Source organism: Capsicum annuum, chromosome 11 (assembly GCF_002878395.1).
Source record: "Capsicum annuum cultivar UCD-10X-F1 chromosome 11, UCD10Xv1.1, whole genome shotgun sequence".
NCBI classification, from domain to species: domain Eukaryota; kingdom Viridiplantae; phylum Streptophyta; class Magnoliopsida; order Solanales; family Solanaceae; genus Capsicum; species Capsicum annuum.
The window spans coordinates 29,408,678-29,480,766 of NC_061121.1; the positions used below are offsets into that span (position 1 = coordinate 29,408,678).

Sequence of the window (72,089 nt, forward strand, 5' to 3'; positions counted from 1 at the left end):
CTATTGGGCCTAATTGACAAATCGTTAAGGTTTTATTGTGATACATATCAATGAAAAAAGTGTAAATAACATATATCGTTACCTTATTAGAAGTATTTACACTCTCTCCCACTTCCTTAATCTCTCTCCCATTTCCTTAATTACTTTACTTTCTCTCCCGATTCATATACATAATGTGACCCACATATACATTACTTACTTTGTATATGAGAATCTTCAAACAGCTTTTAAAAAGAAAATTAACGGCTTCCCCATCTATTAAGTTTGCAATTAACGCAAAAACATTAAAAAGTGGATTGTTGAATCCCTTAAACTATGTAACAATTATTGTAATTCAAATTTTGAAAATAACAAATACATAAAAATCAAATCAACCGAAAAAACATAAATCAAAAACTTTCTGATCACTGATTTTTATTTTATTTGAAAAAAATTATATTATTTTAAATCAAGAAGATGAATATTGTAATTCTATTGAGGCACTCTGGTGAATGAAGAACGAAAACAGAAGTACAAAAGTGAATGAATTGTTATCGCAGAATCGCTAATTTTTTTGAGGTTGATTTCATCAATTTTTTCAGACAAAAAAAGGTATTGTTTTTAACAAAAATATTTTTTTTAGGAAAAAAGAGGTATTTTTTTAGTTCTGTTACGAAATTTATTTACTTAAATTTGCGTGAATATTAGTATCATGTTAAATTTTATTTTGTGGAGATTATTTTCATGTTGAGCACATGAAATTTTTTTTTTTTTTGAATTGGATTAATTGATGTCCTAAATTTGTAAATTACAGGGAAACAAGTTTATGTTATATACATAGAAATATCGTCTATTATTCACATATATATTTACTGTGTTGTATATGTGTAGAACAACATTTTGATATTTTGTTGTTTGTATTTACAAATTGACTAACAAGCAGAAACATATATACTTTATTGAGTTGTAGTGTATATTTTATATCTTATGTTGTATATGAATTTTTTTTCTCTGTATAATTGATTTGTAACATCCAAAATTAAAAAAAATATAAATTGTTATTACTACTAATCATATTATGGTTGTCTATTTCAGCTATGTCCTCCGATATTACAATGAGGATTGTAAATAGACGTTGGAAGCATCTAGTTTCAAAAAAACTGAATCTTTTTGTATTCAGGTCAAGGCTTCCTCAACCTATATCTACTCAGTTTATGATTCTGGAAGAAGATATATCGTCAACCCCGAAAGTGGATCGTTCAACTATGGGAGGTTCCAAATAGATGAGATTCCTTGTCCTCACACTATTGCCGTCTTGATGACAAAGCATGTGAAAGAATTTAGGACATACTACTACGTTAATAAGTGTATTCAATGTATAACCAAAGTATAGTATCGTCTACATAATTTGCTATTGAAACTGGTATTTATATACATATTTGTTATGCATTTGTCCAACTACGAAATTTTGTTATGAAAATACATGTTCATTACCGAAAGTTCACATACAATTGAACTCACAAAATAATTGCTTGTAAAACTTATGTATATTATAATATTTAGTTATGTATATATGATTTGTGATTAAATTTATGATTTCTAATGTGTATTCTATATGAATTTGTCATTCATTCACGTATGTTACCATGTATTCATTAGCATACATTAATTCTGACAAAAATTAGTAGTTAACCTTCCTTATAATATATAATATATATGTATATTTATTCATAAATTTTATATATATGTAGATATATACATATGTTCAGTTTGTATTGTTGCTAATTAACGATGAAAGTAATTTTTATGTATATGTAAATTTATACACGCATACAAAATTATAAGCAGTGTATCCGAAGGTAAAAATATTACATATTATTAAGAACAAAAAAGTTAGTCTAATTAACCATCTCCAAGTGAATAAACGTGTTCATTATTTTATGTATCTGAATATATATACATCCTATAAAACACTAATATGTATGTATTATCTTCAAAATAAATTTATATACTAACTGTTATGCATTTGTCCAATTTAAAAAATTTGTTATGAACATACTTATTGTTAGACTACATCAGCTTGTAATACTTATGTATATTGTACTAGTAGCTTATTAATATAAGATTTGTGGTTGAATTTGTGGTCGTTGATGTGTATTCTATATGAATTTGTTATTCATTAACGTATGTACTTATGTGTTGATAAGCATACATTAATTACGGTAAACAAGAAATAGTTAACGTTCCTTAAAAAAATCTATGTATATGTAATCGTCTATTTTATGTATATATAAACATGTACGATAATACAAATGTGCACAATACACAATATAATGCAGAAAACAGATTAAACTATAATAAAAAAATATATGTCTAATGTGTTTCATAACAAACAACTAATATTAGTTTCAAATTTTAGGAAAAAATTCATTGAAATATAAAGTCTTCATCATAATGATCATAAATACTACTCAATGCTAACTATTTCAATTTCATCGGGTAGGGAGATATTGTTTTGTTCTTAGTCTTGGAGGGTCATCATTGTCACTGACATAACCTTTCTTCGCTTTCTAAAGACCGTAATTCCGAAGGAGTGTTGCGTAGCGCATACAATGATACTCTGCTTCAAAATCCACTGAAGATACATCCATTCCTTCACTTAGGTATTTTGCATACCCAACAACAAACACTCCACAGTCCCTGACATGCATACAAAGAACAACGTTAATTAATATAACACATCGTTAGTAATACTTGATAAAAAAATTAAAAGATTACTTACAAACTGTTACATTCTTATTGCGTAATGTTTTGTATATTATTAACACATACACAATAATATGATGTATATTAAATCGGGTATTTCATTACAAATCAAATAACATATCGAAACTTATGTATACATCTAACATATACATATGGAATTTACATTGCCTCAAATACACATAACAATACATAATCCAAACCCATTCATGTATATGTTCAATAACATATAAACAGTAATCTATGTTCATAACAACATAGAACAAAACTGGGCATTTCATTGCACATCAAATAACATATCAAAACTTATGTATATGTCTAACATATACATATGTAATGTGCATTGCCTCAAACACGCATAAAAAAAAACATAATCCAAAATCCATTTATGTATATGCTCAACAACATATAATCAGTAATGTATATTGTTAACACATACATAGATACTAATATATAAACATATAGGCATCACATATGTATATGAGCTATAGATATAACTATATTTCAAATTAAAAAAATAGCATGTATGTATATGCCTATCATATACAAATAAGTGTTATGTATATACAAAGAAATCTTCTAAAAGATAGATCAAATTGAAGAAAAATCTCAAAATCTACAGCAGAACTAACAACTAACTCCAAGTAATTAAAAGTTTGAAAACCTCACATTATCGAAAATAACATAAATACCTAGTACAAATTAACAATGAAATTCAAAATCGAAAAAACAAAAAAATCTTTGGTAGACATGACCGTGTAGTATCATCTTTTTTTGCTTTTCTTTACAATTATCCAATTTGTTTTTTCGACCTTCCATCAGCAACTTTCTTGAGGTTTTTCATCTTAATGGGGTCGTTACGATGTTTTGATCTGTATTCACTAAAATTAGGTTTCTCGTAATCAAATTCACCGGGAACGAACCCAACAACCCGATTTGTTGGTTCATTAGGCTCTAACTGAGTTAGTCCTAAACTAAAAGAAGGAGAATCATCCATTTACTAACTAATATATAGTTAATTTATAACATGGAAATAGTCAAATTTGAAAACCAAATTTGAAAATAAAAAAGTATAATCTAGAAATCGATTATATAATTTGTGAAAGTAGAAAACCAAAAACTTGCTCCATTACTATGAAAAAATCATACATACAACAACTTGTTCATTCGGAATCTTCAATTTTCGATTAAAACAAAAAAAATTCTTTTTACTAACCTCAGATCTTAAAATTTCAGAATGTTAAAAGGAGTTTTAGTTAAAATTGAATGCCAGAGAGTAGCAGAATTGGAGTCAAATTTAAAAATGGTAACCGCCCCTTAATTGTAGGCTTCTTCCAAGAAGAAAAAATATGAGTCAATTTTGGTAAAGCTAGGTATATATCTTTTTAGAGAGAGAATAAGAAAAAGTGAATTTTTTGTAATATGTTTTGAGAGTTAAGATTTTATGTAATAAATTATACTTAAATTGTGCTTATGTGGAATTTTTAGATGAAAAAATGGATGTTTGGCACGCCTTGTCATTTGGATTTTTGCCAGTTCATTGACAAAAATAACCATATTACAGTTATTTGCACGATTTAGCCTATTTGACAGGTTGAGTTAAAAAGAGTTACCAGGGCCATGCATGTTCATGGTTCAGTTTGAATTGATTTTTGACTAAAATCAAAACCAAACCATTTTAATTGGTTTTTAAATTTTTCAGTTTGATTTGATTTTTAACTAGCTGATAAATTGATAGTGGTAAAATTACGATAACATGAGATAATTATTTCAAATGAACATTCATAATCAACGATTTTCTTTACTATCTTAAGATGAATATATAAAATTCTTCTAGTATTTTTCAATACTATTCCGATGTTTTAACATGTATAAGTTGCATAGCTATATAGAGGTTACTCCACATCACATGTCTAACATCCACAAAATCAGGGGTAGACCTACACATCATTTTTGGATGCTCCGACACCCACTAAACTCGATACGGAATAGGTATAATTACAATAAAAATATACGAAAATAAGTATAAATTATATAAAAGCACCCACTAAACAAGAAGTTGATTAGGTGCACTGGCATGTTGAGGTAATTTTTTATTTTTTTCTGTAGTACACACCCACACTCCTTAAATCCCAGGTCCGTCACTGCACAAAACTAAGATACAACTTTAAATAGAATGGTTAACTCTACAAAAATCAAATGGGCAAGGCATTGAAGAGCAGATGGATGTCTCGGCAAAGAAAATTAAAAAGCGACAATATAGCACACCCCATTAGATAAAAGAATGTTGGATTTCGGAATATTTTTAAAAATGGAACTATAACAGTGTTGTAATACATGTGAAAGTAGAGTAAGATCAAATTAATGATCAAAAGACATAAAATATTCGTAGTTATTTATGAAAAGCTAATATCATATATTCAAATAATTATAAAACTTATGTAAGTGTATAATTTATCGATTCAGTTTGATTACTTATTCAATTATTTTTTAATAAAATTAACACCGAACCAAATATCATCCGCTTTTAAAATTTAAAATCAAACCAAACCAAACCAAACCAAACCAAATGTTGGTTTGTTTAATCGGTTTGGTTGCCTTTTTAGTCAAACCATGAACACAAGTACAAGGGTAACCAAGCACATTAGCACAGCTCTCCTCCGTTTCAGATCCTAAACCTTTTTTCTTTGGATTCAAATGGTGGTGGTGAGTAAAATAACTTCTTGAAGTGTGTATGGGTGCTATAAATTGCCGTGGGATGATGGAACTATGGTGGTGTTTGAATGGAGGATGACGGTTTACTGAGTTGAGAATGCCAGGAGGTGTCTATCTATGTACATAAACTGCGGTGGTGTTTGAGGAGGATGAGTGTAGTAGGTTGAGAATGGTGATAACGGTAGGAGGCGTATATCCATGAATACACAAATATCTGCGTACATGTGTGCATACCATATACTTAAGACGTTTCATCTTTCCCAAATTTTGTTTACATGCGCATCCAGGTATGACTCTGGAAAAGAGAAAATGGTGGCGCAGTGTCGAACAAAGAATTGAGCACATTCATAGCTGTTACTATGGGTCCTGCAACACAAGGAGATTTTACTCTAAAAAATCTTTGTGAAGCTACATGAAACCGGCCAAAATATTTGTACCCTATCAAAGTAAGAAACCATGGCATATATGTTTTAAATAGATGTCATTATTTCATCAGTATGCTGTGATGTAAAATTTTATGATCTGGATAATCCTCAAAACAAACTCTATGCTTGTTCAATAATTTTGCAATCCCACATAATGCATACTTATAAATTTTGTCTCTCTTGGAAGGCGGAAGATCTTCTAAAATGATCCAACTAAACCATACCAGTGGCAAGGAAAACCAATGAAGTACCAGTTGGTTACATAGTTTTAGAATTTTGTTGATCCGAAGTACTCCATCACTATCATTGCATATAAGAATACAGAAAGTAAAGGCGAAAAGGCATAACTAGAAGAATTGTGCGAGACAAGTGAATTCACCTGGTTGATGCATTCTAGATTGAAGAGACGATGTGATGGATCCCAATACAAATAATAGCAATACGCGAAGAAAAAATTGTAATACTGATGAATTTGAGAAAGAAAAAGGACTTCTCTTTCTATTCTCCGTTTCTGTATTATCCATAATGCGTTAATACTGATCACCTCAAAACTTCTACAGGATTTGATATCAGCTTGATGAGCTCAGAGAACTTTTAAGACTTCGAAGGATACTCCACATGAATGTTGAAATAACAAAAAGTATTATGCCGGTTATAATGGCATATTTCAGTCCAAGATTCACCAGCAAGTTCACTAGTAGGCCAGCAAAGACAACGCCAACAAAGTTTGCTGAAACAGCAGACCAGAAAGGCATATCTAGCACAGAAGCTATGATAGCACCTGTCCAAGCTCCGGTTCCGGGGAATGGAACTGCCACGAAGAGCATTAAACCAAGCCATTGAAATTCTTTCACTGGACCTGCCTTGTCTTTGGCCCTCTCGAACAACATATCCAAAAGCTTTGATGCTGACTTGTTCGTTCCAGCAAGGAAGATTGCTAATTTCTTTAAGTAGAGCACAATGAAGGGGACAGGAACCATGTTCCTGCAGATGAAGCACCGGTTCTTGATTGTTAGCAAACAGAAAATGAGCCGCAATCCAAAAGCTACCTTTTCAACTCATGTAAAATTAACATGGTCACTATAGCTTCCAAAGTCTAATTAACCTAAATAAATCGCTATTGAGATTGTTTGATAGTTACTTATACTTTGTTAGATATGCATTGCATGTTGTATTGCACGCATTAGTTCTAGGCATAGGTCAAGTAAAAGATTTGAACTGTATCTCACAATATAAATAGATTCGTGTTGTATTTATTAAGTCATTAGTGATCTTTTATTTTCATAATTCTCAGACATCACTTTCAAAAATTATGCTCCCACAAATGCAGCATCAGCTTGATTATCAACTGAAAATAGTCAAAATCGGTTTCAATTGTCAACTGCCCCAATCGAAAACAGTTGACTAACAATTCTGAAAGATCCGGAAGTTACATCCTTTTTCATGAATTAGCTACTTGTCGAAACACTACCATTCACTCGCAAATAAGAAGTAACACAGACCCTATAGCTTCTGCAGTCTAAAATACTGAAAAACGATCATATATAGACATCATTTTCACAGTAATTGATACTCCAACTACCAGTATTAACAACTGGATGCTTGTTTACCAGTAGCTAACATTCAAGTTGCAGCACAATTGCAAGCAACATTAGTAAAACTGCAGTACAGAGAGCAAAATTACTTTTAAGGATGACATTCAATTCAACAAGAACAAAAAATACCTAGTGTAGTCCCAGGAAGTGGGATCTAGGGAGGATAGAGTAGAGTGTACACATACCTTAACTCTACCTCAGAAGTAGAGACGTCGTTTCCAATGGACCCTCCGCTCGAAACAGACATTCAATTCAACAACTACTATGTACCAAGTGTACACTCTCACAAAGTGGGGCCTGGGAAGGATAGAGCGTACGCAGACCTTACGTCTATCTCAAAACTAACGAAATATTTCCGATAGACCCTTAACTCGAAACAGACATTCAATTCTACAACAACAACACTCCCAGTGTACTCCCTTCAAAGTGGTGTTTGTGGAAGGTATAGTCCACGCTCCTTACCTCTACCTCAAAGGTAGAGAGACTATTTCAAATAGAACCTTGGCTCAAAACAAACATTCAATTCAACAACAACAACATACCAATGTACTTCCATAAAGATCCGGATCTGGGAAGAGCAGGTTATAACCTTATCTCTACCACCAAGGTAGAGAGGCTATTTCAAATAGAACCTCGGCTCAAAACAAACATTCAATTCAACAACATACCCAATGTACTTCCATAAAGTAGGGTAGATTATAACCGTATCACTACCTCGAGAGCTGGCGACCGAAATATGCCGCCACTTTAAAAGAACGACACAACAATACCATGAATATAAAAAGTGACCAAAATAAGCTTAGTGCACTACATCCATTTTTTGTAATGACACAACGCTAACGACTTTAAAGTTGTAGAAAAGTGGATAAGTGCACTATCCATTTCTTTCCATATGGTGAACTATCAAAATTTTTTTCATATAGTGCACTGTATGAAAAAATCTACCTCTTTAGAGGTAGTGGCATGGACTGAGTACACCCTACCCTCCCCAGACCCCACTTTGTGGGAATATGCTAGGTTTGTTGTTGTTGCACTATATGAAAAAATATATATAGTGTACAAAATAAATGTACTATATAAAGTGCACTATACCCTTTGAACCTAACCTCAAATCTGCAGATCTTCATCTTCTCCTCCTCCCCCCCCCCCCCCCACCCCCCCCCCCCCCCCCCCCCCAAAAAAAAAAAAAAAGTCTCTCTAAAAATTCCAAATCCAATGGTCTCCCCTACCCCTCCCCAAATAATCACATGTTTTTCAAGGAAAAAAACATGTTGGAGGTGCATTCAACGCGCAGGTGACAATTGTATTGTTCAATTTCGCTCTGAAAAACGTCAATTTAAGTATCTTTTAGTACATTTTGATAATCTCCTCTTTCAATGTAGCATGTCCATTTGAAATTAATTCAACATAATCCTAGTTGTGTCCCCTACGAAGATTTATTTTGTTGGTGTCATGATAAGAACTAGACATATTTGTTGAAAAAAATATTTTGCCAAGAATATTGTGCTAAAAGAAACATGGTTCCCAAACAAGCTCCTCTATTCATCTTCCAAAGAGGGATATGACCAGGAAACTCGATGGTGTATGCTCCCATGGACCTACAAAAACAAGGATTTATTCGAGAAGCGCGCCTTAAGATCTAATTGACACAACAAATTACTTTACAGTATACTAAGTTGTGAAATAAGTGGAGAATGTAACTCTTAAGTTTGACTAGAAGGCCAATATTTGCTCCATTTTGTATTTGAAGACAATTCAGCCAAGCAGAATTAGAGGAAGATGACAAGCACGACCTATTTTCCAATAGTAATTTGCTTTAACCCAAAGTCAAAAGACAACTTATCTAACAACATACCTAGTGTAGTCCCACACAGTGGAGCCTGACATTACCATTTATATATAAATTTTCCACCTATCAAACCATTTAATATGCAATATATGATACAAAAAATCTTTTCCTATGACATTACATTTGAATATTATTTAGTGTGCAACTAAAATGTTTTGCTTTACAAGGCTTGTGTGTTCTGAATTTGCTATTTTATAAGGCTTCTGGTTGATCAATCCTTTGAAGGATGTTAGAAGGTCAAGGCAGACTTCTACTTGTTTTCCTTGCAAAGTGTTCTTAACTACCTTAGTTAAAGTAAAAAGAAGAAAATGCAGCATGTTTTAGCTGTCATTCGTACAGAGTGAATAAACGTCGTTAGGCTTAATAAATTCGCACCACCAGTTTGATTTTCGTATGTGCAGCTTTTGCCTTTTGTTTCTATTGACTGCTAAAGCAAGCATACATGACCGATGCTACTTCATGACTTCCGTAACGATGATAGGATCAAAGTTTCTTGAAAGAGGTAACCTTTCCTTGGAAGGTGTTAGTAATTAACCACAAAAGCATGGTGTGTTCACTTCCTACGCACTTCTTGATCTTATCTCCTCCTACTTTTTTTTTCTCCTTTGTGGAAGAGGATATAAAGTTTTCCCTATCTAGTCTAGAGTTCCCAATATCGGTGATTAAGAACACACTTTAAAGAAAAATGACACAACAATATTCACATATTGCATTTTATAAGCAAAGATTTTCTTGTATGGAACTGACAGGTGTTTCCAATTCAGTGTCAAATGACAGTTCAAATATGAAAAATTTTAGCTGTTCTTTTATGGAACTGATAGGCAATTAATTAATTGGCTCATTGCTTTCCTATATGCATTTGAACAAATTCCCTACCAATATTTTGATGTTTTGTTAAAATTAGTTTTTTTAAATATGGAAGACCTATAACTTATTAGTCATTGTGGCAGAGGTGTATCGGGCCATTGGTTAAATATACTATTTGTGACTTGATTTCTTGCAGAGATAAATAAGAAAAGAACACCGGATATATCTTGTTTTCAACAGCTAACATAACACAATTGTCTTTTTATATGATGAAGGCCGGAAAATATATATCCGTATAGATTGTTGGTTGATATAATACTACAATAGTACATTTTAGAGTATTGACTTTTGCTGTAACCAAATTCAGGAAAATGTTTAGCCATCAGTTCATACTAAGAAAATGTAAAAACATGAAATATGCATTGATGGTATAATTAGGATATTTGATCATGGATGTTTAGGGAGTTTCTCCTGAAAAGTTTTGATCAACTAAAAAATGAAAGATTGACGTTTAGTCTCTAAAATGTACTGTAAGTTATTAGATGAATAACATTACTTAAGTGATCAAGACAAAATGGTCATTTTGATTTTGTAAGGACATATTTGTAATTCAACTTTCAACTATGGAACTTCCCACTTTTAGTATAATATGATATCACGTTGGATAGATTTTTGGGATTTCTGAAGCTTATTGTTAACTAATAATAAAATAAGTTAACTTATACAAAAATCTTAATGAAACCTTCTAAACAGAAAAGATATTTATTTTGGAATGAAATAATTTCAAGTGAGCAAAATAGAAATATTTAAGATTCTCATTGTCAACCATCTAGTTTGGATTAGATCTTAGTAGCATATTTTCTTGTCTATCCATATGCACCTAAAAAATATGAATCAAACATTGAGAAACAACCAGTGGTAATGAAATAATTATATAGTATAATGACATGTTTTACGACCTTTATCCTAATGAAATTTGGTGTATAGTTCTATATTATGCAACATACCTTGCATCCTGGGCCCTTTAATAAGTCATTACTTACATTACAGGCGACTCACAAGTCGCAACGTTTGTGGACTGGGGATCTTGATAGTAATGACATTGTGTTTCAGAAAATAGTCGATGCAGCATGGACGATTCTTGATAAACCCCCCTCCCCATGAGCGCATCATAGAGTATGTATCTAGTGAGGGGTTATGGGACGTTGTCAGGGTGGGTAGGATACAATGTGACCATAAGCTCGTCACGACCATGATCGAGAGGTGGAGGCCAGAGCCGCACACTTTCCACCTACCCTTGGAAAATGTCACTTTGACCCTGCAAGATATCCAAATTTTGTTTGGACTACGTGTTAAGGGCCATGCCGTGGTATATCGAGATCTACCGCACCGTAATTTGGATTGGACTAGGTTGCTAGAAGATCACACTAGCTTTACTCCAGCACCGAGGAATTTTTTGGATACTAGCCGTCTTAAGATAGGTGTATTAGTCGAGTATATTCAGCAACAACTAGATCAACATCCCATTACAGATGATAGGGTTTGGAGGATCGCTCGACTGTACATGTTGTTGATTTTAGGAGCGATCTTATTTTCGAACACATTTGGGCATCTCTTGAGTCTGTAGTTCTTGTACTTTCTTATTGATCTCGACCAGGAAGGGACCTACAGATGGGGTAACGCTATTCTAGCCTATCTTTATTGGTCTTAAATACCCGACAAAAAGACCAATAAAGATAGGTGGAAAGTGTGAAGTGGTGGAAATTTCATTAGGACGAAGGTCGTAAAACATGTCTTTATACTATATAATTATTTCATTACCACAACTAGGTATGAAGTGGTGGCCTTTACTATCTCTTGGTTGGGTATCTAAGACCAGTAAAGATTGGTTAGAATAGTGCTGCCCCAGCTGTAGGTCCATGTCTGATTGAGATCAATAAGAAAGTACAAGAACCACAGACTCAAGAGGTGCCCAACTATGTTAGGGAATAGGATTGCTCCTAGAATCAACATGTATAGTCGAGCGATCATCCGAACCATGTCATCAGGAGTGTCATCTATAATGGAATGTTAAATTTAGTTGTTGCTGAATATACTCGACTAATACACCTATGTTAAGATCGCTAGTACCCGAAAAATTTCCCGATACGATACTGGAGTGAAGTCAGTGTGATCTTCTAGTAACCTAGCTCAATCCGAATTACGATGCACTAAATATCAATATACCACAACATGTCACTCACCACGTAGTTCAAACAAATTCTGGATATCCTGCAGGGTCAAAATGACCTCTCCAAATGACCTCTCCAAAGGGTAGGTGGAAAGTGAAAGTCTCTGGCCTCCACCTCTCAATCAATGTTGTGATGAGCTTATGGTCAAGATGTATCCTACCCACCCTGACAACGTCCCATAACCCCGCACTAGATATATACTCATGATGAACTCATGGGGGAGGGGGGGGTCTACCAAAAATCGTCCATGCCACTTCGACTATTTTTGGAAACACCATGTCATTACTATCAAGATCCCCAGTCCACAAACGTTGCGACCTGTGTATCGCCTGTAATGTAAGTAATGACCCATTAAAGGGCCCAAGATGCAAGATCTGTTGTATAATATAGACCTATACACCAAAGTTCATTAGGACGAAGGTCGTAAAACATGTCTTTATACTGTACAATTATTTCATCACCACTGGTTGTTCCTCAATGTTTGATTCATACTTTTAAGATGCGTGTGGATAGAAAATAAATATGCTACTAAGACTTAACCCCAAACTAGATGGGTGACAATGAGAATATTAAATATCTCTATTTTGCTATTTGAAACTATTTCATTCCAAAATAAATATCTTTTCTATTTAGAAGGTTTCATTAAGATTTTTTATAAGACAAACAACTTCTATTATTCGTTAACAACAAGCTTCAGAAAACCCAAAAATTTATCCAACATGCAAAACAACATGATACCATATTATGCTAAAAGTGAAAAGTTCCATAGTTGAAAGTTGGATTACGAATGTCCCTACAAAATAAAAAATGACCATTTTGTCTTGATCACTTAATTTATGTTATTCGTCTAATAATTTACGTTACATTTTAGAGACTAAACGTCGGTCTTTCATTTTTCAGTTGATCAAGACTTTTCATCGCAAAGTCTCTAAACATCCATGATCAAATATCCTACTTAACCATCAGTTGGCACATTTCATGCCTTTACATTTCCTTAGCATGAAGTGGTGGCTAAACATTTTCCTGAATTTGGTTACTGCAAAAGTCATATGCTAAAGTGTACTATTGTAGTATTATATCAACTAACAATCAATACGGATATATATTTTCTAGCCTTCACCAGCTTCACCATATATAAAACCAAAAGACAATTGTTTTATGTTAGCAGTTGAAACTTGAAAATATTCTTTACCAAGATATATCTGATGTTTTTTCTCATTTATCTATATAAGTGAAATTGTTGGCATTCTCATTGAACAAATCAAGTTACATATAGTATATTAGTGATAATTTATGTTACCCAAATGGTCTATACACCTCTTCCACAGTGCCTAATAAGTTATAGGCATTCCATATTTAAAAAACTAATTTTAACAGACATCGAAATATTGGTAGGAAATTTTTTCAAAGTAAATCTCAGTAGGAGACACAACTAGGATTATGTTGAATTAATTTCAAATCGACATTATCAAAATGTAAAAAAAGATAAAAAATAACTAAATTGGCATTTTCTTTTGAGCGAAATTGAACAATACAATAGTCACCTACGCGTTGAATGCACCTCCAATACGTCTTTTTCTCGAAAAAAATGTGTGATTATTAGGGGTGGGGGACCATTGGATTTGAATTTTCTAGAGAGAAGGTGTGTGTGTGGGGGGGGGGGGGGGGCTGGGGGGGGGGGGGGGGGGGAAGGGGGGGGGGGGGGGGGGGGACTCGATGGTGGAGAGAAGATAAAGATCTGAGGATTCAGGTTCAGGTTAAAAGGATATAATGCACTATATGTACATTTTTATATCCATAGCATAGTTGTGTCATCTTTTTTAAAGACAACATATTTCGGTCGCCAGCTCCTACCCCGAAGGTAGAGAGACTATTTCTTATAGACCCGTCAAACAAACATTCAATTCAACAACAACACACACATGTACTCCCACAAGATGATCTGTGGAGGTTAGATTGTAAGCAGACCTTACCCCTACCTTTGGCTCAAAACAGACATTCAATTCAAGGACTTAAAACCAGGACAATGTAGCAAATGCACAATCTTTCATCCAAATTACTGAATTGTGAAACTGGAACTTACCCAAGAATAGAGAACACTGTCAATACAACAGGCTTAAGTTGCAACCAATAACCAACAGGAATAGCCCCACGAAGCTCAATAACAGGAAGTGTAGCCAAAGCAAACACAACAGCTTCATCAGGCCAACCCAAACCCCTCAAAGAATTAGCAACTTTCACACCAAAACCCGAAGCCCTAATAGAATCAGCAGCAGCAGCTGCTTTAGCATCACTAGAAAGTGCAAACAAACCAACAGATACAGAAGCCCATAATAACACCCAAAACAGGAATTTCAATGGCTTTTCCTCAGTAGTAATCAATAAAACCCCTTCTTCCTCTTCAGTTACTTCAAGAAAACTGTCAGAACACGATCTTGATACACTTTGAACACGACCCACATGGTTTAAAGGGCAGCCCGGTGCACCAAGACGCCCACTATATGCAGGGTATGGCGAAAAAGATTGAGTCTTTAAATTAATTTTTGTGTTTTGGTTCAACAAAGAGTGAATCCTGGGGAATGAGAAAGATGGGTGAGGCTGCTTTTTATAGGATGAAGTTAATAGCTGTGGAGAGTGGGATAAAGAAGTAGCCATTTTGGTGGTGGTGGGGTGGAAATGCAAGAGGTTCAGTTCAGTTCATTTTGCTGAGTTTATTATTAGAGCTTTATTTTCATGGTGAAGGATGAAGAGAAGGTAGGAGGATTGACGACATGTCAGTCGATAGGATTTTGGAGATTTTAGTGGGATGGCCGGATAAAGCATTGGAAACACCATTAGGGAGGACTAAACAAGGTTGTAAAGGTTTTTTTTTTTCCTTTTTGGTTAGTCATTAAATTATTCCAGTTATAATTTTAGAAATTACTATTTTTTGACTAATTTATCTATATCTATATATATTTATCTATCTATTTATATCTATACTATATTAAAAGTGTGAATGATCTTAGAAATATTGTTTGAAATTCTATTTTACACAAAATTATTTTTTTCACCATTTTTCTAATATTAAAGAGTTGAAAATTAATTAAATATTTATAGTAGAATATTTTTTTATTAAAAGTCATCAAAATTAATAACAACTAATAACTTTTTCATTTATTTAAGAAATTTAAATCAACTAAAATTGATTTTAAGAAGATTTAAAAAATCTAGAAATAAATATAAAAGCATTAGAATAAGAAAAATATAAGATGTACTAAATTTGTAAAGGTTTTAAGCAAGTAATCAAAGATTTTCTAAATATTTAACTTTAAAGTAAGAAAAAAAATTAATATAAAAATAATAATCTTACTACAATTATGGTTCAAATCGTTGTATCTCTCTTAGCCACTAGTAGCAAGGAAAGGAGGTACTGCATGATCAATGCAAAAGTAATGATCCATTAACCACTTGAAACTTTTGATGATAAAATATATATACTTATAATAAAATATATGTTATGTTTACATTATTATATTAAAGTGTGAAGGATCTTTGAGAAGTGATTTGAATTTTTTGCACTTTATTAAAAATCTTCGCAATAGACAAAATCATCTAATTTTAAATCAAAGATTGCAGGTGTTAGACACTTGCGGTTAAACTAGTACTATAGTAAAAGTGTGAAGTACCTTAAAAATATGATTTCAACTTTTTACCATTCATTAAAAGACTTCGCAATAGATAAAATTGTCTTTTTACTTATTTTTTTCAATTATTGATTAGTTATTAAAAGATTAAATAGTCCTAAAATATATGGCAAAAGTAAAATCTATGGTAAATTGGTGTTGGTAGGTTTTCTTTTTTTGTATTAGAAAATGAATTATTAAGAAGTCCTAAAATATATGGTAAGAAGGTAACATTATTTGAACTATACAAGAAATCATAATATTTAGTATTTAAAAATTTGAAGTTTTGTTTTTGGTAGGAAAAAATTGAAGTTGATAAAACTTGATATTCGAAAAACTTTATGTTCACGTTGGTTTGTGATTGATTGGTTTGGTGTTTTACTTTCGTAACTTTTGACAAAACATCTGTACAATTCTACATGTACTTCAACATAAATTTTGCACAAGTATTTTTAAGTGTGCTGTTAAAGAAAAAAGTGGAAGTGTGGAGGCGAACTCTTGAGTCTAAAGGGTTCAGGGTGAGCAGAAGCAAGACAGAGTATGTGGAATGCAAGTTTAATGACGTGAGGCGGGAGAATGAGGTAGTAGTGAAGCTGGAAGCTCAGGAGGTATGTAAGAGGGACAAGTTCAAGTATCTTGGGTCCGTGATCCAGAGTAACGGTGAGATTGACGAGGATGTCTCGCACCGTATTGGGGCGGGATGGATGAAGTGGAAACTCGCGTCGGGGGTGCTGTGTGATAAGAAGGTGCCGCCCAAGCTTAAAGGCAAATTCTACAGGGTGGTAGTCCGTCCGGCCTTGTTGTATGGAGCGGAGTGTTGGCCAGTTAAGAACTTCCACATCCAAAAAATGAAGGTGGCAGAAATGCGGATGTTGCGCTGGATGTGTGGACTGACTAGAAGGGATAGAGTTCGGAATGAGACTATCCGGGAGAAGGTTGGTGTGACTTCAGTGGAGTGCAAGATGCGGGAAGCACTATTGAGATGGTTCGGACACATGAAGAGGAGGGGCATGGATGCCCCGGTCCGTAGGTGTGAGAGGCTAGCGTTGGATGGTTTTAGGCGGAGTAGGGGTAGGCCGAAGAAGTACTGGGGTAAGGTGGTTAGGCGGGACATGGAACAGTTACAGCTCACCGAGGACATGACCCTAGATAGGAAGGTCTGGAAGACGCGAATTACAGCAGAGGATTAGGGCCAGTTCGGGTCGCTAGTGTAGGGAATTACTTGGTGGGGGTTTTATTCTTGTCATGATTCCGTGTTCCGTATTCCATGTTGTATTACGAATCTGTGTGCTTTCCCCTGCTTTCCTCTGCTTTATATTACTTATGGGTGCCGTATTTATATTATGTAATCTGCTTCTGTGCTGCACTATGTGTTTGTGTGGTATCTCGTGCCTTGAGCCTGGGGTCTATCGGAAATAACCTTTCTACTTCATCAGAGGTAGAGGTATGAACTGCGTACATCTTACCCCCCAGACCCCACTAGGTGGGAATACACTGGGTTTGTTGTTGTTGTTAAAGAAAAAAGTGAGAGGCGAATCATGATATTGATTTTCATTTGGTAGTTTGTCCTATAGAAACCTTAAAATGTTACTGTTTTTTATTATGACTACATGCATAGCAAGGTCTTCTTTTTTCTAATTAATAGTACATATCAAGAAAAAAAATTCTTCTTATATATTAAAGTTGAAAAATTTGAGATATCTTATTAAGGATAGAAAGACTCCAATAACCATCACATCACACTTTATGTCGACTAATTTGCTACTTATGAGTTTGCCAATGGTTCAGAGACTCAACACAAAAAATGGCAAGAGTTTTTGTGTCATGCATATGATGGAGATTAAGAAAATTAATATTCTATTGGGCATTTTTTATCTTGAAATAATTTTCACTTCTTTTAGTCAAGAGTTTATTATCTATCTTTTTTCTGTTAAAAATTCACTTACTTAAAACTCTTGTTTTTCAAGTTATCATCTTTTACTTTACCATAATTCTTTGCATTATTGTTAATTTGTTGCAAGTAGTTGTGTTATCTTATTATGTTCATCAATGTAGTTATGTTATTAAATTTTAATTTTAAATAATAAAAAATTACACGTGCGCAACACGTGCGGTTAAACTAATGTTATTTTAAAAGTGAAAAGTCGCAAAATTGAGTTTGTGGAGGTTGAACAATTCACTGTTGTCTAGCACAATTATAATTTGTTGGTCTTTCAGGTATCTATATTTAATTCCACATATTAAATTTTTGAATTCATTTAATTTTTTGAAGACACAATAGGTATGACTTTATTATTGATGTCAAATCTTCTGGTTTACTAAATTTTGGTGTAGTTAAGGGAATATGAAAGGGGATGGAAAATTGAACCTTTACAAATAGGATGAAAATTCAGATAATCCTTTTTACAATATAACAAGATAAAATTACCTCAGCTACTAAGATTATTTATTTTGTTCTTCTTTTATTTAAAAAATTACATACATATATTATTTAAGATCTTAAATTACAAGAGATAAATATAATACTTTTTACTTATAAAACCTAGTTTTTATTTACAAAATACTGTAATTTAAGTAAAAATAATTTTTTCTTACCGGATAAAATTTCCCGATGGATATTTTAGCCTATTTTTAGGGAGTTATTTTAGGCAATGGAGACTTCTCCTAATCCTACATTAATTTATTTAATTTTGTAAAACTTATTTCAAATCTCTCTCCCCCCCTCCCTATATTCTCTTTCTTCACATCTATGTACCATGTATGAAATCCTCTTTCTTCCATTTTCGTTGATGTATTTCGCTTGAGAAATCAATCAAATTCTTGGTTATAGATTTGGGTATAAAGAAGAATAGAAAGAGGAGGAGCAGGGAGTGTAGACCTAGAATTAAGTGGGGCGGCTTGACGCCAGTGAATGCGTGGGAGATAGGGGAGAAGTTGGCGGGAATGGGGGTGTGGGAGTGTAGGGGAGACGTGGATAGTATGTGGGATAGGGCGGCTAGGTGCATCAGGGAGAATGCAAGTGAGGTGTTGGGGGTTTCTAGGGGCCGGGCCGGGCACCATTAGGGGGATTGGTGGTGGAATGAAGAGGTGGAGAAGAAAGTGGGGACCAAGAAAGGGGCGTATGCCAAGTTGGTGGAGAGTAAGGACGAAGAGGAGAAGCGGGTAAACAGGAAAGAGTACAAGCTAGCGAGGAAGGAGGCTAAGTCAGCAGTCACGGCAGCTAAGACGGCCGCCTTTGAGAGCCTGTATGCAGGGTTACAGGGGAAGGGAGGGGAGAAAAAGTTGTTTAGACTCGCTAAGGCTAGGGAGAGAAAGGGTCGTGACCTCGATCAGGTGAGGTGCATTAAGGGGGAGGATGGTAGAGTGTTGGTGGAGGATGGCCACATTAAGAATAGATGACAGTCGTACTTTCATAGGCTCTTGAATGACGAAGGGGATAGAGCTATTGTGTTAGGGGAACTGGAGCACTCAGAGGAGTGTCGGGATTTTAGCTATTGTAGACGTTTTAAGGTAGAAGAGGTTAGACAGGCTGTTCGCAGAATACGAAGGGGTAGGGCGACGGGGCCGGATGAGATACCAGTCGAGTTTTGGAAGTTCGTTGGAGAGGCTGGTCTTAGGTGGTTGACGGGATTGTTTAATGAAATCTTCAAGACGGCAAAGATGCCCGAGGCTTGGAGGTGGAGCACCATGATACCTCTCTATAAGAATAAGGGGGACATCCAGAGTTGCAACAACTATAGGGGGATTAAGTTATTGAGTCACTCTATGAAGATCTGGGAGAGAGTGGTCGAGGTGAGGCTGAGACGGATAGTGTCTATTTCAGAAAACCAGTTTGGATTTATGCCTGGCCGCTCGACGACGGAGGCAATTCACCTGGTACGGAGGCTGGTGGAACAGTATAGGGAGAGGAAGAAGGACCTGCACATGGTGTTTATCGACCTGGAGAAGGCCTATGACAAAGTCCCCAGGGAGGTGCTTTGGAGATGCTTGGAGGTGAGTGGAGTACCGCTGGCATATATCAGAGCAATCAAGGATATGTATGATGGAGCTAAAACTAAGGTGAGGACGGCGGGAGGAGACTCAGAGCATTTCACGGTCCGGACAGGGTTGCATCAGGGATCTACTCTTAGTCCCTTTTTGTTTGCAGTGGTGATGGATGTGTTGACGCGGCGTATTCAAGGGGAGGTGCCGTGAGGTATGCTTTTTACAGACGATGTAGTTCTGATAGATGAGACTCGAGGGGGTGTGAGTGACAAATTAGAGGTATGGAGGCAAACCCTTGAGTCTAAAGGGTTCAGGGTGAGCAAAAGCAAGACAGAGTATGTGGAATGCAAGTTTAATGACGTGAGGCGGGAGAATGAGGTAGTAGTGAAGCTGGAATCACAAGAGGTAGGTAAGAGGGAGAGTTTCAAGTATCTCGGGTCCGTGATCCAGAGTAACGGTGAGATTGACGAGGATGTCTCGCACCGTATTGGGGCGGGGTGGATGAAGTGGAAGCTCGCGTCGGGGGTGCTGTGTGATAAGAAGGTGCCGCCTAAGCTTAAAGGCAAATTCTACAGGGCGGTAGTCCGTCCGGCCATGTTGTATGGAGCGGAGTGTTGGCCAGTTAAGAACTCCCACATCCAAAAGATTAGGGTGGCAGAAATGCGGATGTTGCGCTGGATGTGTGGGCTGACTAGAGGGGATAGAGTTCGGAATGAGAACATCCGGGAGAAGGTTGGTGTGACACCAGTGGAGTGCAAGATGCGGGAAGCCCGATTGAGATGGTTCGGACACGTGAAGAGGAGGGGCATGGATGCCCCGGTCCGTAGGTGTGAGAGGCTAGCGTTGGATGGTTTTAAGCGGGGTAGGGGTAGGCCGAAGAAGTACTGGGGTGAGGTGATTAGGCGAGACATGGAGCAGTTACAGCTCACCGAGGACATGACCCTAGATAGGAAGGTCTGGAGGACGCGAATCAGAGCAGTGGACTAGGGCCAGTCTGAGTCGCTAGTATAGGGAACTACGTGGTAGGGGTTTATTCCTGTTAGGAGTCCGTGTCCCATGTTTTATTATGAATCTGTGTGCTTTCCTCTGTTTTATATTCCTTATGGGTGCCGTATTTATGTTATGTAATCTTGTAACCTTGTGCTATGCTTTACTATGTGTTTGTGTGGTACCGCGTGTCTTGAGCCGAGGGTCTATCGGAAACAGCCTTTCTACTTCTTCAGAGGTAGAGGTATGGACTGCGTACATCCTACCCCCAGACCCCACCAGGTGGGAATACACTGGGTTTGTTGTTGTTGTTGTTGTTATGGTTTTTATCAACTCTATAAACAATGAATAAAAAATCTTTATATACACTACCAGAAATTTGTATTTTTTCGATTGAAAATTTTGATTAAAAAAATCAACTGTTAATTTTCGACTACTTTAATAGAAAAATTTATTTATTTTTAATTATTTTTTATAAAATATTTCTCCGATACTATTTTCAACAATAACAATCATAAAATTTGACGATAAATCCTGAAAAATATAGATTCCGACTACAGTGGTTGAGCTAGGCATATGAAAATTATCAATATTATTTTGGCCAAACATTTTGACCACTTTGCTTGAAATATTTTAAAAAGATTAATTAATAATATGATTATAATTCAAAATTTATAGTAAAAAATATTATGAATAATTAATTAAATATATTACTATTAAATATATACCCGACCTCTATAGTCGAAATATTATATGATTAAATAAATTTATCATACTAAATATATGAGGGCATTTCATTTGTATTTTCAGAGTACATTTATACTAGGGTTAATCTCGCTGCCCCCTGTCTCTCACTGGTAAATCTCATTTCATTCTGTAGGTCGACGACAGAGTCTTGGTGGTGACGACGATGAAGTCTCATGGTATTGGCATCGTTGAAGGCATTGCTGCGACTGATAAAATTATCCGGTACTCATTTTTATCTCCACTTATATTTTTGTTTTCTCCTTTTGCTTTGCTGTGTTGTAAAACCCTAGAGATTCGTGCCACTCTTTGATTTTGACTTTTCGTTTAATGATTTTACTCAATTTAGCTCCTACCAGCAGTTGGGGTTTTCCTGAATTTTGTTTTGGTTAATAGATTGCTCAATTCTTTGATTTTTAGTGATCTTTTGTCAATCGAAATTTGCTGATGATCTTTTTCAGTTGAAAGTTGCAATCTTTATGTTCTAAGTTGATAGTTTTTGCTTTGTTGAGTTAAATTGGAGCCTAAATTTGAGATTGAAAGGGGAATTAACGGAAAAGTGTAAATGTTTGTGCAGTTCTGTTTGAAGTTTTAGTCTCTGGAGTGATTCATTATCTTTGTATATTTGTTTCTCATTTTACTTTCATTTGCTGGAAGAATTGGTCATGTAAATGCTTGATACTGGGAAGAGAAAGTAATGAAAAGGAGAAACTTTATTCTCCATTCAAATACCAATCAAAACAACAATAATCAAACGATGTCCTTATGACATTAGGTATAAAAGTATTAAATCAAAAAGATAAGTAGTCCTACTTAGATGTTTAATGTTGGATGATTTGAATCTTAAAGCTTTCTTCGTCTAATCACATCAGAAAGCCGTAGTAACTATAAACATCAGTGAGAAGAAGAGGAAAAACTCTTACTATATCCGTGTTATCAAAGGTGAAGAGTTGGAGAAGAGGTTGAATCTGTTGGGGCCTTACAAAACAAAACACAGGCTGAAAAAAGAAGGGTATAAATATGCAATTCAACATAATAACAATAATTCATGCCCAGAAGGTAAGGATAAACAAGTACTAGGCCATTCCAATTTATGTAGCAACTTTTGGCTTGTAGAAATTTTTAAAGAAAAAAGGAAGACTTTCAGGATTTGTTTGTGGCTTATCTTCATGACTGAGCGCACACAGATAGATGTGTTCTTGTGGCTGCTTAGCTATATTTTTTTGTATTGATAAACGGTTGCTTAGCTGTATTATAATGCTCTTATTTGTTGTAGTCTTACCTTGATTTGGTACTTCAATATGTACATCTTAACTTTAGGGGTGCGTTTAATTAATAAATATTTTAATCAGTCAATAGTTTGTTAATCTATAGACATTCCTAAAATTGTTGTTGTATGTTAGATTAGTGTTGGAATATATAGAAAATATGGATTTGAATGCGTACATATCTAGATACATTGTCCTTAAATAAGGAAAATCTTATAGATTTAATTATGTTAATTAGTATAAAGGCTTGAATACCTTCCGCATTGTAGGTAGTCTAGGGACAGATTTTGCTTCGGAGAATGATCTGTTTGTTGTCCAGTGTTCGTTATTACTACAACTACTGTTGGTGTTTCTTTTTCTTTTGTGGTTGTTTGATTCTCTTATTTTTGTTTCTCTTCTTTATTGTTATTGTTGTCGTTCTTGTGTAGATGAAAAATGCAGATCGTACGTAGATGTATAATAGAAATTATCTTAAATGTGGGGAGTTGAAGGAGCAATATAAAGATGGGGTAGCTGGATTTATTGCTAAAGCAATGACACTTGATGATTTTCTTATTGAAGGAACAATTAGGTGTCCTTGTTTGAAATGCAAGTGTCCCAAGTTATTGAGTCCAGATCTTGTTAAGTTACATCTTTATAAGAAGGGATTTATGTTGAATTATACTGTGTGGATAGCTTATGGAGAGAGTGTTGCTGCTAATAACTTTGCTTTTCAGAATTCATTTGGTGGCGAGTGAAGTCCCATAATAGAGAATAATGTTGAAAGTTCTCGATATAGTGAGATAGTCAGGGATGCTTTTGGGACACACTCAAGGGATCAAAATGAATCCATTGATAAGACTAAGCACTTTTATGAATAATTAAAGGAAGCTAGTCATCCATTTTATGAAGGGTCAGTGCATTCCAAGTTATTTGTTGCAGTTAGGTTACTAAGTATTAAGCCAGATTATTATATTTCTCAAGAGGGCAAGAATTCTATCATTAGACTTATGAATGAACTTAACCCAAATAAACTTGACTTACCCAAAGATTTCTACACAGCAAAGAAGTTGAATAATAAGTTAGGACTTTCATCAGAGAGGATTCACTGTCGCGAGAAAGGTTGCATGTTATTCTATAAGCAAGATGCAAATTTAGAATGATGCAAATTTAGAATATTGCAAATTTTGTAACCAGCCTCGTTATAAAGAAGTCACACATGCCAAAGGGGAGAAGCTCCTGGTGAAGTGATCTTGGGCGTATTTAAATGTCCAATCACCGATATTCACCCATATTTGGACTTGTTTTGAGATTGAAAAGGTGTTATTCCGATTAAAATTTAGCTATAAGTGTGTTCCTTATCTAATAGATTTGATGAGTGTGTACAGGATTAAATTTTAATGGAATTGAATGTGATTGGACGCATTAAGGAGATATGATGATGAAAGAAGTAGTGAAGGCATTGGAACATGGTTTGGGAAGAAAATAAGGAAGGAAAAAGCTCCAGAAGTCTTTTAGGAAGTCACCGCGTCGCGGTGAAAAGATAATCACCAGTGCTCGTGTTTTGAAGCCCACCGCGTTACGGTGAAGGCAAAATAGGCAATTGTCACTATCCAGTACCTCATCGCGATTCCACCGCATCGCGGTGAGGGTCCAATCCATAATTGTCTCTAAGCAGAGTCTCACCGCGATTGCACCGCATCGCGGTAAGAATGACGATGGAAAGACTATCACAACGCGGTGAGAGGTAAACGCGGGTTTATTTAGCCTAGCTATAAAAGGAAAAATTCACTAACAATTGGGGACACTTTAGAAAGCATAGCAGTGGCGGAAAAACACAAAAATCTCTATTGTAGGGTTCTTAGAATTTCTTTTGAACTTCTTTACTTCAAGATTAATTCTTGGTATGATTAATTACTTAATTTTGATGTCGAATTCAAACATAAGTGGCTAAACACCCTTGTTATGGGGTTGAGGCCAAGAACATGATTACTCTTTGATATTCTTTATCGTAGTTTCTTGTTGGATTATCGTATGGGTTATTCTTAATTTCTTGAGCTTAGTATTTTGATGAGTGACCACCATTAGAATATATTCATATTTCTATATGAATTCGGGAGGAGAATCGTGGAATAGAACGAAGAAATTAAGGAGCAAGGTTCTCGTTCTTTTATTAAATAAAGGATTTGAATTAGCATCTAGGATAGAGATATACCTAGAAGTCTTGTTTGGTTCAATTGTATGGAGATAACTGTATGAATCTAGATGAATTGTTGCATCTCTTTTAGTTGATGTAGTTGTGATATTCAGATAGATAGAAGATTTGAGGTCGGGAGACCAAGATCATACCATAAACCGTGTGAATCAATAACCCGATAACCAACTAGAACGCGATAAGAATAGAGAATTGTAGGATTGTTAGATGTGCCTCAACCCTGGAATTCTCATCATTACTGTTTACAACCGTTGCTTGCTTTGCTATTGTAACAATTTGTTATTTCTTATATATTATTTGCATTTTTATTTAAAACTTAAAAATCATCTTGATACTTTACAACACTTAAGACTTCCTTATCTAAAACTAAAGTTGGTTGAATTGCTAGTTGTATAGTCCTCGTGGGAATGATATCCGACTGTCTAAGTCACTATATTACTTGTATGATCGCGTACACTTGCGTATGCATTTGAACACAATAAGTTTTTTGTGCGGTTGTCGGGGACTAGTATAATTTGTAATTTGCTAAATTTTTATTTTTTTTAATAATAAATTTGAGTGTTAATGACTTGATCTTACCGGTTGAATTTTTACAGGTTTAGCTGAATATAGGACTGGCGCGAGATAAAGAGTTGGTAAAGCCTTTTTCGGAACCAGAATTGGTATTTCAATAGAGGCTAAGAGCTCAGTATCCTATTCAATAGGTTCAAATGGCGGAAAGAAGAGATCCGAATATTGCAGATCCAAATGATCCTGTTGATCCAAATTCCGGACATGTCCCAACTCCAATGATACTTATATTCCTACAGGGTGAATACTGATTATGTAGGACTGACGCTCTTCGCCTTTTCTTTAATTGGGGAAGCGAAAATGTGGTTACATGCTGAACCATCACTCTCCATCACTTCTTGGGAAGATCTAGCTAGGAAGTTCCTTATTCGATTATTTCCATCCGGGAAGACTGGACGTTTGAGAAGCGAGATCTTGAGTTTCAAACAGTAAGAATGAGAGAATCTCTACCAAGCTTGGGAGAGATTTAAGAGTTTGCTTAGAAATTGCCCTCACCATCATCAGTCTAATGATGTTTTTGTTCATACTTTCATTGAGGGGCTAGAGCCAAATACTAAGATTCTCTTGGATTCAACAACAGGTGGGCAAGCTGTTGAGAAGACTTATGATGAATTATACACTGCTGAATCGGATTTCACAAGGGAACCAAAATGGCATGCTGACTCGAGGAATGCTCCTAAGAAGGTTGCAGGTGTGTTAGAGGTAGATCAGTCTATTGCTCTATCAGCTCAGCTTGCATCAATGCAGAATTAGATGCTTACTCATGTTGTCAAGTTGGGGGTTCCGCAAGCAACAACAATAGCTAATGCAGTCTGACAGGTAAATTCTTGGTGTGGGGTTGTTAGAAGTAGTGAACACGCGACATATTCTTGTGCGGTTAATCTAGATTCTGTTAATTATGCGGGGAATGTGAATCGTACAAGACAACAGAACTTTGGTAACACATATAATCTCAACTGGAGGAATCATCTCAATTTCTCATGGGGTGGGAAATCAGGCGTAAAATAATAATCAGTATAAGGGGCCAGTGCAATAGAATCAACAACAGGTTCAGAATAATTAGGCTACTACTCAAACAAGTAATATAGAGAAGATGATAAAGCAGCTTTTAGCTACTCAAGCGCAGTTTGCAACAGATCTAAAGAGTTAATAGTTGATTACAAGAAATGTGGAGTTGCAACTCGGTCAGGAAATGTGGAGTTGCAACTCGGTCAGATTGCTGGAGCGCAAAACACAAGACCTCAAAGTGGCTTACCTCGCAATACAAAGGCGAATCCAAAACAGGTAAATGCAGTTATAACAAGGAGTGGGTTGCAGTTAAAGAAGGCGGTACCTGAGCAGGTTTGTCCCACAGCCACTGACGATGATCCTAAAGCCAATGTAGAGAAAGGGGTCAAAGAAAAAGCTGCAGGTGATGAGATTCAAATGGAGAAGAAGGCTATACCTTTACCCTTTCCTCAAAGGAAAATGAAGCACCAAGAGGAGGACAGTTACAAGAAGTTTTTGGATCTTCTAAAGCAGGTTCATGTAAATCTTCCTCTAATTGATATTTTACAGAGTGTTCTAAAATATGCAAAATACCTGAAGGATATAGTGGCAAACAAAAATCAGTTGACAGAGTATGCTATAGTTGCACTTATTGAAGAGTTCACATCCAAGATACAAAACAAACTGCCCATAAAACTGAAGGATTCAGGTAGTTTCACTTTGCAAATCACTATTGGGCAGACCATCAGTGCTCGTGGATTATGTGACTTGGGGCTAGCATAAATCTTATGCCCACATCTTGGTATCGAAAGATGGGTCTTGGGAGTCCTAAACCCTCGACCATTGTTTTGCAGTTGGCTGACAGGTCCCTTGCTAGGCCGGATGGAATTATTGAAGATGTTTTAGTACAAGTGGGATCACTGATCTTTCCAGTAGACTTTGTGATTCTTGACTTTGAAGCTGATCTGGTTGTTCCATTTATTTTGGGATGCCCCTTCCTAGCAACATGACAGTCACTAATTGATGTTGCAGCAGGGAAGATGACAATTAGAGCGTATGATAACGTGGAGGTTTTTGATGTATACAAGGCGCTGAAATTACCGACTATTTATAAAGAATTGTCTTCCATATCAATTATTGACCTTGCATCTGAGCGGAATCTGTTGTTGTCTGATGATCCACTAAAGCGAGATTTGATAGGTCAAGATCTTTATGGAGATGTAGAGGTGCTGGAATTGGCCCAAGTTATGAATTTAGCGGTGATTGAAATGAGAAAGTTGCCTTTTGAGCCATTAAACAGGCCAATTGGCCCATATCCCAAAGATCCAATTGATTGTAAGACCCTGCAAAATTCTAAGCTCAACTCAGTCTTTTAAGCTTACTAAGGGGTCTCAGACTTAGAAAATTCTAGCTAAGTATTCAGACTTAGGCTGGATTTGTTTTTTTTTAAGATTCAGAGGTCTGAATCTGAATGCACATCTGAATGATTAAGATGATGTCTCTGGATCTGAAAACTGAATGATTAAGACTGTTTGTTTTTCAACATCTGAATGTACAAAAAAATTTATTTGTATATATAATAAAATAAAAAATTCAATTCAAATAAAAAACTAATTATATATATAAAAAATATGTAATTTAGTACAACAAAATTATTATTTGATTGAAAAAATATTTATGTTTGTTAGTGACAGTGGAGATGGTTTATAATGGTGGTTGTAGTGACAATAATTGATGTTAGTGATTAGTAATGTTGGTGGTGATAGTTGTGATGGTTGGTATTGTAGTGACTGTTACAATGGTGGCGATTGATAGTGGTGGTGGTGGTTGTGATGTGATGTTGCTTGATGTTAGTAGTTGGAGGTGTTAATTGTGATGACTGAAAAAAGAATGCACGATGATTTGACAATGTGTTGATGCTAGTTGGAGATGTTGTTAGTTGGGATGGTGGAGATGGTGGTTAGTAGAGATAAACTATAGCAATGGTAGTGGTTGAAGTGACAGTAGAGGTGGCATTACTAGTGACAATGGTGGTAGCGGCCAAAGAATGTGTGGAGGTTGTGATGTATTAGTGGTAGTTAGTAGTGGTGCTAATTGCGATAGATGAGTTGGTTGATAGTAGGGATTGACCGGTAGTAGTTGATGGTGGTGCTGTTGACGACGGTGGCGGCGGTGAATATAATTAGAGTAATAGAGGTAGTAGGTGTGGTAGCGGTTGACAATAGTGGTTGGTAGCGATATCTGTTATCGATAGTGGTTGTGATGGTAGAGGTGGTTAGTGGTGGTTGATAATGGTGGCGGTGTTAGAGGTGGTTAGTGGTGGTGGTGATTGATGATTATGAATAAAGTGACGGTGAATATTATCCAACACCAAAATTTCTCTTCAGACCTATTAAGACTTGATTCTAGATCTGAATGATTAAAACCTATTCAGACTTATTAAAAACTAAAATCTTAATAAAAAATAATACACTTAATGGTCTGAAGTCTGAACCATTCAGATTCAGACCTCCATTAAGTGCAAACAAATGAGCCCTTAGTATTTTTATGGTCTTCGTAAGTTGGAAACTCTATTTCACGACTCTTATGACCTTAAAGTATCGATCTTTAGATTGATTCATGATCAGGAATGTCAGTAGCTGTTATCGAACGAGTTTTGTATTTTTCGGACCTCGTTTGAACCACGTTTGGGAATCTAAAATAGTACATCGATGCAATCTCGATGCGGCGCATTCGCCATCGCGTCGATCAATATTTTCCTTGGCTACAGTGGCAATTTTCAGTGAATCGATGCGGACTCGATGCGACGCGTTGGCCATCTCATCGATGCCAACGATGAGGTACGCCGGTCTGCGCGTCTGCAGTTTAGTTTTTAGTCATTAAAATTCGCGTCCTTAGGGGTATTTGGGTCTTTTCCCATGTCCTCCAGTCCCCCAAAACACGAAATTTAGCCTTTATTACAACATACTCATTATTTCACAAATTGCTCAAGAACAAAAATCCTAGGTGATTGAATTTCAAATTCAAGGCTCAAGATTCCACCATTAATCTTCAAGAATTTAGCGACCAAGGTATGTCAAGTGTTCATCCAAGGGTTCCTTCCACCCTTGGAGTCCAAGAAACTCTTAAACTTTAAGTAGCTTGATTTCATGCTTTCTATGATTTGGATTCAAGTGTATTCATGATTATAATGTTGATTGGATTTCTATTCCATGATTAAGTGCAAGATTTATGTAAAAACAACTATATGTATGTAGTATCATGTGAATTCATGTTAAAGCTTTGAAATTGTGATGTTCATGTGTTGATTTGTACTATGTGCATATACAATGCTTTTCAAGTGTTTGATGAGTTGTTCATGAGAATTAAATAATGAAATTATATCATGTCAGTATGTATTCAAGTTCATGCCATGCAAGTGTTTGCTAGAATGTCCCAATGAATGAATGATGATCAAGTAGTTATTTATCATATTTCAAGATTGTTCCATGTCTTATAATTTATGCTATCGAGTCTTAGGGGTATTTAATACCCAATAATTTAGCTGATTACCTAGAGCCATGGTCAGTCACAGGATACAGTCATGTCACGATCAGTAGTACTCTCAGTCAGTTACAAAACTCAGAAAAAACTCAGTAAATTCAGTATCAGTCCTGTCCAGTTCAGTATTTAGTTTAGACCTCAGTAAATTCAGCCAGTTAACAAAATTCAGTAGTATTACGTCAGTCAACGGAACTCAGTGAACTCAGTTCAGTTCAGTTAGACAGTATAATAAGTAACGATTCAGTCAAGCCTAGTATGAACTAGAAATTAGTTTAGTGTCTTCAGTTGGGAGTAGGATTCAGCACCGAGTGAACCCACGAATGGGGACTTACCTGCCAGTAGAGGGTGTGATCCTTAGAAGCAGTCCTTGTGTTTGAAAACTACATAGCCAGTGTAGGTTGAGACATCAACCTGCCTGTTGATGATTGATGAGGTGATCTACTTGCCAGTTGAGGGTACCACCGTTCTCATTCAGAGCACCTGCCAGATGAGTCGTGTTTACCCGTGGCACGATAGTGATATCCTTCCAGCTGGGGTTACAGGTTGAACCCTAATAAGTTTAGAGAGGGGCATGTCGGTTAGATGATTACCTCCTATAGTCTCAGTTTCAGATTCAGTCTCAGAATAGAACTCAGTTTAGTTCTACAGATTCAGGATTGTTAGATACAATCACTCCATTTAGTACGAAATTTAGTATAGTTCCACAGTATCAAGACTTTCAGATATAATCACTCAGTTATCAGCTGCACAGTATTAGTAAACTCATATGTCAGTAAATTAGTAATTCAGAACTCATTATCCAGTGTTATCGCGACCTCAGTTACAGTATACGTATTTATGCATGTATTCCCATTCAGTTATATTCATGTCATTCAGTCAGTATTGTTCATGCATATGAATCTATGCATTTCAGCCTACCTCACTTTGCATATCAGTACATTCAAAGTACTGACGCATATCTTTCTTTTGCGCTATGATATTTTATATCATAGGTTCAGATGCATGGGCTCTCGATCATACTTAGTTGTTCAAATATTCAGCTGGCAGAGTTAGTGGTGAGTCCTCTTAGTTCGAGGGCATGATGATTATTTCAGTAGTTCAGCTTATTTCAGTAGTTCGGAGTTAGTTGGGGACTTGTTCCATCAACTCCATATTTCAGACAGTTTAGAGGCTTTTCCAGACTAGAGTATTTTTAGATAGATGTATTAGATTTGGTATTTGTTATACCGTATTCAGTTTTATTACAGTATTGAATCTTATGACATGTTTTTCGTCTAATTTTTGCATATTATAGTACTATTATTCAGTCATTGCAGCAGGTATCAGTCATGGGTTAGCTTGTGGTCCTTCAGGACTATGAGCACTGTGTAGCGTCTGGGATATAGACTTGAGGCGTTACAAATTTGGTATCAGAGCCTAAAATTCAACAGTCCTAGGAAGTTTGAAAGCCGCATCTAGTAGAGTCTTGTGCATTGGTGTGTAGCGTGCCACACTTATGGAAATGAGGCTATTAGATGTTTTAGGAAATGTTTCTCTTATTTCAGTAATCATGTTGTGCGAGTGAGCATGAGCTCAAGTTAAACTCCCAGTCTAATTAATTTCTTCCTCATGCTTATAGAATATGTCTTTCGGAGAAGCTAACAAAAGAAGTAACAAAAACCAGTCAGCCCCTCCACACGTTCAGCCAGATCCCCTGAATGAGTCGCCTTTAGCTTATTCGATAGTTGCTAAGAACAATCAGCTGGCCGTTATCTTATCCAGGCTTATGGCTCATGCTCCGTAGAGTAAGAAGGAGAGATGTAGGAAAAAAGGGGAGAAAGAATAAGAGGGCCAGAACATCTAGGCCAAAGAGTGGCCGAACCAATCCCTTTTGTCTGAAATGTAGTAAAAACTTCCAGGGTATCTGTAGGGCTAGCAGTGTTGTGTTTTTCGGGAGAGATTGTCCCCAGTCAGGTTCCCAAGGTCAGCATAACCGTCCCTTAGCTCAGTCTAGTCGTTCAAATCAGCAGGGTGCCGCTTCCAATGCTACCAGTGGGTAGCGCCCAAACAGACTTTACGCACTTCAGTCCTGACAGGATCAGGAGAGTGCTCCTGATATGGTCATCGGTACGTTACAAGTTTATCATTTACATGTTTATGCTTTGCTAGACCCATGAGCCTCTTTGTCCTTTGTTACTTTTTATATAGATGTTGAATACGGAGTCAGTCCCAAAATCCTAGTAGAGCCTTTCTCAGTCTTTACCCCAGTGGGTAAATCTATCTTAGCCCGGCAAGTATACAGGAACTATTCGGTTATGGTATCTCAGAAAGTCACTTCAGCAGACTTAGTCGAATTAGAGATGATCGATTTTGATGTCATTCTCGGCATGGATTGACTTCATTCCTGCTATGCCCCATTCGACTGCAGAAATAGAATTGTCCAATTTCAGTTTTTGAATAAACCCATCCTTGAGTGGAGGGTTCTTTTCGAAAGGGAAATTGACTTTGGAATAGACCTTCTTCCAGATACTAAGCCCATATCTATCCCGCCATACAGAATGACACCTGCAGAACTAGAGAATTAAAAGAACAGTTAAATGATCTCCTAGATAAGGGATTCATCAGACCCAGTGTGCCCCTGTGGGGCGCACCAGTTTTATTCGTGTGTAAGAAAGATGGTTCTCTTAGAATGTATGTTGATTACCGTTAGCTAAATAAAGTCACGGTTAAGAACAAGTATCCACTTCCCAAAATTGATGACTTGTTTGACCAACTTCAGGGTGACAGTTATTTTTCTAAGATAGACCTCAGATCAGGCTATTATCAACTCAGAGTTAGAGAATGTGACATCCCGAAGACTGCTTTCAGAACTCGATATGGTCACTTCAAATTCTTAGTCATGTCCTTTGGTCTTACTAATGCCCTAACAGCTTTCATGGACTTGATGAACTGTGTGTTCAAGCAGTACTTAGACATGTTCATCAATCTTCATAGATGACGTCCTTGTCTACTCTCGCAGTGAACATGATCATGCAGATCATCTCAAAATCATATTCCAGACTCTTAAAACCCATCAGTTATCATGATATCTGTTTATATGTTACATCAGCTCTATGGTCATAGCTCATACTCATGCACGTTAGCAATCATGCATGCTTACAGTTCCTAGTATAAGGAGTTCAAGTTCATTCAGTGTTACGAATCATGTTCCGTGAATATAGAAACTCCAGACTTAGGTTATGCAACTCATTACTCATGTACTCATGTCATGCTTTACAGTATGTTCAGTTCTCCTGACTTATGTTATACCTTTAATGATCAGCTAAATTCAAATTATGTCACGCATATCCTCAGTTTAGGTCTCTTGGTGCATCTATGATGTTGACATTCTATTCCTCAGGCCTCAGTAAGTGTCGAATTTGGTATATTTTTCATTTATGCTTCAGGTCCTCATGTTTTAACCCTTCAGTGAACTCTCCTTATGAAAGGATGTAGTGATGAGCTATTGCATACTTTTTTTACACAAGGATATAGTTATGAAGATAGGCTTGAATGTCAGGTAAGTGTGCTAGCAAATGGCTAGCAAGAAGTCGTATTTAGCGCCTGAAGGGAGGAAAATCAAAATTTTTCGTAAGATGAGAAGTTGATAAAAATACAGAGTATGAGTGTCTATTCAGATCCTCGATTTATGTCAGTCCTCATCACGTAACTATTAGAACCCAGTATTCAGTTCCAGTATAGTCTTAGTTACCGTCTTAGTTATAGTCTTAGTCCCAGTCTCAGTCCAGTAATCTGATCAGAAACTCATCAGAAACTCAGTTCAGTTTTAGGTTTGCTTAACCATAGCGTGCAATTATTAGTTATTCAGTTATCAGTATTTCAGTACCTTAGTTTATAAATTATTTTAAAATCATGTTATACGCTTGGTCTTGCATTCTTAAATAATACAGTCTTCACGTATTCATGCTCAGTACCTGCTCAGTTAGCCCTTACCTCATACGTAAAATACTTTACAGTTTCAGTCTAGACTAAGTACAGTTCAATCTTATATGACTAGTATTCAGCTATCAGCCATTCAGTTAATCAGACAAGTTAGTATGTTTATGCATTCGTGCTAAACGCCCATGTGAATACTTACAGTAGTCTCAAGTAAAGTGTCGTAATGGGGTGGAGAGTATAGTTGAGAGAGTATTCGAGGAATATGTCTAAGCTTGAAAATTTGTAGTTGCAGTGCATAAGGCTTAGTCACTCTATCTTAAATGATGATTCGTAGGCCTTACCTCATGCTACAAAGTTTTAGCCAGTATATGATTTTAGTTGAGAGAGTATTCGAGGAATATGTCTAAGCTTGAAAATTTGTAGTTGTAGTGCATAAGGCTTAGTCACTCTATCTTAAATGATGATTCGTAGGCCTCACCTCATGCTACAATGTTTTAGCCAGTATATGATTTCTTATTCAGAGGTTTTATTCAGCCCATGCCAAGGTTCCTTGCTCCCTAAAGTCACTAGAACTCTATAGAAAGAGTGTCAAGGAAATTCTCCAGTCGAGTATTAATTTTCAGCATGATTTAGTCCATAAGCCAATAATTCAGTTTAGCAGCCAGGAAGACAAGTTCGTATGGTTTGGTTTCCCATCTTTCCATCTAGTCGTACTATCCGAAGCCTCATGAATGTAACTATTCCAAAAAGGAGCAATCAGGTAGTTGCGTGTTCAGCTCAATTCATGTATCATGTCCCAGTTTCAGATCCCAGATAGTCAGTCATGACTCAGTCTGGAGGCGCCCTATGCATCGTCCCAGCTTTTCCTCAGTATCTCAGCCAAGTCAACATTCTTCAAGGGACATAATGTCCCAAGGGGGAGATGCACCATAACCCCCGAGCTTTCATGTCCCAAACTTCCCAGTTTCTTCACCCAACAAATTCAGTTTAGAATAATGGGCACTCATGAGTGCACCCTCAAGTTCTAATTTCAGCCGTAAGCCATGTATTCAAGGGACTTAGTTCAGTTCACGATATTCAGTTCATGTATCACGTTTCAGGCTCAGTTATATTCTAATGTTCCCGTTCATGCGTGTTCATTAGGGACTGAGCTTCCCCTTCTTGCCAAACCTCTTCACTCCTTTCATGCGTGTTCAGTAACTGATCTTAAGTTGAGATCGGTGATTTTGTGTTCGTGAAAATCTTTCCCATGAAAGGAGTGAAGAGGTATGGCAAGAAGGGGAAGCTCAGTCCCTAATATGTCGGTCCTTACCGAATTCTCAGCTATTTCAAAAAGGTAGCTTACGAGCTTGAGTTGCCTACAGACTTAGCTTCCGTCCATCCAGTGTTCTATGTCTCCTTGCTAAAGAAATTTATAGGTGACCCAGCAGTTGTAGTCCCTGTAGGGAATATAGACAATCAGTATAGCCTCTCTTATGAGGAGATTCCAGTCGAAATCCTTGATTATCAGATTCGCAGACTAACGAACAAAGTGGTCCCTCTAGTCAAAGTTCTTTGGTGGAACCAATCCGTTGAGGGAGCTAGTTGGGACGCAGAAGCAGATATGCGGACCAAGTATCCTCATCTCTTCCCCGCAAACTTAGACTCAGCCTAAGGTAACAGTTTTTCCTTGAACTTACTCAGTTCCATGCTCAGATTTTCCTTTATAGACTTGGCACCAGTTACCATTGCATATTCAGTTGTGACTTCATACATCAGATATCAGCATGAGAAACTCAGCTTATTAGCAATCCCAGTCATGCATTCATGAATCATGTTCATCTATACATTAATGCATTAGATATGTATGTTTAGTATGATAATTCAGTATATCAATAATTTCATTCATTAAATTATGCTTCAGTTGTGTATGTCCAGTGTCTAAATTCAGTCTATCAGTGTTCTCAGTTTAATCAGTCTCATTCGAGGACAAATGTTCTTAATGGGGAGATATTGTAAGACCCTGCAAAATTCGAAGCTCAACTCAGTCTTTTAAGCTTATTAAGGGGTCCCAAACTTAGAAAATTTTAGCTAAGTATTCAGACTTAGTATTATTATGTCCTTCGTAAGTTGGTAACTTTATTTCACGACTCTTATGACCTTAAAGTATTAATCTTTAGATTGATTCATGATCAGGAATATCAGTAGCTGTTCTCGGATGAGTTTTGTATTTTTCGAACCTCGTTTGAACCACGTTTAGGAATCCAAAATAGTGCATCGATGCAATCTCAATGCGGCACATTCGCCATTGCGTCGATCAATATTTTCCTTGGCTACAGTGGCAATTTTCAGTGAACCAATGCAGACTCGATGTGGCGCGTTGGCTATTGTATCGATGCCAACGATGAGGCGTATCGGTCTGCGTATCGACAGTTTGGTTTTCAGTCATTAAAAGCCGCGTCCTTAGGGTTATTTGGGTCTTTTTCCACATCCTCCAGCCCCCGAAATCATGAAATTTAGCCTTCTAATTGCAACATATACTCATTATTCATAAATTGCTCAAGAACAAAAATCCTAGATTATTGAATTTCAAATTCAAGGCTCAAGATTCCACCATTAATCTTCAAGAATTTAGCAGCCGAGGTATGTCAAGTATTCATCCAAGGATTCCTTCCACCTTTGGAGTTCAAGAAACTCTTTTAAACTTCAAGTAGCTTGATTTCATGCTTTCCATGATTTGGATTCAAGTGTATTCATGATTATAATGTTGATTGAATTTCTATTCCATCATAAAGTGCAAGCTTTATGTAAAAACAACTATTATGTATGTAGTATCATGTGAATTCATGTTAAAGCCTTGAAATTGTGATGTTCATGTGTTGATTTGTACTATGTGCATATACAATGCTTTCCAAGTATTTGATGAGTTGTTCATGAGAATTAAATGATGAAATTATATCATGTCAGCATGTATTTAAGTTCATGCCATGCAAGTGTTTGCTAGAATGTCCCAATGAATGAATGATGATCAAGTAGTTATTTATCATATTTCAAGATTGTTCCATGCCTTATAATTTATGCTATTGAGTCTTAGGGGTATTTAATACCCAATAATTTAGCTGATTACCTAGAGCCATGGTCAGTCACAGGATACAGTCATGTCACGATCAGTAGTACTCTCAGTCAGTTACAAAACTCAGAAAAAACTCAGTAAATTCAGTATCAGTCCTGTCCAGTTCAGTATTTAGTTTAGACCTCAGTAAATTCAGCCAGTTAACAAAATTCAGTAGTATTACGTCAGTCAACGGAACTCAGTGAACTCAGTTCAGTTCAGTTAGACAGTATAATAAGTAACGATTCAGTCAAGCCTAGTATGAACTAGAAATCAGTTTAGTGTCTTCAGTTGGGAGTAGGATTCAGCACCGAGTGAACCCACGAATGGGGACTCACCTGCCAGTAGAGGGTGTGATCCTTAGAAGCAGTCCTTGTGTTCGAAAACTACATAGCCAGTGTAGGTTGAGACATCAGCCTGCCAGTTGATGATTGATGAGGTGATCTACTTGCCAGTTGAGGGTACCACCGTTCTCATTCAGAGCTCCTGCCAGATGAGGGTAACTTAACTTGTCTTTACCCGTGGCACGGTAGTGATATCCTTCCAGCTGGGGTTACAGGTTGAACCCTAATAAGTTTAGAGAGGGGCATGTCGGTTAGATGATTACCTCCTATAGTCTCAGTTTCAGATTCAGTCTCAGAATAGAACTCAGTTTAGTTCTACAAATTCAAGATTGTCAGATACAGTCACTCAGTTATCAGCCACATAGTATTAGTAAACTCAGATATCAATAAATTAGTAATTTAGAACTCAGTATCCATTGTTATCACAACCTCAGTTATAGTATACGTATTCATGCATATACTCCCATTTAGTTATATTCATGTTATTCAGTCAGTAGTTTTCAATTATATGAACCCATGCATTTCAACGTACCTCACTTTGCATACCAGAACATTCAAAGTACTGATGTATATCTTTTTTGCGCTATGATGTTTTATATCATAGGTTCAGATGCGCGGGCTCCTGATCGTACTTAGCAGTTCAGATATTCAGCTGACAGAGTTAGTGGTGAGTCCTTTTAGTTCGAGGACATAATGATTATTTCCGTAGTTTAGCTTATTTCAATAGTTTGGTGTTAGTTGGGGACTTGTCCCATCAACTCCATATTTTGGATAATTTAGAGGTTTTTTTAGACTAGAGTATTTTCAGACAGATGTATCAGATTTGGTATTTGTTATACCGTATTCAGTTTTATTACAATATTGAATCTTATGACATTTTCCGCCTAATTCCTCATATTACAGTACTATTATTAAGTTATTACAGTAGGTACTAGTCATGGGTTAGCTTGTGGCCCTTCGAGACTATTAGTACCGTGTAGCATTCGGGGTTCAAACTCAGGGCGTTACATTGATGAAGCTCCAAAATTGGAGATTAAGGTTCTTCATCCTTAGTTAAAATTGGAGATTAAGGTTCTTCATCTGCTTCTGTGCTGTACTATGTGTTTGTTTGATATCTCGTAACTTGAGCCGGGGGTCTTTCGGAAACAGCCTTTCTACTTCATCAGAGGTAGAGGTATGGACTGCGTACATCTTACCCCCCCCAGACCCCACAAAGTGGGAATACACTGGGTTTGTTGTTGTTGTTGTTGTTGTTGGTAATAATGATACCTTGCCTGTTATTTTGTCTGCAGGTTTATCTGATGTGCAAGTAAGAGAAACAATGGTAGCCTTGAAAAGAAGAAAGAAGGCAATTGGTTGGCAGATGTCTGACATTACAGGGATAAATCCAGTTCTTTTGCATGCACAAGATATACATGGAAGAAGGTTTCAAACCAAGGGTGTGGCAACAATGTAGATTGAATCTGGTGATGAAGGACGTGGTGCGAAAAGAGGTCATCAAGTGGCTCGATAATGGGATTGTTTATCCAATTTTATACAATAAGTGGGTAAGCCCAATACACTGGGTCCCAAAGAAAGGTAGGATAATTGTGGTTATCAATGAAGCTAATAAGATGATTGTCACTCGCATGGTGACTAGAAGGAGAACTAAATGAAGCCATAAGAAAGGATCACTATCCTATCCCATTCATTGATCAAATATTGGATAGACTGATAGGGCAAGAGTACTACTGTTTTTATGACGGATACTCGGGATATAATCAGATCACTATTATAGTAGAGGACCAAGAAAAGACCACATTTACTTGCCCATATGACACGTATGCGTTCAGAAGTATGCCTTTTGGCCTCTGCGATACACCTGCAACGTTTCAGAGATGCATGATGGCAATTTTCTATGACATGGTTGAAGAATTTATTAAGGTATTCATGGATGACTTCTTTGTTTATGGTAATTCTTTTGATGTATGCTTGCCGAATCTAGATCGAGTCCTAGCTTATTGTGAAAAGGAAAATCTAGTGCTGAATTGGGAAAACTGCTATTTTTTGGTCAAGGAAGGAATAGTCCTTGGCCATAAAGTGTCATGTAGAGGATTTGAAGTAGATAGAGCCAAAATTGGAGTGATTGAAAAGCTTCCACATCCGGTAACAATGAAGGGGGTGCAAAGTTTCTTAGGTCATGCAGGCTTATACAGGCGGTTTATTTAAGATTCTTCCAAAATTGCTAGCCTTATGTGTAAATTGTTAGAAAATAAGCTAAATTTGATTTTGGGGCTGATGTCAAGAAGCTTTCGAGAAGATGAAGAAGAAACTGACTGAAGCACTTGGCTTGATTTCTCCAGATTGGGAGTTACCATTTGAATTGATGTGTGACGCCAGTGACGTAGCTGTGGGAGTAGTTTTGGGGTAGAGAAAAGACAAAGTATTTCATTCTATTTATTACTCTAGTAAAGTCTTGAATGATGCCCAAGTAAATTAAACAGTTACAGAAAAGGAGATGTTAGCACTGGTTTATGCATTCGACAAATTTAGAGCATATTTGGTGTGTATCAAGGTAATTGTTCACACTGACCATGCCTCCATAAAGTATCTCTTTAACAAAAAGAATGCAAAGCCTCGATTGATCAGGTGGATTTTATTACTGCAAAAATTTGACCTAGAGGTTTGTGATCCAAAAAGAGCAGAGAATCAGGTTGTAGACATTTGTCCAGATTAGAGAATTATGACCATATTGCGGATGATTCAGATGCATTAAGGAAGAGTTTCTGAATGAAAAATTATTGGCTTTGTGTGAGCTTCCGTGGTATGCAGATATTGTGAACTTGTTAGTGTGTGTGGTTTATCCTCCCGAAGCTACCACTCAACAAAAAAAAGAAATTGCTACATGATTCTCGTATCTATATTTGGGATGAGCCATATCTGTTCAATCAAGGTCCTGATGGAATTATACACAGATGTGTGGCAGAAGTTGAATTCACACAAGTGCTGCAGAACTGTCATTCATCTCCTTATAGTGGCCATTATGGGGGTGAAAGAACAACCAAAAAAGTTTTGCAATCTGATTTTTTTTGGCCAACATTGTTCAGAGATGCAGTGGATTTCGTGAAGAGTTGTGATCAGTGCCAGAGGTTAGGTGCAATTTCAAGGCGTCATGAGATGCCCCTGAACAACAGTCTTGAAGTTGAAGTATTCAATGTTTGGGAGATAGATTTTATGGGACTATTCCCACCATTTAATGGCAATTTATATATCCTTGTGGCAGTTGATACGTATCTAAGTGGGTGGAAGCTGCAGCTTTCCCCAATAATGATGCCAGAGTGGTATTGAAATTTATGAAGAGGCATATATTCTCCCGGTTTGGCACTCCCAGAGCTATAATCAGTGATAGAGGTACACATTTTATTAACACTTGGTTTACAAATCTTCTAGCTAAATATAGCGTTAGGCACAAGGTGACCACTGTGTATCATCCACAAATAAGTGGTCAGGTAGAAGTATCCAATCGAGAGATAAAGCAGATTCTGTAAAACACTGTCAATGGTCAGTGGGAAGAATTGGGCCAAAAAGTTAGATGATGCACTTTGGGCTTATTGGACAGCTTATAAGACGCCTATAGGTACCTCTCCATATCGCTTGGTTTATGCTAAATTCTGCCATTTGCCTGTAGAGCTGGAACATCAAGCTTATTGGGCTGTGAAAAATCTGAATCTTGATATGAAGGCCATGGGAGAGAAGATATTATTACAGCTTGTTAAACTTGATGAGTTTTGTCTCCACGCTTACGAGAATGCCAAACTGTACATAGAGAAGACAAAGAAATGGCATGAGAAACATATCCTTGATAGAGTTTTTGAACTGGGACAACTTGTTTTGCTATTCAATGCGAGGTTGAAATTATTTCCGGGTAAGTTGCGATCAAAGTGGTTTAGGCCTTTTGAGGTTGTGCAAATGAGGACTCATGGTGCAGTTGAATTATGGAATAAAGAAAAGACTAAGATGTTCTTCGTGAATGGACAATGTGTGAAGTATTATTGGGCTGATCATGGAGATAAGCACAATGTGTCCATCACCTTTGCTGATGAGTGACACCGAGCTGAGTCATGTCACAATGTAAACTAAGGCGCTACGTGGGAGGCAACCCACTAATTTAATGTAATAGCGTAGTTCCTTTCTATTTTTAGATTTTTAGAAAAGAAAAAAGAAAGTGAAAATACAAAAGATGAGTTGTGCCACGACAAAAAATAAGGGGATGAGTGGGAGGCAACCCACTAGTTCTTACGATTTTTTGTTTGTGTTTAGTATGTAGGGGTGAGAGAATTGAAATTAAGGATAATACCATGTCCAAGGAGGCATTTAGGTTTACAAAATGATGTATTTAAGTTTGGTACAACATCAGGTAAGAAAGGGGTTGGAAAATGCACTGAAAATGCCGATTTGCAGGTCACCGTATTGTGGGGAGGTGACAATCTATGATTTTCACTTTCTATAACCTCACCGAAATTCAACCGCATCGCGGTAATAGGTTAAAACACAAAAAAATTGCCAATTTAAGGGTCACCACGTCACGGTGAGGTCCTAATCCACAATTGTCACTTTCCAAAACCTCATCGCGATTCCACCGCATCGCGGTGAGGGTCAAATATGGACCAAATTTTTTAAGTTTGTCAGGTTTAACCCGACCCGACCCAGATTCAAACACCCTTCTATAAGTATCCCCTTTCAAACCCTAAACTATTTCATCTCTTCACTCTAAGCGCTGCCCTTTATTCCCCTCCTTTACTTTCAATTTTTTTTCTCTACACTCAAGGTAAGTTTTAATTCTTAAGTTTTTATTCTTTTAATTCTCCAATTCTTCATTTTTCTCTTTATCTTAATGAGAATTTGGAATTAGTGGCATGAAGAGGTTGTGTGAATTATACATTTGAGTATAGTACCATATGCCACAGTTATCTTGAACTACTTGTGAATTGTAGTTACTTCATTCATAATTATGCCTTCAATTGTTAAATAAATGAGTCATTGTGCGTGGATGCATGTTGAAATAAAGTGTGGTATGATATTTATTTGCTGACGGGTGCTTTTACTGAAGGGGGACAATGTTGTTTAATTAATTGGGTATGTTGTGACTGTGTGCCTAACAGATATGTGCTTTTACTTAGCCATCTTTTTGGCCTTATTTTTTTTTACTGTTTTTGATTATATTGGTTGCTTGAACTGGTTTAACATGGGAGGTGTTGGTATCACCCAGAAGGGAAGTCTGAGTACTTTACTTGGTAATGATGCACATCACACCAAAGAGATTAAGTGTGGGGTGAGCCCAACTGGTGCTAGTATTTGTGCAATATTAATTTTGAATTCCTGTCGATATAAGGCAAATAGAATTGTAATAAGGGGTGGAATTGGGTTGAATGTGCATGATTGGGTCATTCCTATAAAAAATTGTACACCTTGCTTGTCGACTTCTGTTTTTGATATAGAATATTGTTAATGAATGTGCATATTTGGGAGCCGTCTGTAATTGTGTCCACCTCGATTAACTTGATGTAACAGAATGAGGGACATAACTGTGGATAGCTGCTAGTGATACTGAAATTGATTTCATAAGGGGAAGTGATTATGATAATGACATAATGGGCTCCTAAATTATGTTGGTATAGCTGCATTTAGCGAAACATAGTGAAAAGTGGAAGTCTGAGTACTCTATTCTTATATGTGAGCACCTTCACTAGAATTTAAGTTTGGGGTTTTTCGTTCACACTTAGTTTAGGCTCACACACTTTAGGACTTGTTTTGCTTATTTGTTTGTTGCATGAATTGGATGATAGGAACGATGGATAGGAGACAACTAATGCTCAAGGGGAAAGCTGGTACTTTTGAGCTAGCTAGGAAACGAAGCAAGCAACCTAAAAGGCAAATAGGGTGCCCCGTGCCCCACCAGTCCCGCGTGGTCAGACACAAAGATTTGCATTTAAGGTAGTCAGACAAGCAGGCAAGAAGTGTTACACCAAACACCTCAACACAAAATACATAACTGAGGTGTTTGTTGATAGAGCAAATTTGCAACGGGAATACCTAAGTATGGTACGTCGTCTGGAACAGCTGAACATGACTTTCCTTTTTCACCAGCTGACTGAGTGCAATTTGCACCTTGTGCATGAATTTTATGCCAATTAGGACCCTCGGGAACCACATCATAAGGTGAAAGTTCATGGATAAGTGGTGCGATTTATAGAAGAAGCTATAAATAACTTTCTAGAGATATCTAAGGAAGATGTAAATCAGTTGAGGAAGATGATCATCACTCCAAACTATGCTTATATCAGACATTTGCTTTGTGGTCCTCGTTCGGCTGCTAGGTGGACTAGACAGAGAGGCACGGGTCTTCACTCCTTCTTCCCATATGCACATATGAACAAGGAGGCCCGTATGTGGGGACGCATAGTGTACCATTGCCTTATTCAAGGTAAACATATGATAGAGGTTACACGTGATCGGGTGTGTTAGATTTATGCTCTAATGTGCAATGATATTGAAATTAATGTGGTCCAAGTGATATTTTCTACTATGAAGAAGGCACGCTTCATTGAGGGGCGCAGATATGGCTTTAGAGGTTTGTTGACTCGGTTTTTGAGGAGGCATCGAGTAGAGTAGGAGGAGTTAGAATATAAGATTGTGGTAGATAGTCACCCTATTGATGTCACCACAACTAGAAGCACAGCTGGGGCTCAGGGGTCGATTCATACTATCGCCGAGCATCAAGCTCAAACTGATGAAATTACTATAAAAATATATGGATTACAGATGTTGCATCTACGGTTGGGGGAAGTGCATCCACAAATGAAGATATTCGTGTTGTTAAGTTGCATGACCCCCTTGGACATCATGCTAGGACATTGCTAAGGATTGGGCCGGAGTTCGCTAATCCGGTAGATGATGATGTACCTACAGATGAAGAAAGGCAGTGGCAGGACTCAGATATAAAGTCTAATGATGATGAACAGTCTAAAGATGGTGATGTAGATTCTGATGACGAAGTAGACAATGACAGTGATGATGTTGATGCTGCACAGGATGCTATGGCTGATGCCTAGGTAGGGAGTATTCAGCCACCTCACCATTTGAGCTTATTTTTTAATCACTGGGACAGTGCTTTGTTTAAGTATGGGGTGGTGTTTCACTTCTTCTTCTCTTCATCTCTTTATCTTGGTATTTTGGTTTGTGTTGGTTGGACAATTTTTATTTTTATTTTACATTGGGGTACTTTTATTTTTGTGGTTGGATGTTAAAATTAGTATTTCTAACTATTCAGAACACTATGTCTGTAATAGTTAGTAAGTTCAAAGTATGGATTGTTACAATTTGCCCTTTTCGCATTTTTCTTTTAGTTTAAAATGTTTGCTTTTATTGTTTTCTCCCTCCTTGGCAATTTTAGTTCAAAGTTTATTATTGCCCTCCTTGGCAATTCTCATTTTTGCCCTCAAGGTAATTCAAAATAAATTGTCATAGCAAGTTACCCTCCCCTATGATATATGGATGACGATCGTCTTAAAGGGAGTTAGTCTTTAGAAGCTGAGAATTGATAAGAACCAAATTATGACTCCTGAGAATTTCTCTGTGTTGGGCCATTTTTATAGTGACTTTGAATGAATTTGTTTTGAAACAAAAGGAAAAAGAATTTATTTTTAGATGATAAATCTCAATAGGTGTAATACAATTTGTTGGCTTAATGTTGAATTTGACAATGAACAAAATCGGGAACCGTAAGGATCCAATTTGATTCCTTGCATGCACCGTGAGTGTGAGTATTTGTTTATATTCTATATGTATAGGAATGTCTAGAACTTTTCCGGTGTGTTTACAAAGTCAAATAAAGGGTGTCAGGTGTAGGAAGTGATTTAGGCATTTCTTTGTTAGCCGAATCGTAAAGACTTTATTTACCTACCTGTATGCATGTACCTAGTAAACCCCTTTGAGCCTATAGCCTGATTATTTTTGGTAGCCTTGTACTTGGCCTAATCCCTTATTTGATAGACCTTAATTTGATCCAAAACTCCTAAGCACTTTAGTATAAAAAAGTAATTGAATAAGGAATGTGAAATTGAAGTAGGAAAAAGGTAAAAGTGAAGCTCCAAAATTGTAAGTTATTGGTGTAAAATTGTTGTGGTTGGGAGTTGAAGGAATTGTTCTAAAGGAAGTTCAGCTTTTTTTATTGCCTAGTTGGGTTACAATGAACCTGTTTTGGCCCCGGTCTGTTTCGGACATTGTGCACCTCAACCAAGGCGAATTGCTTTAGTTGAGGGTGGCTATTATAGGGGTGCGTAATAGTAAATGGGTGTGAAGAAGAACTGGAAATTGAATCATAATGTAAAATAAAAATGTTCCCACTATAGATTATGTTAATGAGCTTAATGAGAATAGGGTGAAACAAATGATGTGTAAAGGTAATAAGGTGAAAATTGGGTTGATAGAATGTGATTTTGATTGAAGATTGACATGTATTAAAGCACTTAGGGAGATTAGTCACTATTTCCTAAATAGTTCCTACATGTTCCTCAGCCTACATTGCAACCATGGAAGACCTAATTGATCCTTCATTTCAACATCCAATTATTAGTGGAATAGTACACTAAGGGCAAGCTTATGGTTCATTATCTATCATGTATGAATTCTTTGTTGAGAGTGAGTGATTGAATTTTGATATTCCCCTCATAAGAAATATTGAAAAATTATGAATGGTGTGGGGAAATTTTCTTGTTTTGAGGGTGCATGAGGATAAAAGTCCGGATTACTTATTGTGTTGTTTGATTGAGTGATTTGATTAAGTTCACCAACAAATTGGATGTCACTATTGAGATGATGAGGTTTGAAACAAATTATTCTTGTGCATAAAAGTATTGACATATTTTGAGATGAAGAGTCATTGTTATAAATTCTAAGTGCCCAACATAAGTATAACTCTTAAGTTGTGATGTGAAGCTTAATTAGGTATCATGTTTGTGATTGTTTGAGGACGAACAAGGTTCAAAGTGTGGGGTGGTGATCTTGGGCATATTTATATGTCCAATCACCGATATTTATCCATATTTAGACTTGTTCTGAGATAGAAAAGGCGTTATTCCAATTAAAATTTAGCTATAAGTGTGTTCCTTATCTAATAGATATAATTAGTGTGTGCAGGATTAAATTTTGATGGAATTGAACGTGATAGGACGCATTAAGGAGGTATGATGATGAAAGGACCAATGGAGGCATTAAAACATGGTTTGGAAATAAAATAAGGAAGGAAAAAGCTCTAAAAGTTTCTTTCAGGAAGTCACTATGTCGCGGTGAAGAGATAATCACCCGTGCTCGTGTTTTGAAGCCCATCGCATCGTGGTGGAGGCAAAATAGGCAATTGTCACTATCCAGTACCTCACCGCGTTTCCACCGCGTCACGGTGAGGGTCCAATCCATAATTGTCACAAAGCAAAGTCTTACCGTGAATGCACCTCATCGCGGTGAGAATGGCGACGGGAAGGCTATCGCGACACGGTGAGAGCTAAAATGGGTTTATTTAGCTCAGCTATAAAAGTAAAAATTTACTAACAGTTGGGGGACACTTTGGAAAGTATAGCTGCAGCGAAAAAGCACAAAAATCTATCTTTTAGGGTTCTTAGAATTTCTTTTGAACTTCTTTACTTCAAGATTAATTTTTGGTATGATTAATTACTTATTTTTGATGTCGAATTCAAACATGAGTCGCTAAACACCCTTGTTCTGGGGTTGAGGCCAAGAACATGATACTTTTTTATATTATTTATCATCGTTTCTTGTTGGATTATCGTAGGGGTTATTCTTAATTTCTTAAGCTTACTATTTTGATGAGTGGCCACCATTAGAATAAATCCATATTTCTATGTGAATCCCGAAGGAGAATCGCGGAATAGAACGAAGAAATTAAGGAGCAAGGTTCTCATCTTTTCATTAAATAGAGGATTTGAATTAGCATCTAGGATAGAGATATACCTAGAAGTCTTGTTTGGTTCAATTGCATGGAGATAGCTGTATGAATCTAGATGAATTGTTGCATCTCTTTTAGTTGATGTAGTTGTGATATTCAGATAGATAGAAGATTTGAGGTCGGGAGACCAAGATCATACCATAAATCGTGTGAAGCAATAGCCCGATAACTAACTAGAAAGCGATAAGAATAGAGAATTGTAGGATTATTAGATGCGCCTTAACCCTGGAATTCTCATCATTACTGTTTACAACCGTTGCTTGCTTTGCTATTGTCACAATTTGTTATTTTTTATTTATTAATTTACATTTTTATTCAAAACTTAAAAATCATCTTGATACTTTACAACACTTAAAATTTCCTTGTCTAAAACTAAAGTTGGTTGAATTGCTAGTTGCATAGTCCTCGTGGGAACGATATCCGACTATCTAAGTCACTATATTACTTATATGGTCGCGTAAACTTGCGTGTGTATTTGAACGCAACATGAAGTCGATGCATTACTTACCACTTATACCATGGTTAAAAAGGTTGTATGTATCAATGAGCTCTGCCCCTCATATGAGATGGCACTACGAACATAAAAGACCACCAGGTGTTTATGTCATCCGTCAAATGGAGAAGCATGGAAGCATTTTGATAGTTTGTATACATATTTTGTTAGTGAACTGTAATACCTCAAAATTTTCAAGATCTAGATCCTTACAGATAGGCCACAAAGTTATCTTTCCAAAACTTCAAGCCTTGTCATAATCTGAGGTCATGGCAAAAGGTTATGGAAGATTTCCCTTAATGGCCTAATAAACTGCCATGGCTACAACTCAAGGTAACAAATCGTAACCACTTGTTATGAGTCGTCACGAGTGAGTCGTAGCCACTCCAATGAACTACTCAAGTTCAGTGACTATGACTACTCACTAAAACTCGTAATCAATAGCCACGAGTCGTATGAAGGGATTCGTAGTCACAATAGTATGTAATCCAAAACAATTCAACCCAGTGCTTACGAGTCTAGTATACGATTCGTATTCTGACATTACGAGTCATTATGTAAACTTGTAGCCTGACTAGTAAAGGATTTAAGTATCAAGCCTCATGTTTTGGTAGTTTTACAAGTGACTTGGACGTATACTAAGACCCTAAATATCTCCAAACTTATAGACAAGTCGAAATATCCCATATAAATTAAATTCTTGTAAAGAATATAACTATGGTTAGATTCAAATGAGTATAACTTTGGGTATACTGGGAATTTTTGAGCTCAAGACCCACTAACAAATAGATAATTGAATTATCTTTCCAACAATATCAATTTTACCTTAATATAATATCGGGGTAAAAAGTTATGGCCAAATTACTAAAGCACTGTCAAAGCTGCCAGTGGTTACGACTCCTGATGACGACTTGTAAGCAGACCCTACGAGTTGTCAGGAAAAGTCGTCAGCACGGTAGTAAGGTTCGAAATCTGGGTTCCTGGTGTTGACTCATGACACCGCTCGTACCCAATACTTATGAGTCGTGGACAAACTCGTCGGGATGACTTCTAGACGTCTTCCAGATGATTTCTAATGATTTTTTGGTCTTTTCCCACTCTTTTAACCCAAAACTATGTCGTTTCACCCTCCAAACAACAATTATCAAGCGTAAATACTACCCTAACCTATCATTACTCAGAAATTATCCATCACAAAGCAAAAGGGCAAAATTTTTCTTCCCAAAACCAACTAGGGTTCATCAAATTCAAGTTCAATACCAAGAAATTTATCCAAGGCTTCAACATTCAGGTATGTGGGGTATTTATCAATGGGTTCCTTTCACCCATTGAGTTTCAAAAATTTCCTTTTTGTTCAAGTATGAATTTTTAATCTTCTTTTATTAAATTATCCATGTAAACCATGAATTTAATTCATGTTATCTTAAAAATTTGAATTCAAGCCATGTCAATATGTTTTTCCCATCAAAATTAGATTACTTCATGTTTTGAATTTCAATTACGCATTCATATTCAATTGCTCCCATGTCAAATTATCAAATTATGAATTAAACCATGTGAAATTTTTATCCTCTCGAGTTTAATACATTTATATATTCAAATTCATGGACTTTATCAGTTTGGTGACACGTATTATGTTTTGGGTCTTTAAATTGGGAATTTATGTCACTGTTTCAAGTTTTGTTATCGAATTTTGTAATTATTCAGGGCTAGCAGGTTATGAACACCCGATACTTATATGTTTACTTACATTTCAGACTTTTCAAGTAATGAGTCCGTCCATTCATGATTTTATTGTCATACTCAGTTTGTTACGATTATGTTGAGCATTATTAGTTGAGATATTTAGTTGAACTTAGTTAGAAATATTGTCAGTTTAGTTGGGAGTAGGATTAGCACTGAGCGGACCCAGGGATAGGGGCTCACTTACCAGTAGAGGGTGTGACTTTAGTAGCAATCCTTGAGTTTCAGAACTATGTAGCCAACATAGGTTTTGAGAGGTCTTCCTGCCAGTTGATGGTTGACATTCTCTTAGGGGCACCTGCTAGGAGAGGGTGACTTCCTAGTTTTTTCGGACACTAGTTTAGTAGATCCACACAACCAGTTAGTACCTGTGGCAAGATACTGACACCCTTTCAACTAGGGTTACAGGTTGGAACTCGATCATCTCAGATAGGGAATATCGGTTACATAATAGATCCCACAATTTCAGTCAGTACTCGATCTATATCAGTTCAGGTTTGCTTGATCAAGTAGTCAGATTCTCAGTTATTTAGTCAGTCAGTTTTACAAATTAAATTTAGCTCATGCCTTATTTGGTCTTTCATTCTCAGTTTTATATATTTATGCATCTATGTTCGGTTGCCATATGTATTTTAGTTAGTCCTTACTTTATGTACCAGTACATTCAAAGTACTGACCACATACTTTATTTTTGCGTTGTATTGTCTTATAACATAGGTTCAGACGCTTAGTTCCTCGACCATCCTTAGACAATTCATCATTACCCAGTAGCAGTAGTGGTAAGTCCTCATCCATCGAGGACATGGTATTTTATTACCGTCATTTTAGAATCTCTTTATCTTCAGTCAGTCAGAGTTAGTTGGGAGTTTGTCCCATCATCTCCTTGTAATTTTAGAAGCTTTCAGACAGATAGACAATCAATTAGTTTTCAATCTTTTTAGTTGCTTCAGTCATGTTGAATTATATTTTAGTATTACATCGTACCAATATTTTATTAGATTATTTTCCTCACATGTTATCCCATTAATATTTTTATTCAGTGCTCACAACAGGTACTAGATCATGGGTTAGCTTGGGGTCACTTGTGGCCATAAGCACCATGTTATGATTAGGGGGTATCCTCGGGTAGTGACATGAACCAAGAAATATTTGGTTGGGATTATCTACTGATTGATTCACTCATTTTCTGTCTCATATACACCATAATCATGTTGGATAGTGTTTATGGCTCCATATAATCTCTCTCCCAAGTTGTGTATGACAAGTTTGTATGTATTTCTAACTTGCATTATTCCAGGTTCTCACAATCCAAAAGTTTCAATTGATGTGTATCTGTAGTTATTAATTGATGAGTAGAACATATTGTGACAGGAAAATGTGAAAGCATATGCTGTATCAATCAAACAAAACTTTAGATTACGTGTTGTTTTAATGTGGACTATAAATGACTTTTCTGCTTATGGAATGTTGTTTGGGTGTCGACTGCAGGGAAGTTAGCTTGCCCTTGTTGTGTGAAGACACAAAAGCATTCACTTTGAAAAATAGGGATAAGAACTCATGGTTCGACTGGCACGGTCGATTCTTGCCAATGGTACATGAGTTTAGGAGAAATACTTGTGATTTTATGAAGAATAAGTCTAATTTTGAGGAGCCACTGCCAACCTTGTCGCGAGAAGAAATTTGGGATAGAGTAGGAAATCTGCCTAAGGTAATAGAGCCTCCACCATCCAGGATACCTGGTTATTGTTACATATAATTGGACTAAATGAAGCATATTTTAGGAGTTAAATTACTAGGATCATAATCTTCTGCCTCATAATCTGGATGTTATGCATATTGAGAAAAACTTTTTTGACAACTTATTTAATATAGTGATGGATGTAAGTAACAAAACAAAAGATAACTTGAAGGTCAGGATGGACTTAAAGGAGTATTGTAGGCACAGTGAGTTGTACCTGACATACTTAAACAATAAGATTTAGAAATCCAAGGTAATTTACACATTCATTTTGGATAATAGAAGAGTGATTTGTGATTGGGTTAAGAATTTGACGATGCCAGATGGATATGCATCAAATTTATCTAGGTGTGTTAACATGAAAGAAGGGAAGTTGACGTCTATGAAGAACCGTGACTATCACATTTTCATGGAGTCATTGATTCCTATTGCTTTCAGTTCATTGCCCGATAGAATATGAAAGCCCATAACAGAGATAAGATTATTTTTTAAAGATTTATGTTCTAACAAATTAAGGGAGGAGAACTTATCTTTGATGGATATCAACATTCGCTTAACCATAAACAAGTTGGCAAAAAATTTTCCTCTTGATTTTTTTGATATTATTGAGCATCTTCTAATTCACCTTATGTGAGCGCCATGACTTAGAGAGCCTATTCAGTGTAGATGGATGTATCCCCTTGATAGGTAATTAATTTTAACATTTACCTACATGTGTTTTAACTAAACATTATTTCATCTAAAAGATCATACTATGCAGGATTGTTGGCAAATATAAGCAGACCATAAAAAATAGATTTCGAATTGAGGGATCATATGTAAGGTTTATTTGGCTAAAGAGACCTCTTTATTTTGTTCATATTCTTTTGAACATGATGTTCCATGTCTGTGAAACAGACCTAATAGACATGATGATGGCCACAGTAAAATCTTTCAACACTATCATTTTCAATATTTAATCAACCAAGTTAAGGAAGCCCAAAACTTAGTCCATTTCGGTATTTGAATGAGGTGGAGCTTAAGGTAGCTACAACACATGTATTATTAAATTGTCTTGAGGTCCTACCTTTTTATACGTGAGTATATTTGTATTGGCAATAATCATTCAATGTCTATCTATGTAAGGACCTTGAATAGTAGTTGTTCGACAAAGTCACAAAGAATGATTATTCAACAACTACTTTATGTCGAACAACTAATTAATGAATGACTATGAATCAAGCGACAAGGAGGAATTGATGAATGACTATGAATCAAGCAAGGAGGATTGAGTTGTTATTAATAGTAGTAATGTGTAGTAACATGATCTTAAATTGTATTTTAGTTGCTGCCTTTTGCTATTTTACTTGACAATATGGTGTCTTTTCTTCGATAACATTTTTAGTGGTAGTAAGAACATTGCTGGTTGTTTGATTAAATAGTAGTGGTGAATTTTTGTAGTATATGTGTTGTCTGTTTGGTTCAATTGGTACTACTTAACTATACTGCATTTATACATTATGTTAAGATTTTTGAAATGATGGAAAATCATAAATGTTGTAATTGTCAGTGGTTGAGAAATCTTAGTTTTTGTCCCTTGCAAGCACAAAGTAATTATTTCCTATCATTCGTTACACAATTAATTTGTATGTCTAATTTTTCTTTTCTGAGAAATAGGTTGTTTGCTAATTTGTTTGTTCTTTCTTTTCTAGGTGGTTAGTAAAGAAAATTAATGACATTAAAGGGTAATGGTAATGGATGGTATAAGAAAAGCAAGAAAAGACTTGATAATTCTCTTACAGGTCAATATACACCACCACCTGTTACCACAACTCCTCCACCAACTACTATAAATATTCCCCCTCATCCTAGGTTGATTATTTAACTACCAATTACATTATTCACGCAATCGTCATCTGAACAGTTCTACGTCTCTTCTTCCCATGAAGGACAAGTCAACATAATAGACAACATAGTAATCAATATAACAGTCTGCATAGTAGCTCATCATCCACACATAGCCTTTCTGGATTAAGATCTGGAGGTCCTAGTATATCAGCATTGCCATCCTTGATAGTGCTACAACGTCTAATGCTACAATAACTACTTTTTAGAATTTGAAGTTTAAAGAGGTATTAGAATATGACTATGTTGGAAGCTAATTATTGTCCTTGATGGTGATGGGTAAATAACCCGGGGCATTTTGTTAACAGTGAAAAAAGAGTTTCAAAATAAGGTGTAGGTGACTCAAGTCTTAATAATTGAGTGTAGGTGAAAATTACTTTATTATGGATTAAGAAAGTTGGAAAAGTTTGAGAATAGCCCACAAGTATTTAAATTGATCCAAATGTTAACCTAATATAATAGGAAATGGAGGGAAAAAATGATTGTTTCTCTCTCTTCTCATCCATTGTTGTTTTCTCTCTCTTAGTGAAAATATCTACCTTTCAAGATAACCGATCATGTTTGGTTGCATGCTTATCTTAGTGATTCAGCCAGACTGGTGTTAAGGGTGTACGTGGTTGAAAAATAGAGAGAGAATGAGAACCAGAATGTAGTAGAAGAAGAACAATAAGAAATCTTTGATGATAAGTTGGATGATCTGGACATGAATATTCTAGATAATGATCAAACACCGACGCCCATTGCTGCGAGCAATATGGTGGGCAATTTTTCTCAATCGACACAGTCTGGCAATTGTCAAGACGAAAAATGGCTTTTACAAGGGAATGTCATTCAAGGATAAGGACGAACTATCTACTTCTCTGTTTATTGCTTGCTTGGAAAAAAATTCAGAATAATAAAGGTGATTAATTCGAGTAAAGTCTTTTGCTTCAGATGTGCTAATCCGAACTGCAAGTGGTGGTTGAGAGCGGTAACATACTTAAGTTCTGACAAATTCGTTATTTATAAGTATGAAAAGTATCACATATGTGGTTCAAAGCACATTTCGGGAAAAGATCCTCACGCCACGACAAAGGTCCTCGGTCAATATTTGAAGAATAGCTTCCCCAATGGCAAAGGCCCTTCTACAAGGGAAATGCCCAATCAACTCCTTACAAAATTAGGTGTCATGGTCAGTTATTGGAAGATATATACAGCCATGGGGATTCCAAGGACTTGGTTAGGGGGAAACACGAGCATGGGTATGGAGTCCTCGATGCCTATTGTTACGTACTTTAGTCCACGAATCTCAAAAGTAATATGGCATTGCATGTTGATGAAAATGAAAGGTTCAAGTACTTTTTTGTATCCTATGGTGCTTGGATTCAAGGTTTTCAATATTTGAGAAAAGTCATAGTCATCAAGGGGACCTTCTTGAGGAGAACGTATAATGGAGTTTTGCTAGCGGCGGTGGCGCAGGATATAGAGAATCACATCTTTTCTGTCGCTTTTGTGTAGCAAACAAGGAATGTGATGCATCTTATGAATATTGATTTGAAAAGATGTAAAGCTTTATCAAAGATAACGAAGAGTTATGTTTTGTTTCAGATAGGCATCCAAGTATTCCAAAGACGAGTTCAATTTTCTATACATTAGCTCACTTTGGTTGTTGCATAAGGCATCTTGAAGATAATATTCAGAACAACTTTCACAATGAAAGGGTAGTGACCTTTTCTTATAGAGCAGTTAGAGCATATAATAGAGAAGAGTTTTTAGATCATTTCAATCAAATAACGGATATGCATCCCAAGGCAGCAGAACATCTGTACGTGTTAGTTTTGAGAGATGGAGCCAGACATTCTGTCTGGCAAATAGGTACATTCTTATGAATTTAATGTTTTGTTTGAGTTACAAGTTTAGTATGATGTCGTACAATATTATGACATCATACATAGTTTAATCGGTGAATTAATTGTTTGGTGATCAAAGTGAATTTCCCATTATGGCTCTATTTGATATAATAAATCAGAAGTATGAAAATTTTTTTCACGAAAGGCGTATGGAGTTCGAGAACGCATAAACCAAATTTGTTCTAGAAGCAGAAAAAATAATATCAACAAACATCAATCTGAGGAATAGGTTATTTGCTCAACAAATAGAAGATTACAAGTTTAGTATCGACAGTCATGGTGATGTTGCCACGGTCAATCTTCAAACAAGATCTTATACGTGCAGAGTTTTTGACTTAGACAAAATACCCTGTCCACATGGTATGACAACGGTTCGAGCTCGATACGATGCATAATATGGAACTAAAATTTATGAGTGCTCCCTTTTATATTATTCGATGGAAAATATATAATGGCATATAGTGAGAATGTTAATTCGGTGCCCGCAGAGAAATCTTGGGTTGTTCCTATAGAGCTTTTGGGGTAACCCAAGCACCATCAAATCGGGAAGAAGGCCATATAAGAGGAGGCGTGAAGTAGGAGAATCATTTCCATCAAGAAAAATAAGTGCTCCGTATGTTAGAACACTGGCCACAAAAGAACTACATACCTGGATCATAATCCACCATGATCGTTGTAGTAGGAAAAACTTGTGTTGTTGTTTGTTATGAACTTTTATATATTTAACTCATTATTATGAACGTAAATGTTATCATTTATTATATAAAATATCTTTTTTAATAACTTGTGCATCAATAAAAAGAGGCAAAACGGAAACTAAATACAACAAACCAAAAAATTATTTTCAACAGATTACCCATTTGTTGCAACAGATGGATAGCTGGAAGAGCATAATAATTCATCAAATTGGAATGTGTTCCTCCAACAAATGACAAATCTATTGCAACAGATGAATAATCTACTTACAAAAACCCAACCAATGACCAATCTATTTCAATAGATGGTCCATCTGTTGAAAGAACTCAAAACTCTTGCTATTGCTACTGGATTCAAAATTGCTCCTTACGTCTAACCATTGACATGTTTGTTGAGAAGAATAATGTAACACCCCGATTCGCTGAACCGGAATGCTACACGGTGCTCATGACCCCGAGGGACCACAAGCTAACCCATGACTAATATCTGTACCTGTATACTGCAAATCATGATATAATAATGCGGAATACATAGAACTATAAGGCCATAAGGTTCAACTGAATACAATCATGAGGGTGAAAATACCCAAAACAACTCAATCTGAACGTAAATCTGAAAGCCTCTAAATTGTCTGAATAAGGAGTTGAAGAAACATGTCTTCAACTAACTCCGTAAAACTAAACTGAAGAAATAAATAAATGAATCAAATCATATTGTCCTCGAATCAATGAGGACTCACTGTGTCTCTACGACTGGAATGCTACCGCTACTGCTGGGCTGGAGCTCGTGTCTTGGAACCTATGGTGTAACATGAAAAGAAAGCACCATAGCACAAATGCGTCAGTTCAACTGGAGTACTGAGTATATGAGAAAGGTAGGCTGAACATAAAGGGTTTCATAGATGAACAACACTGACTGACTAATATAAATGTAGGAGTGCAAACACACATATATAGTAACTAGGACCATGAATACGTGATAGCATGACCTGTAAGTTAATACATGGTTTACTGATAATTGTCATGACTGATACTGAAACTGACAACATGGACGACTGTATCTGACAGTCCTGTATATATTGAAATCTGAAGAACGCCCTAAGTTCTTTTACTGAGACTGATACTAAAACTGTGGGAAGTAGTATTTAACCGACATGCCTCATGTATGCCGTTATGGCTAAGCTGGGGTCCAATCTTTGCCCCGTTTGGAGGGGTGTCAATACTGTGCCACGGGTAAGGACAACCTGTGAGTGACCCTTATCTGGCGGGTACCCAATGAGAACGGTGGGAACCCTAAACTGATGGGTTAAGCCACCTCATCAACCCTAATCTAACGGGTTAAGATATCTCAACCTACGCTGGCTACGTAGTTCTGGAACACAAGGATTGCTACTAAGAATCACACCCTGAACTGGCGAGTGAGTTCCTATCCTTGGGTTCACTCGGTGCTAACCTCTACTCCCATCTGGAGGGACTAGACATGAATAACTGACTGTGCATGACTTAATCTTACTGAATTCCGTTGACTGGCGGAATGTTACTGATATCTGACAATTGACTAAGATCATGAGGTTTTCCTGAGTCACATGACTGACTGCAGTCTATGGAATCATAGCTTGAGTTCGGATATCGTGAAACATGACGTGGATCTAGGCACACAGCTATAGTTTTCGGGTACAAGTACCCCCAGGACTCGATGGAAGGAAACTGACACACATGACTGACTTGATCACAAGAGTAGAGTCCATAATATATAATATCATAAGTAGGGATCTCATACTATGCATGGTTATCAACAATGTATTGCATGAAAAGGATTTCATATCACATGGAAGTACTTGCACAATCTTAATATCATGTTCATTACATAATCATATTGGCAACACATACCAATAGCATGGAAGTTCATGTGGATTGCATGGTTATCATACATATTGTTCATAAGTAATGCAAGTAAACATAGCATAATCTCATAAGAATAGTTCATGAGTATCCAACAACATTTACAAGGCACATTATCAACATAGAAGTCATTGGAACATAAGGGCATATCATGAATCCTTCACTTAGTCACAATTTAGCTATATTGCATGATTTCTAGTTTCTTAGACATTTTATCAAACACCTTACATGAACATCTTAAGCATAGGTGAAATCATCAAATTATACATCATGAACAACCAAATTTACATATTTCCAACTCATATGATATCATGAATTCATAAAAACATATAAAGATTCCATCTTGGGAATCACCCAATTTCAACAACATGATCATCAACACTCAACAGTATAGAAATCATACTTTATAATGAAAAAGAGGGTTTTTGAGCTTTATGGATGAAAGGGATCCATAAATCAACTCACGCATACTATTATATAGCAAAACAAACAAGCATCAACATGGGTATAATAATATCACCACAATCAACTAAGCTTTTGTATTTTAAAGATTGATTCTTGAACTCCACGGACGAAAGAAATCCGTGGATAAACACTACGCATACCTTAGAAGGAAGATTCTTGATGATTGACGGAGGAATTTCCTTGAAATCGGATCTTCAAGCTTTATTATGCAACCCTAGTTGTTTTTCTCCTTTAGTGCTCTTGGATGATGAGCTTTGAGATGAAAATAGGGTTGTAATATGTTTAGAAGCTATATATTTCGTAGGGTTAAGTTTAGGGACGTGTAAGGAGTATTTAAAGATTTATTTACTTTTAAAATAACTCAAAACGAAGTGTTTTTGACACCTGGAATTGACTTAGGCGGCGCCCAAGTGATCTCCTATGCTTGGGTTGGGCGGCGTCTAACCAATCGCCTATGCTTGGGTTGGGTGGCGCCTAACCAATCGCCTATGCTTATTGTCTCTCACAAGAATGGGCGTAACTTTTCGCTCGGGTATTGGATTAAGGCGAAATTGGTATCGTTAGAAAGCTAATTCGATTCTCTACAATTTGGTGGGTCTAAATCAGCCAAAATACCACATTAACATCGAGTTATACTCGTTCAAAGATGACCCTTGCAAAATCGAACACCAAAACTTGATGAATTCAAAAACTCTTAGCTTGTATTACCTTAAGTGACTCATATGAACATGCTTAATGCATCATAAGCTATCCTATCACTAGGATAATCATTGTAAGTCATGTACTCAAGTATGAATCACAGGATAGGAGATTTCATATGTAGGAATACTTATTCACTTCCTAACTTAGAAACATGCGGGGTATTACAAATAAATAGACAGAATAAAAATTAAATAAGAATTAAAAATCCAAAGTTGGCCAAAAATAAATTTTCATTAAACAAAAACAAAATACATTAGGTATAAATCCAATATAGAAAAATTAAAACACATACGCTAAAAGAAAAAACATCACATAAATATTATTATTATTATTATTATTATTATTGTCAGTCGGTTAATCATAAACTGGCAGCAATGGGGTTCTTCTCAGCCTGTGCATCTCTTCGAATATCCTTGCTATCACGGCGATCAACTCCTACTGCAGGTCATTAACCTGCCTCTGAAGTTCTAGCACGGTGTGGCGCAGAATAGCAATGTTTCAAACAAAATCAACTATATCTAGACCACACATGAATTGACAAAAAACATAACCATAAAATTTAAAAAAAGTGTTGGAGTGTAATACAACGTATACTACCAACTTGTAGATTTACACACACAAAAAAATTACCTCAACAAAAAAGGAATATGTTCTTTGAAGAGAAGTGGTTGAAGATGTAATACGAAAAGATAAAATGCAAGAAATAAATAAAATGGAGTAGAATGAAGATTAATGAGGGACATACTTATAGAGGATTAAATCTGACTGTGTTAGGGAATAAGGCATGACTATTCAGCTTCATTGTATGAATTACATTCAAACTGCTGACTTTTTATTTTTTGTGAGAATTCATGACCTTTTCTTTTACATTCAAACTTCTCACCTTTTCAAAACGGTTCTCTCTTAATAATAACCATTATTATTAAGCTGTTGCAATAGATAACCCATCTGTCACAATAAATTTACTATCTGTTGCAACAAATGGTCTATGTATGCAACAGATGAGACATTTGTTGCAATATATGGATGATCTGTTGTAACTGATGGACCATCTGTTAGAGAAAATATTTTGATTTCTTCTAACAACTGATTCATCAGTTGCAATATTTGGGGAATTTGATTTATCATCTATTTTGAATGTGTTAGACAAAAAGTCACGACTGTTCACCTCTTTTTTAATAGTAATCACATACCTTAATTAATCCAAATTGGTGACTATTTTACTATATAAAATTTTAAAAAATAGATTCAGAAACAAAAAAGGTGAAAAGTTATGACTTGTAGCACTTGTTTTTTCTTGATGGGCATGTAGTCCTTTGATATTGAAGATGGTTACCCTTTTGTACCTTCGTAGTCTTGTACACTACGTAACGATGGGAAGTGAAGAATAAACACTGTCTAACATTGATTGAGTAGGTAGAATAAGGTGCGTGCAGATGGATGAATCCATTTTCATGCATGGAAGTTATGTATTATTGATCATACTTTTATGATAGACACACATAAAGTACAATGATTTTGTGAATGCAGTTTTTTATCGATTAGACATTGATCCTTTAAACAAGATCATACATTTTACAGTTTTGTTTGATAGGTGCAAGATAATAAGGCCGAAGGGTTCCAAGAAGGTGGTGTCGATACCTTGTTTTAATTTAATGATGATTTTGCTCATGTTTATGCGTCAAGTTTTGAGAAGGGATCAATATTTGATGGCATTGTAGACATTCAATAGTGAACCAATTTCAATGGTGCAATGGACTTTGAGATGGCCTTCGAAGCCTTCCACTGCAACAAACAAGAATGGAAAACTAATAAAAATCTCAGATCCAAATTTATATGGATGAGTTGCTCTAGGATACTATTATACAACAGATAATTCTTGGAGGAATACCAATGCAGGGGACAGGGGAGGTGGAGAAGAACATATATCATCTTAGACCTTGTTTAAGAGGAAACACATAGAAGTAAGTAACGAACTTCTAACCAATCTGGCCAATGAAATTGACTTAAAAGATGAAAAAACTGAATGAGCTTCAAATGTGAAAGTGTATCCAAATATTAAAATCCATCAGTCATTTTTGAAAAAGAAAAATGTTAAAGAGGACTGGAGCTGGACACTTTGCTAGGGACTGTGACTAGCTAGCGTGGCCTGAATGAAGACCCATAAAATGTAGGACCAGAACTCTAAGGAAACATCTTGGCGAACACAGAGGATTGGTAAGATCTTCAGTCAAGAATGAAACCTAAACCAACAATTCCAAGAGTAAAAATAAGGGAAACCAAGGCTTCAATTTCTAAAGTCTAACTTGCATCCCATGCTTTCTGTTTGTGGTTCTGATCTGGTTAATGAAAGTAGAAACAAAAAGGTCTGAAGTTGGGTAGAAATCCCATGCCTTGTTGTTTCCACTGCCTTTGACCACACCAGAACCACAAGCAAGCAGAAGGCCCGGGATGTAAGTTTAACTTCAGAAATTGCCACCTTGGCTTGATCCCTTATTTTTACTTCAGGAGTTGTTGGTTCAGGTTTTATTCCTATCCGGCAGTCTTACCACCAGCGGTGCTCGTAAAACTGCAACCTTAGAGTTCTGGTCCTACATTTTGTAGGTCTTTATTCGGGCCACGCTAGCTAGTTGAAGTCCCCTAACAAAGTGCACATCTCCAGACCACTTCAACATTTTTTTTTCAAAATGGACAGATGGATTTTTATTTTTGGATACACTTTCACATTTGCAGCTCATTCAATTTTTTCTTTCATGTCAATTTCATCATCCAAATTCACTACACGTTCTTTCCTACCCTATGTTTCTTCTTTAATAAGGTCCGAGTTGATATATGGTCTTCTCTACCTCGCCCTTCCCACACAAGTATTCTCCCAAGCACTTTTTACTATATAATAGTCTCTTCGAGAAATCTATCCATATAAATTTAGACTAGGGAAATAACTATATTTATTTCCATTCTTGGTTGCAGCAGTGCGAGGCTTTGGAGGCCTTTCAAAAGTCCATTGAACCCTTAAAATCAGTCCAATCAATATTTAATATTTACATTATCACCAAAAACTTGAACCCTTCTCCAAACTTGACACATAAACATTAGCAAAATCTTCATTAAACCGTAACAGGGTATCGACACCACCTACTTGGTTACTCAGCCTTATCAGTTCAAATATAACAATCTTAACTGTAAAATGCAATATCTTTTTGAATGATTAATGCCTAATATAGGTAAAGAACCAACATTCATAAAATTTGTGTACTGTATGTGTGTTTTCATGATAGGTTGATCAGTAATACATATCTCTCACATATGAAGTGGTTCAATCTAGCCTTTAATGCTGGTAAGGCAAAAGTTGATCCACTTTCACTTTATTTTATCTTCAAACAAGAGAAAAATATTTGATGAATAAGAGAAGAACAAAAAGGACATTACAAAAAGGTAAAACAACATTGAATGAATACAACACATCACAACAAGAGTTCCAATAGATGACCCATCTGTTCAACAGATGAGTCATCTGTTGCAACAGGCGATGCATCTATGTGAATAGATGGCTGACATATTGCAACAGATGGGTCATTTATTCGAATAAATTAAATCTGCACTGCTACTGATTTGATTTCTTCCAATAGTTTCTCCGCCTATTCCAACAGCTGATTCATTAGTTGCAAAAGTTGAGAAAACTGTTGCAACACCACCACCACAAAGAAAAACATCAAAAAAACATCAACAACAAAGAAATAACACTATATTCCAACACCATCAACAACAAAAACACCATATATTCCAACAACGCCAACAATAACACCACCAACAAAGAAACAAACAAAAGACAAAAAAATAATACTGACAACAAGTTTTTTTTATGTTCTCCCAGAAGATGATTTTTTCACGTATTATAATAAAAACAACGGTTCATTCATTTAAGACTTAAAAGTCACCTTTTCTTTAATTTTCTCAATAAATAGGATACTGGTAATGGGTAAATCAATAAAAACACCAGATGTAAATATCTAATTTAAATAACATACAAAGAAGAAGACGAGAACAAAAGAGCAATAGAGAACCATACCTGAAATGTCAAAAATGCAAAGGGATTAGAACACCCATTTCAGTCGAGAAAAGATATTGATCGATTGAGATCTGAAAGGATCCTCATGCGAACGAGAATTCTAGAGATGGGTTGTGATTACCCTAAAGAGGAGAAAAAAAGAATTCTGAAAGAAAGAAGAGAGATGAGTTAATTTATAGGTGAAGGAGAGAGAATTCTAGAGATGGGCATTAATAAATTTGAGGGGCACGAGGAGACAGTAACATTGAAAGAAAATATAAGACTACTCAAGGAGGAGATTTTTGAGTTATCTAAGTAATATTTTTTACCGCCTTAGTATTTTATTTTTTTATCTGAGTTGAGACGATTCATATTAGCTTATTATTTGAAATACCTAAATTGATTTAGCTACAACTAGGGATGAGTTGATAGGGTCAACTATATTTCATGATGTTGGTATTGTGCTCCTCCTGACCTGAGTCGTCAATCGATCAATCTGAGTTTAAATGATTCATATTAACTTATTATTTAAAATACCTAAATTGATTTAGCTACAACTAAGGATGAGTTGATAGGGTCAAATATATTGCATGATGTTGGTATTGTGCTTCTCCTGGCCTGAGCCGTAAATTGATTAATCTGGATTGAAGTGATTCAAATATTAGCTTATTATTTAAAATAGCTAAATTGATTTAGCTACAAATAGGGATGAGTTGATAGGGTTAACTATATTGCATGATGTTGGTATTGCACTCCTCCTAACATATATCGTCAATCGATCAATCTGAGTTGAAACAATTCATATTAGATTATTATTTGAAATAACTAAATTGATTTAGCTATAATTAGGGATGAGTTGATAGGGTCAACTATATTACATGATGTTGGTATTGCACTTCTCCTTACCCGAGTCGTCAATTAATCAATCTGAGTTGAAATTATTCATATTAGCTTATTATTTGAAATATCTAAATTGATTTAGTTACAACTAAGGATGAGTTAATAGGGTCAACTATACTGGATGATGTTGGTATTGCGCTCTTCCTAATCCAAGTCGTTAATTGATCAATCTGAGTTGAAATAATTCATATTAGCTTATTATTAGAAATACCTAAATTGATTTAGCTACAACTAGGGATGAGTTTATAGGGTTAACTATATTGCATGATGTTGGTATTGTACTCCTCCTGATCCGATTGTCAATCGACCAATCTCAGTTGAAACGATTCATATTAGCTTATTATTTAAAATACCTAAATTGATTTAGCCATAACTAGGGATGATCAAATTATTTGGATGGGCCAAATTAACATTTTCAAAACTTATGATTCTTTTCTAAAATTCAAATCAACCCGTATAAATCATCCATTTGAGAATTCTTTTTTCTTTATTTCAAATATCGAGTTCTCGCTTTTTTCTTTCTCTCTCAACAATACCGACAACAAATGCTCAACATATTGCTCAACCCTTCACAACAAATTAATTTTCTTCCCATTTCTGATCACATAATTATTATTTTCAACTTCATTCTTACTTGTATTCATCATTTTCTCTGTCTTCATAGGTAATAGAGTTTGAGAAGTGTTCTACATTTGTTTTTTTTTCTAAAAATTAGAGATTTTTATTTAATGATGAAAAATAAGTCTTTTAGTTGTATTATCTTTGAGAATGGGTTAACAATTTTGAGTTTTGATGCTAAAATCATAGGAAGAATCGAGAAAACCCTAATTTTTATAGTAGTGATCCATTGACTATCGTGGTATTGTTGGATAGTGTTTGTGGTGGCTGTTGGTGGTGGTGTTGGTATAGGTGGCATTGGAGGTGATGTTGGTGGTGGTGTTGCTATTGGTGGTTTGGTGGTGGTGTTGGTGGCATTAGTAGTGGTGGTGGTGGCCTTGGTAGCTGTTGGTAGTGGAGTTAGTGGCATTGGTTGTGTTGGTGATCTTGGTGTTGGCATTGGTGGTGTTGGTGTTGGTAGCATTGGTGGTATTTGTGGTAGCTGTTGGTGGCATTGGTTGGTAGTGTTGGTGGTGTCGGGTATTGATGGTGTTTATTGTGGCTATTGGTGGTATCGGTATTGGTGGTGTTTGTGGTGGCTATTGGTGATGGTGTTGGTGACATTGGTTGGTGGTGTAAGTATTAGTGGTGTTGGTGGTGTCGATATTGATGGTGTTTGTGGTGGCTGTTGGTGGTGTTTATTGTTGGTGGTGTTAGTGGAATTGGTTGGTACTATCGATATTGGTGGTATTTGTGGTCTATCTGTTGCCACAGTTGGAATATTATTAGGAGATATTAAAATAGGTCTTCAAACAAATTTTCTATTTGTTGCAACACATGTTTCATCAGTAGCAAGACTTTTGATCTTATCCATCAGGTTGTTCATCAGTTGCAACAGGTTATTCATCTGTCGTAACAGATGATTCATCTGCTCCAATTGATGGGTTTTCTGTTGGAATATTTTTTTGGTAATGTGGCGCATAAATTTTTTTTGAAATTTGTATTACCTTTTCTTAAAATTTAGGCATAAATCAACTATAATGTATTTTTTATTTTTCTGTTGTTTGTAGGTAAAACATCGCTCCAAAAAGAAAAGAAAGTGAAAGTGGATCAACTTTTTACCACCTAACAAAAAATACTAGAGTACAGATGGATTTGGAGGAGCTTCTTGAACGGTCTTAGGAAAAAGTGATACTGAGGAAAGATATGAAAACAACATTGAGGGAGGTGGACAAGGGTCTGTAGATGGTGATAAGGAAAATGAAAGTGAGGAGAAAGAGGATGATAATCAACATGATGATAATGCATCACCAATGGGGCGTGAATTAATATTGAAATCCCAGTATAAGGTTGTGAAAACTGTTAGTATTGATAGGTTCCAAGTTGCGATGCTGATAGATGACCCTGTAGAACTAACTGGTGATCTTGTACTTAAATGTCAGTTGGGAAAACCTTTTGATGAATTTAGGAATACTATGAAGAATGAAAGCATAGACGAACTTTGTAAGAAGAGCTTCTTTGGATATTTTCTTGAGCTGCCTGAGGACCATACTGCCCATTTCCAAATGAGCATGGTATATGGTCTTCTCAAGCACAGGATCAAGTACGTAGGGGATGGTTAGAAGGAGAAGGGCAAAAAGATAGATGAAATTTGGATCAACTTCTGTGGCATGCCAAATTTATTTTGGCTTGAACGAGTTTTCCAAAGTAACAAACTTGAGATGCGATAGTCTAGAAGAACCTCTCATCAAGGAAACACCCCACAAAAGGTTCAAGGCAAGCAGGACAGCCAAACCACCACCCACCAAAACCAACAAACACAAGAAAAAATAGATGGGTTGTTGGACATTGCTGGACGTAGGTACAGGGCCAATAAGTTGTTAAAACATCTCAAGAATAAAACCATACCAAAGAAGTACAAAGAGCAATTGTGCTTAGTTTGGTTTGCCCATTCCGTTATATTGGCAAGAGACGTCAACAAAGTCATAGAAAATGACTTGTTGAAGCTTGCTGAGGATTTTGAGAAATTCAACTATTATACCTCGGGATATAACAGTTACAACTTGATTGTCAAATATTTACTATCAAAGCTATCCCCCAAAACGATCACATTATTCAGCTTTCCTTGGGCTTTCATGGTAAATTTAATCACTATTCGTTTACTATTCCATTAATTTATATTGAATAATTATTATAACTTTTTTGTCTTGCTTTCTGTTTACATTTTTTAGGATTGGGTATTTGAAGTCATTCCTCCCCTTCGAAAGCAGGTCAAGGATTACCCGAATGAGGTTTATCATACAAGGATCCTTAGGTGGTTGGATGCAAAGAGCACCACAAGAATTAAGGAGGCTGATCTCTTTAACCTTCTAGATGATGCAGTAAGTCTTCTTTAAAGTAAAATAATTTGACTCAAAGAAATATATTGAAATAGATGTGCCATCTATTGCGACATATGGTTCATCTGTTTCAACAGATTACCCGTCTACTACAACTGGTGCAATAGATGGGTAATCTGTTGCAATAGACAATTCATATTTTGTAACAGATTACCCATCTGTTGCTTTGGTTCTCTGAACTGAACTCAACAGATTACCAATCTAATTCAAATTACGCAACATATAGGTAATCTGATGCAACATATATTTAATTTGTTGCCACATATAAATCATCTGTTGTGACAGAAAGATCATCTGTTGTATAAGTTTTCTGTGTTAACATGTAACCCAATAAATTTTTATATGATTTAAATATATCTGTCTTTTTTTATAGGTTGTGCATCCATGGATCGTGCCTACTGAGCAGGAGTTGGGGATGACTTCTTTTGTTACTCTAGGTCTTGTTGATACTGTCATACCGTGGAACAACATATTAGAAAACTTCTTAAATAAATTTAAGTCGCCATGTAATTAGTTCTTCGGTGAATTAGGACACCTGTTATAAACTATGTCATTAAAGCAATTAAAGACTTCATTTTAAGGTCTACGCAACCTAAGATTCTAGGTAAGGATTCTAATTATCCTAAAGGAAAGAGATTAGGCATCCTAAAGGATCCACTAACTACAGTTAACCGACCAAACATAGATTAGATAAGGAAATCAAATATTACATTAAGGAAAGGATATAGGTAAGGCGGAAAAAATTATTTGACTTTCATAAGATAATATATGCTAATTACTTATAAAACCTAATTTTCAAACATTACCTAAGATAATATTTTATAATACCTCCTAAAATGATGCAACCTCATTTTGTCAAAAAGATAGTTATTTAAAAATAGTTCTTTATGAAAGCTTTAAATTAATAATTGATAAAGTTAATTATGTTAAGTGTCACACCCCTATTTTTCACCGCATCCGACCACGCTAGGGAGTTGGTTTTAGAGAAAATGGGGTTTTCCAATTAAAGTGACATTTTGAAAAAGGATTATTTTATTTACAGAGTCGCCACTTGGAATTGAGTTTGGGCGTTCCAAGTCACCTTATTGAATCCCTATTCAAAAGGAAATAACTCTTTATTTTTAATTTTTGGTCTGCGAACTAGGAATCCGAATAAGGAATTCTGTTGACCGAGGGGAAGGTGTTAGGCACCCCTCGAGTCCCGTGGTTCTAGCACGGTCGCTTTAATGACTTACGTCCGGCTTAAATTAATCTCTTGGATACATAATATTTGTCAGCCTAAAAGCTACTTACATCCTACTTTGAATTTATTTTAAATTATTTAAAACTGTATTGATGTGTGGCTTACCGATAGTAGTACTTTTCGGCCTTACCACGAGTTTTGGTATGTCACTCCCGTCTTTGAGACATTTATGGATCGCTCCACTTTTCGAAGTCTAAATAAGCACCTACTATGTTCAGAATCTACCCAACTCGATTAGATCGATTTTAAAGTGATAAGTTAGATTTTATTATAACGAATGGTCGGTAGCAGGGTTTTCCAACTTCATCGTTAATTTTCACTTCTATAATAAACTTAAAAAAAATTTGAAGTTAAGAGCCTAACTTATTCTTTTATGAATTCACTCCCTTAAAATGGGTTTCCTCCTCTTTCCTACCCCTTTTTGGATAGGTCTTGAATTAGAAATTAAAGCCTTGACCTATTATATTGTCTATTTTTCTTGAAATTCACTAGGTCTTCTTCTTCTTCTTTTTTTTTTTTTAGCCTATTGAAATTAAAAAAAAAAAGAAAACCCATTCGGGGAAAACAACATCTACAGTAAAGTCATGGTTATGATAGAGATTGTAAGTATGAGAATTAAAGATTTTGATATTTTACTAACACACAACCACATGTTTTATAAAAAATAAAAATAACAACTTTTGTTCTTTATTTTACAAACTACAAGTTTTGACTTCCTTCGTTATTTTATTTTAATAAGCTTACTATTAGTCCGAGAAAATATTTAAAATTTGACTTTTTTTTTTAAGGAGAATATTTATTTTAGTAATCATTTATCAATAAACACGTCCTAAACACCCAATAGAAAAGTCAATTCATTACAGCTTAAACAAATAGTTGTAAAAATACTAAATATTTAGAACTCATTTTCTTTAACTTTCATTAAAATAACAAGAAAGGTTTTATCACCTTTAGACAAAATTCAAACTTTTCAAACATGTATGATTAACTAAAATTAATTAATATAAATACGATTATATAGTCACGAAGATCCGATAACCAGAACTAAAATTTCAGTTATGAACTAAATGTGACTTTGCAAATATGTGAGAAATAATATATCATATATAACACCAATTGATTTTTTTTTTCTTGTTTGCTATTTCACTGTTTTTTTTTTCTAAGTCTTATGTATGTATTCTCCCTTTCTGTTCCTAAAGCATGCATGGTGTATGTGTGTGTGCATGTATTTATTTAATTTTTTTTTTGCATGGATCATATCTTATATCAAATCTCACTCCAAATTTAACCATGACAAAGAGTTGAATGCTTTAATATCATAATAACAAATGTAAAATAAGAGCATCTCCACATCATAATATTTGAATTGAATTTCACATTATTGCGATATTACATTATTCAAAGAAAGATAGAGGGTTACCTCTTGCGGAAATAATTCTTAAAATAAAGAAGAAGCTGCGAACTCGAAATCACGAACCAAACCTCAAACTCTTTCCTTTTTTTTTTTCAATCCTCTTCTTTCTCTCTTAGTTTTTCCTTTCTTCTCAATTTCTTTTCGCTTTGATTTTCCTCTTCTCTTTTCCTTTCTGTGTTGTCTACGTTGTATTTTTTTTTTTTTTTCAAACGTTTTTTTTTTCTTTGGTTTCAATGTTGTTTCTTTCTCCTTCCGTAATCTCTTTTTTTTTTCTGTGTAGTGCGTGTGTTTTTCTATATATAAGTGCATATGTGTGTGTCATGGGTTGTGTGGAGGAAAAGTGGGAGAGGTTAAGTAGAAGTGGGAATTGTGGGGCGGTTTGGGTAGTTTAGGTCTCTTTTTTTTTCTTTTTATTATTATTATTATTAATAATAAAATAAAAATAATTAAAAACTAATAAAATATAATATAAGTTAATAACTAGTCTTAGGAATATGATTAAGAAATATTAATATCACAACATTCTTTATTAAAAGTTGAAAGAAGAAAACAAATATAATTTAGAAAAAATTCTTTTTTTTTCTAAAAATAAATAAATAAATAAATAAACAATAAAATAAAAACTTATTTAAAATGTGACTCTATTTTTGTAGTTTTCAAAATTTTTAACAAACCTCAAAATATAAGATAAATTTAAAATGCCTAAAAATAAAAAAAATTAATTGAACATTAAAATGGTATAAAAACATTAGGTTTGGGTCAAAAATTAGGTGTTTACAGAATGCCCCTCTTTGCTTGGAAATATGGAGAATTTTCAAGCAAAGAAGTAAACATGACTAATTTTGGCTCAACCATTTATTCACTAGTAAATAAGTAGAAAAGAGGTGCGACCGAGCCTTGGTTTTAGACATCCTACTTATCTCGGGTTATAAGAGAATCGGGTCACATGTAGTTCAAGTGGGTGTGGGAATGAATGGATGAGTTGGAGAGCCGATTTGAGGCCCCGTCGAGTTTTCGGTTTGTATCTCTTTTTATTACATCAGAAAAAAGAAAAATGAAACTAAAAATGAAAGATACAAAATCCAATCTATTCTAATTGTCTTGATTCTCTTGCTTCAGATCTTCTTCTTGGGTCCTCAGTTATCGCTTCACCTTCTTATGGTGGGTACCTTGATCTTAAGATTTGATCTTGAAGTTAGGATTTGAGACTTGAACTTGCAACTTGGATTGTGTCATTGACGCTCTTCCAAAGGATAGTTCATAAAATACTTTTGGATGTTTGTTCTCTTGATCAGGAGTTATGCAGATGATTCTTGGGATGTTGGGCCACTACAGATGCATAGATGACTCTGTGTTTTCAAACTAATCATTCTCCACTACTCAAATCAGAGATGGAATGCCATTCTCGGCCTTAAACCTGTGTTTTGCAGAAAACCTGCAAGCCATCAAAGAAAACAAAACAAAACAAACAAAATTTTTCTGCCCCAAGTTTGCACTAGGAAATTTTTATGAGTTATTAGAAAAACTACACAATAATTTAAAAATAAATAATTAAAAATGATAGAAATCAAAGCCAGGCATGCAATAAAATAAGATTCTTATTCTCAATAATGCAACCAAAGGAAGTTGTGCCTTATGAACGCATGAAAAAGAGTTAGGATATTTGCTTCCTAAAATGCAACTAGATTTTGTATGCCCTATGAAGATATAAAGAAGAAAAATAGGAAGGTTTATTTCCTAAAATATCAACTAGGGGATGACGCCGCATGAAGACGAAATAAAAATGTCAACTAGGGGATGGCGCCCTATGAAGACGGATAAGAAAAAATAGGAAATGGCGTTTCCTAAGATGTCAACTAGGGGATGGTGCCCTATGAAGACGAATAAGATGTCAACTAGGGGATGACGCCCTATGAAGACGAGATAAGATGTCAACTAGGGGATGACACCCTATGAAGACGAGATAAGATATCAACTAGGGGATGACGCCCTATGAAGACAAAAAAGATGTCAACTAGGGGATGGCGCCCTATGAAGACGAATAAGATGTCAACTAGGGGATGACACCCTATGAAGACGAGATAAGATGTCAACTAGGGAATGGTGCCCTATGAAGACGAGATAAGATGTCAACTAGGGGATGGTGCCCTATGAAGAAGAGATAAGATATCAACTACGGAATGGTGCCCTATGAAGATGAAAAAGATGTCAACTAGGGGATGGAGCCCTATGAGGACGAATAAGATGTCAACTAGGGGATGACGCCCTATGAAGACGAGATAAGATGTTAACTAGGGGATGGCGCCCTATGAAGACGA

At 35.9% G+C, this 72,089-nt stretch overlaps 1 protein-coding gene, 1 long non-coding RNA gene and 1 other non-coding gene across 5 annotated transcripts; 1 reads left to right on the plus strand and 2 right to left on the minus strand.

The window, feature by feature from the left end:
- Positions 1–6,238: 6,238 nt before the first annotated feature.
- On the minus strand, positions 6,239–15,239 carry LOC107848202. The gene is made up of 2 exons (XM_016692909.2): positions 14,448–15,239; positions 6,239–6,866 (listed from the first exon to the last, which is right to left on the minus strand). The coding sequence occupies exons 1-2, from the start codon at positions 15,017–15,019 to the stop codon at positions 6,452–6,454; spliced, it is 987 nt and encodes a 328-aa protein (XP_016548395.1). The 5' UTR covers positions 15,020–15,239; the 3' UTR covers positions 6,239–6,451.
- Positions 15,240–21,783: 6,544 nt separating this feature from the next.
- On the plus strand, positions 21,784–45,032 carry LOC107847686. 3 transcript variants are annotated; one of them, XR_007046567.1, is made up of 5 exons: positions 21,784–21,969; positions 25,803–28,098; positions 38,264–38,326; positions 38,952–42,466; positions 43,485–45,032. It is a non-coding gene; the product is annotated as an uncharacterized LOC107847686 (long non-coding RNA). The 3 variants fall into 3 exon arrangements; XR_007046568.1 differs by having other exon boundaries at positions 38,952–41,811; XR_007046569.1 differs by having other exon boundaries at positions 38,952–41,049.
- On the minus strand, positions 26,173–26,279 carry LOC124889024. Its single transcript, XR_007047642.1, has one exon. It is a non-coding gene; the product is annotated as a small nucleolar RNA R71 (small nucleolar RNA).
- Positions 45,033–72,089: the final 27,057 nt, after the last annotated feature.

What these genes read in the sequence shown, in the direction of transcription:
- LOC107848202 (XM_016692909.2), bottom strand. Translation starts at nt 15,019, where the DNA reads ATGGCTACTTCTTTATCCCACTCTCCACAGCTATTAACTTCATCCTAT. An exon ending in ACAGTGTTCTCTATTCTTGG is followed by an intron (nt 6,867 to 14,447) that starts GTAAGTTCCAGT and finishes CTTCATCTGCAG; the next exon opens with GAACATGGTTCCTGTCCCCT.